Source organism: Ipomoea triloba, chromosome 5, assembly GCF_003576645.1.
Source record: "Ipomoea triloba cultivar NCNSP0323 chromosome 5, ASM357664v1".
Lineage (NCBI taxonomy): Eukaryota > Viridiplantae > Streptophyta > Magnoliopsida > Solanales > Convolvulaceae > Ipomoea > Ipomoea triloba.
The window spans coordinates 25,892,371-25,953,563 of NC_044920.1; the positions used below are offsets into that span (position 1 = coordinate 25,892,371).

General features: G+C 36.2%; 10 protein-coding genes and 1 long non-coding RNA gene across 13 annotated transcripts in view; 7 read left to right on the top strand and 4 right to left on the bottom strand.

The window, feature by feature from the left end:
• LOC116018994 (leucine-rich repeat receptor protein kinase EMS1) overlaps window positions 1-4,057 on the top strand; it is a 4,544-nt gene extending 487 nt beyond the window's left edge. The window contains exons 1-2 of the mRNA XM_031259055.1: window positions 1-3,589; window positions 3,841-4,057. The exon at window positions 1-3,589 is cut by the window's left edge and continues 487 nt beyond it. Of these exons, the coding sequence (XP_031114915.1) occupies window positions 1-3,568 (3,568 nt within the window). The 3' untranslated portion in view covers window positions 3,569-3,589; window positions 3,841-4,057. The remainder of the gene's footprint in view (window positions 3,590-3,840) is intronic.
• Window positions 4,058-5,610: 1,553 nt separating this feature from the next.
• Window positions 5,611-7,334, bottom strand: LOC116018782. The gene has a single exon (XM_031258776.1). The coding sequence runs from the start codon at window positions 7,228-7,230 to the stop codon at window positions 5,851-5,853; it is 1,380 nt and encodes a 459-aa protein (XP_031114636.1). The 5' UTR covers window positions 7,231-7,334; the 3' UTR covers window positions 5,611-5,850.
• A 581-nt stretch (window positions 7,335-7,915) lies between these two features.
• On the bottom strand, window positions 7,916-10,882 carry LOC116018824 (protein phosphatase inhibitor 2). The gene is made up of 5 exons (XM_031258828.1): window positions 10,740-10,882; window positions 10,097-10,154; window positions 9,555-9,667; window positions 8,867-9,043; window positions 7,916-8,463 (listed from the first exon to the last, which is right to left on the bottom strand). Exons 2-5 carry the CDS (start codon window positions 10,099-10,101, stop codon window positions 8,201-8,203), a joined length of 558 nt encoding a protein of 185 aa, XP_031114688.1. The 5' UTR covers window positions 10,102-10,154; window positions 10,740-10,882; the 3' UTR covers window positions 7,916-8,200.
• A 630-nt stretch (window positions 10,883-11,512) lies between these two features.
• Window positions 11,513-13,671, bottom strand: LOC116020989 (putative uncharacterized protein DDB_G0287975). The gene is made up of 3 exons (XM_031261576.1): window positions 13,412-13,671; window positions 13,093-13,294; window positions 11,513-11,923 (listed from the first exon to the last, which is right to left on the bottom strand). The coding sequence occupies exons 1-3, from the start codon at window positions 13,556-13,558 to the stop codon at window positions 11,871-11,873; spliced, it is 402 nt and encodes a 133-aa protein (XP_031117436.1). The 5' UTR covers window positions 13,559-13,671; the 3' UTR covers window positions 11,513-11,870.
• Window positions 13,672-18,311: 4,640 nt separating this feature from the next.
• Window positions 18,312-20,180, bottom strand: LOC116020044 (membrane steroid-binding protein 1-like). Its single transcript, XM_031260499.1, has 2 exons — window positions 19,711-20,180; window positions 18,312-18,965 (listed from the first exon to the last, which is right to left on the bottom strand). The coding sequence occupies exons 1-2, from the start codon at window positions 20,019-20,021 to the stop codon at window positions 18,560-18,562; spliced, it is 717 nt and encodes a 238-aa protein (XP_031116359.1). The 5' UTR covers window positions 20,022-20,180; the 3' UTR covers window positions 18,312-18,559.
• A 1,940-nt stretch (window positions 20,181-22,120) lies between these two features.
• LOC116019184 lies at window positions 22,121-24,526 on the top strand. The gene is made up of 2 exons (XM_031259328.1): window positions 22,121-22,424; window positions 24,190-24,526. The coding sequence occupies exons 1-2, from the start codon at window positions 22,242-22,244 to the stop codon at window positions 24,262-24,264; spliced, it is 258 nt and encodes an 85-aa protein (XP_031115188.1). The 5' UTR covers window positions 22,121-22,241; the 3' UTR covers window positions 24,265-24,526.
• Window positions 24,527-25,870: 1,344 nt separating this feature from the next.
• Window positions 25,871-30,876, top strand: LOC116020886 (flap endonuclease GEN-like 2). Of its 2 annotated transcripts, XM_031261450.1 has the most exons (14): window positions 25,871-26,060; window positions 26,152-26,309; window positions 27,276-27,337; window positions 27,436-27,563; window positions 27,806-27,857; window positions 28,069-28,141; window positions 28,246-28,319; window positions 28,424-28,483; window positions 28,573-28,741; window positions 28,862-28,970; window positions 29,120-29,202; window positions 29,358-29,458; window positions 29,892-30,022; window positions 30,099-30,876. In XM_031261450.1, exons 1-14 carry the CDS (start codon window positions 25,993-25,995, stop codon window positions 30,703-30,705), a joined length of 1,875 nt encoding a protein of 624 aa, XP_031117310.1. In that variant the 5' UTR covers window positions 25,871-25,992; the 3' UTR covers window positions 30,706-30,876. The 2 variants fall into 2 exon arrangements, with proteins under 2 accessions (XP_031117310.1, XP_031117311.1); XM_031261451.1 differs by lacking the exons at window positions 25,871-26,060; window positions 26,152-26,309 and adding an exon at window positions 26,955-27,054.
• Window positions 30,877-36,972: 6,096 nt separating this feature from the next.
• Window positions 36,973-38,410, top strand: LOC116019020 (WD repeat-containing protein RUP2-like). Its single transcript, XM_031259086.1, has one exon. The coding sequence runs from the start codon at window positions 37,043-37,045 to the stop codon at window positions 38,189-38,191; it is 1,149 nt and encodes a 382-aa protein (XP_031114946.1). The 5' UTR covers window positions 36,973-37,042; the 3' UTR covers window positions 38,192-38,410.
• Window positions 38,411-40,858: 2,448 nt separating this feature from the next.
• Window positions 40,859-53,778, top strand: LOC116019503. 2 transcript variants are annotated; one of them, XM_031259741.1, is made up of 3 exons: window positions 40,859-40,901; window positions 52,148-53,030; window positions 53,613-53,778. In XM_031259741.1, the coding sequence occupies exons 2-3, from the start codon at window positions 52,385-52,387 to the stop codon at window positions 53,639-53,641; spliced, it is 675 nt and encodes a 224-aa protein (XP_031115601.1). In that variant the 5' UTR covers window positions 40,859-40,901; window positions 52,148-52,384; the 3' UTR covers window positions 53,642-53,778. The 2 variants fall into 2 exon arrangements, with proteins under 2 accessions (XP_031115601.1, XP_031115600.1); XM_031259740.1 differs by lacking the exon at window positions 40,859-40,901 and having other exon boundaries at window positions 51,787-53,030.
• Window positions 46,482-47,726, top strand: LOC116020474. Its single transcript, XM_031260947.1, has one exon. It carries the CDS (start codon window positions 46,482-46,484, stop codon window positions 47,724-47,726), a length of 1,245 nt encoding a protein of 414 aa, XP_031116807.1.
• A 1,427-nt stretch (window positions 53,779-55,205) lies between the features above and the next one.
• LOC116019469 lies at window positions 55,206-59,212 on the top strand. The gene is made up of 3 exons (XR_004098726.1): window positions 55,206-55,326; window positions 58,764-58,843; window positions 58,979-59,212. It is a non-coding gene; the product is annotated as an uncharacterized LOC116019469 (long non-coding RNA).
• Window positions 59,213-61,193: the final 1,981 nt, after the last annotated feature.

Genomic DNA, 61,193 nt, shown 5'->3' on the forward strand with positions numbered 1-61,193 from the left:
GGAAGTTTCGCCGGAAATTGTGGGGTTAAGGGAGCTTAGAGTTTTGGACGTGGGGGAAAATCAGTTGTCCGGCGAGTTGCCCGGGGAAATAGGCGAGTTGACTCGGTTGGAGGTGGTTAAACTCGGGCCAAATTTTTTCTCCGGGGAAATTCCGCCGGAGCTCGGAAACTTGGGGAAGCTCCGGTCTCTGGACCTTTCCGGCAATGGGTTCTCCGGGAGCATACCCATCCAACTCGGGAACCTAACTCACCTCCGAGTCATGGCCTTGGGGAGCAATTTTCTCTCAGGTTCTCTCTCTCCATCTCTATTCACTAAGCTTCACTCTCTAACCTCTTTGGACGTCTCCAATAATTCCCTCTCCGGCCAAATTCCGCCGGAAATCGGAACATTAACCGCCCTAACGGATCTTTACATTGGCATTAACCATTTCTCCGGCCAGTTGCCAGAAGAAATGGGTCAACTTTCAAGCCTCCAGAACTTCTATTCACCTTCATGTTCACTCACTGGTCCATTCCCAGAATCACTCTCAAAGCTCAAGTCTTTAACCAAACTTGACTTATCTTACAACCCATTCAATTGTTCAATCCCAGACTCAATAGGGCAGCTTCAAAATTTAACAATTCTCAACCTAGTCTCCTCCCAGCTAACTGGCTATATACCACCCAAGCTTGGGAATTGTAGAAATTTGAAGACACTTGTGCTGTCTTTTAACTCTCTCTCTGGTACTTTGCCTGAGGAGCTTGCAGATTTGCAGTTGTTATTAACCTTCTCTGTGGAAGAGAATCAGCTTTCAGGTCCATTGCCTTCTTGGCTGGGGAAATGGACTCAGATTGATTCCCTCTTGCTTTCGAGTAACCGGTTTTCAGGAAGAATTCCACCTGAGATTGGGAATTGCTCTATGTTAACTTTGATTAGTCTCAACAATAATTTGCTTAGTGGTTCAGTTCCTATGGAGTTGTGCAATGCTGTTGGTCTTACATATGTTGATCTTGGGAGTAATTTTCTGTCTGGGACTATAGATAAGGCTTTTGGGAAGTGTGGTAACTTGACTCAGTTGGCATTGGTGAATAATCAGATCTATGGGGTGATTCCAGGGTACCTTTCAGAGCTTCCTCTCATGGTTCTTGAATTGGACTCGAATAATTTCACTGGTTCTGTCCCGGTGAGTTTGTGGAATTCGACGAGCTTAATGGAGCTTTCTGCTGCGAATAACCGCCTCGAGGGAACGCTCCCAGTGGAGATTGGGAATGCTAGGTTATTGCAGAGGCTTGTTCTTAGCAACAACAGGATAAGGGGGAGAATTCCCGAGGCTATTGGCAGTTTGACGTCTCTTTCCGTGTTGAATTTGAATTCAAATCTCCTTGAAGGGGCTATACCTGCTGAGCTCGGGAATTGCATTGCCCTTTCAACGTTGGATCTCGGGAACAACATACTCAATGGTTCAATCGCGGAGGAGCTTGCTGATTTGCCTCAGCTACAATGCTTGGTTCTCTCTCACAATGAGCTTACCGGGGCTATTCCTTTCAAGAACTCCAAGTATTTTCGTCAAGCTACCATCTCAGATTCGAGCTATGTTCAGCACCGTGGAGTTTATGATCTTTCGTATAATAAATTGTCTGGGACAATACCGGAAGAATTAGGAAGCTGTGTGGTCATTGTGAGTCTTTTGCTCAGCAATAACATGCTTTCTGGGCAGATCCCAAGCTCGCTTGCTCAATTGCCAAACCTCACAACTTTAGACTTGACCGGGAATTTGCTGAAAGGTGAAATCCCGAAGGAGTTTGATCACTCTTTAAAGCTGCAGGGCTTCTATCTCGGAAACAATCAGCTTACCGGTGCAATACCTGAAAACCTAGGTAGCTTGGGTGGTTTAGTGAAGTTGAATTTGACGGGTAACAAGCTTTCAGGATCAATCCCATCTAGTTTCGGGAATTTACAAGGGCTTACTCACTTGGACGTGAGCTCAAACACACTCGAGGGCGAGCTTCCTCGTTCACTTTCAAGCATGGTAAATCTCGTTGGCCTTTATGTTCAGCATAACAGGCTTTCTGGCAATTTAAACGAGCTTTTCACAACTTCCACAGCCTGGAGAGTTGAAATTCTGAATTTGAGTTGCAATGTATTTTCTGGAGGCTTGCCACCATCTTTGGGAAATATGTCATACGTTACATATTTGGATCTTCACGAAAACAATTTCTTTGGGGAAATTCCCTGTGAGCTTGGAAATCTTACCCAACTTGAGTATTTAGATGTGTCGAGGAATCAACTCTCGGGTCAAATTCCCGAGTCCCTTTGCAGTCTCACCAACTTAATTTCCTTGAATTTTGCCGAGAATGAATTGGAGGGGCCTATTCCGAGCAGCAGAACTTGTCAGAACCTTTCCAAGCTTTCAGTAGCCGGGAACAAGGATCTGTGTGGTGGGATTGTTGATCTAAAATGCCCGATGAGGAGATTACATTCGCTAAATATTTCGGGACTGTTATCAGTTGTGGCTGGAACTGTACTCGTCACTCTATCAGTAGCTATTGTGCTAAGGATCTTTAACAAAAGCAGCAGAAGAAGGTGTGATCCCGAGAAATCTGTTGAACTGGATAGCTCGGTGGATGATCCACATCTGTATTTCTTAACTAGCAGCAAATCGAAGGAGCCCCTAAGCATCAACATTGCCATGTTTGAGCAGTCACTCCTCAAGCTGATGCTAGTTGATATCCTCGAGGCCACGAACAACTTCTGCAGGACAAACATTATCGGGGATGGAGGGTTTGGAACCGTTTACAGAGCCACATTGTCTGATAAAAAGATCGTTGCAGTGAAGAAGCTAAACCAAGCTAAAACGCAAGGCCACCGTGAATTTCTGGCAGAAATGGAAACCCTAGGCAAGGTAAAGCATCCGAATCTCGTTCCTTTGCTCGGGTACTGCTCTTATGGCGATGAGAAACTGCTTGTTTACGAGTACATGGTTAATGGGAGCTTGGATCTGTGGCTAAGAAACCGGTGTGGGACACTGGACGTGTTGGAGTGGAGCAAACGGTTCAAAATTGCTGTTGGTTCAGCCTGCGGTCTAGCTTTCCTTCACCACGGCTTCACCCCTCACATTATCCACCGGGACATCAAGGCCAGCAATATTCTCTTGAACGAGGATTTCGAGCCCAAAGTTGCAGACTTCGGGCTGGCAAGATTGATCAGCGCTTGTGAGACACACGTAAGCACTGACATTGCAGGCACATTTGGGTACATCCCGCCCGAATATGGCCAGACAGGGAGATCAACAACAAGGGGAGATGTGTACAGCTTTGGCGTGATCCTACTCGAGTTAGTCACGGGCAAAGAGCCAACCGGGCCTGATTTCAAAGACTTTGAAGGCGGGAACTTGGTGGGTTGGGTGTCTCAGAAGACGAAGAAAGGCCAGGCTGCAGATGTTCTCGATCCAGAAATACTCAACGCGGATTCAAAACCGATGATGCTACAAACATTGCAGATCGCAGCTCTTTGCCTCGCCGATAACCCCGCTAACAGGCCAACAATGCTTCAAGTGGTCAGGCTCTTGAAAGGAATCAGAGATGAGTAACAGCAAGCAAGATCATCTTAGGTAGGCTATCCTAAGCAAAATAACTACTTAATTTGAGTACAGTATCTGTTCATAACTACTTTCTCAACTTACTGAAGCACAAAGAGTCAATATCGCCTCCACTGAGGCTCAGTGCAACCAGGTGCCACTAGACCACAAGGTCTTGGCAATAACTACTTAATTTAGTTTTTCTTAAACTAATCTTGCCATGTTTAAGCTCTCAAATCATTGTTATGGCTGATTGGCTTTATTCTGGTTTGTTTTTGAAACAGGATTTCACTTCTTTGGAGAATTATGGTTATGGGATAAGTTGCAGCTTTTGTGTCTAAGAACAGTAGTAGTTAGGTGGGAAGACTGTTCACCAATGAATTCAAAGTTGAAAGAGTGTATTGACAGTTGCTGAATTATTATTATTAGCAGTGATATAGTAGAGAAGGACAAGTGATTGTTATTTTCATTTATTATTTATAGTTGGATTAACTCACCTAACATTATGTCTAGTGTGTATGTTTCATTCATTATTTATCTCAGCTCCATGACCTATTAGATCCTTGGGTAGAGGTAACTAGGTAAGTACAATAAAAACAACAATGAACTTTGATTTGAGTAATAAATGTTTTGCTCCTTAAAATTAATAAAATCTTAGGTCAAGTCTTCAAATATATATAAAGTAATCAACTTTGAGAAAGCTTTCTCGAACGGAAAACATTAACCAACATGTCTAAACATCTATTAAATAATGCATATTGATGGATGGGATATTAGGACCGGGTAATTTGTCCTAGAGTGAATAACCAGATAGTCTCAAATAGAGTGTGCTAGGCAACATGCCTTCAACTACCTCGAGCAAGGCAATGAAGTAGGCTTTCTAGTGAGGCTCTTGTGCGCATTTAAGGGAAACAAATTGATGGATTTGAAGAAATTAACGATCAAATCTCTTGTGATTGATTAGAGATTTGTAGCATTTAATAGGGAGATTTCTTTCTTTATTTAGTTGAACGTCTCTTGTATAAATACCCTAAAAAAAGTGAAAAATATGTTATGAATTTTTGCGAATTCAAGACAATAAGATAATTCTCTTGCCATTTTTCGATCATTTCGATCAATAAGTGTTTGACCAATCCACGATCATCCAAAAATCATAAAACCAAGTTACCAATGCATACTTGTCTAGGTTGAGAGAGTAAAGCTATCAAGAAAAGTACATAAACCAATTAAGGAAATACAACTTTGCATTATACATGACCATAATTGAGTAGGTAGCTGCATCATGCAGCTGGCAAACATTTCAAAATGTCATACTTCTTTTTATATGTACCTGTCTAGGAAGTAGGGAGTTAGGGACTGAAAACAGGTGAATCATAGAGAGCTTATTTGGTAGGTTAGACTACTATCTCAACATAACTTATATTTCTTCTTAAAAGAAGTAGAAGTTGTTTTCTCCATACATGAAAAAGTAAGATTTGTCAAATATCAGCCCAACATAATAAGCAAATAAGAGTCAATATGCATTGCTATCTGGCCCAATCCACATAAAAATTTGCTTCAAAAAGATGTTTTAACAATATTATATCATTACTCCTCACTCATGCAACCAACTAAATACGCCTAGTTAAGTTGGTTCGACTATTGGCTTGGTAACCATAAGGTTATACGTTTGGCTCCAGTGAGAGCAACCTATTGTTCTTCTTGGTTTGAACCTATCAATTATGGGCAACCTAGACTGATTTACCTTAGCCAACAAAGAATTACAAAGAGGTAAATGAAATGTTGCCATATAAACAAAGAATTTCATGTTTTCATGTTCACTTTTCATGCAAAGTCTGTCTAAAGTGCATATAAACAACTTGATTAGATGTTATCATACCAACAACTGCAGCTATAAACATGAAATGTTGCCTCTCTTTGCATGAAAAGATGAACTGAACATTTTATATCTGCCTGACCTCTTACTGTTATCGTATGTATTGTTATCTTCGCTTTTCAACATCCAGGAAGGAAATAATCAAACCCCGAAAAAAGAATCACGAGACTATCTCAAAAAGGCAAAACGAATGCAAGCATTGTTCTTTGTTCTTTACCGTAAGAATGTATAATACGTTTACATATGCTCAAGACATTGGAGATGCAGAGGTGAACGAAAAAGCCTCCTAAAAGTGTCAATGTTACTGTGATAGTGTGACTCCACTATACATGCAAGTTATCACTACATGATGCAGATCTAATAAAACCAGATAAAGACCAGACAACTTGGTGGCATGATGGGATCAAAAGACATATTATCAAGAAACGTACAAAATTCCATGTCGATACAAAGCCAAAACTGATGAAGTAAACGTGGCCAAAACAAAGACAACCCACCAAGCCATAAACAAAGCCACTTCTTTATGCAGCACAGAGCAAGGTAACAAACTACACACCCATGGAAAACTCGAGATCAAGTTATCACCAGTCTGAGATAAGCCGTTGAGGAGAAGTACCATAGCTGCGGGAACGAAAAACTGCAAGACTGCAAGACAGAGATAGTGGTTGTGAAGGAAAACCTTCGCCCTGCTGTAATCCAAGTCAGGAACTTTGCTGGAATGCAGTCTCTGGTACCAACACAACACCGCTTCATTCAAGTACATTTGCACGTTCGAACGCAAAGACATGATCTGAAGAATACCAGAAGCCAACAAACACCAGAGCCTAAATTTATCCAAGTCTGATCTCATCATACCCACATTTCCCACCAACTTAGTAGCATACTCTACTCTGCCACCATAATTCGAGCCTCGCTTTTGATCAAAATTCTTGTTCACAAGTAGTTCAGCAAATGGACTAATCCAAAGCAATGAAGTCAATGTAATCATCAAATAGTTAGCATAAAGAAGCATTCCTGCAAACCATCCACAAGAGATAATAGACAAATTGCAACGAATCTGATCAGTTCCAAGCCAAAAGGCCCGGGCACTCCTCAATGCAGGGGTATACAAGAAGCCAGCAGTGCAGCCCATAAAAAGAGCAACAAGGAGCTTTCCAAACCCATCCAATGATCCAAAATCAAAGTCAAGAATCCATTTTGGAACAACCCCAGACACAATAATTAGCCCCAACACAAACCCAAAAATCCCAATCAGAAAACTCAATTGCCTCTCCATTCTCTTGGAGGAAGACCCCTCAAAAGCAGTCCTAGCTATCAAAACAAAAATCCTACACACAACAAAACATCCTAAAAACACAGGAACCACAGATCCATCTCCTAACCACCCAGAATCTCCAGATTTCCCCAAGAACCGGTCAAGCAACAAGCAGGAAAGAACTACAACAGTGGAATTGAAAGCATGTTTAAATTCATTGAAATAAATCCTTGTTTGGAGGTGGGTATCAATCAGCTTCAGCCTAAAGATCTGAGCTTTATTTTCATCAAACTCGAATTTATCCTTAGACTTTTTCCTGGGCTTGAGTTCAGATTCAACACTACCTGGGCGTCGAATCGCAGCCCTGGCGCCGTTTGAGGAAGTGGGGTTGACGTCATCTGGGTGGACATAGGTGAAGAGGCCGTGGAGGAATAAAGCAGGGATCTTGAAGAAGTAGAGGAGGAGAAAGAGGGAGAAGGCAAGGGCGGTTTGGAGAACGAAGTTGCTGGATGAGGATACAAGTGCAGATAAAGAAGAGAGCATGATATTCAGAAATTATGGAGAGATCATCCAGATTCCGCAAAAGACTTTTTGATGTTTAGAAGGTTTTGCAATGGCGGAAGATCTAAGCACATGAGCATAGTTTCCTATGATGAGTTTTATCATATTGGACCTCCTGGCTCCTCATCTTGGGCTTCTCACTTAGTTTGTTTTGGGCTGTTCAAATATCACTTACATTTTTTAAGATGGAAAATTGTGTATTTAAAGGATTGCACTCCAATCTCGAGAGTCTTCACGATTCATGTCTCGAAAGTTTAGTTAGAAGGCGACCCAGATGGGTTTTCTTCTCGCCGTAAAAGGCGACCCAGATCTGAATTGCCTTCTCCGATCTTCTCCCTCCTCGATAATGTTGGTCGTCGATCACTTTTTTGTCTGAAAAGTCGTTGAAATGTTGTCTAAAACCTAATGACTTGTGATAACAGGTCATCAATCGATTTTTGGGTTTCATTACATCAAAATAAATTGTTTAGGAGTGTAATTACACCTTTAAAAAGTTTATTTAAGGAACTAATTGACTTTTCAGCTAAAAAACAATTTTCCCTTTTAAATTTTTAAATATATAACTATTCACATTGTTTAACAGTGATTCAGGGTAAATGGGTAATCAAAGTTGTATTCAAGAATATTTAGCAAAACCAAAAGCAGAAGGGAGAGATCTAACAAAGCATGATCACAAACCAAGAAAAAATAATCCAGAATAATACAACCTTCCATAATGATATCAAAGTGTGCTCCTCCAGTCCTCCCACTTTAAGTGCAAAACATTGACACTAAAATCTAATGGAGGATGTGGAGATATAACCAGAATCTTTTTTCACATTGCAAGTGTCTATTTACATTCTACTATCACAATTGAACCTGGATAACACAAAAATGGGGTGTCCAAAGCACTGTAATGACATCAGTAATGAAAATGGCACTGTAACAATGAGAAGTTATTTTGGATCAGCTTCTAAGCTCCATTAGTGGGTGCAGAAGACTGTTTAGAAATGTTGGGGCCACCTTCCTTGATCTCTATGTCCTTAATACCGGCTGTTAAGGATGAGGATGACGAAGAATGGCGCCTACCATCCTGCTTCTCCACGCCGTTGATCTCTTCATCAGATTCATCTTCCATATAGGAGCCCTTCCCAAGGAGTTCTTTGACTCGTAAATATTCATCATAGTGGACTCGCCTCTGTTCCCTAAAGATCTTGCTTCTTTCCGAATTAGAGCCTAGTAGGATTATGACATAAGGGGTAGATAAAAATCAGGATGGTCTTCCATACAAATAGAACATGCCAAAGGTAAACAAGAAATACGAGGGATTGCCCGCACGGGCTTAGCTCATTGGTTCAGTAGGCAGTATTTAGGAGAAGAGACCAAAGTTTCGAACTTAGTAGCGGTAGTGTAGGGATTATGCCCAAAGTGGGCAAATCCCTTGTGCACACTGGCATTTGACCCTATATGCGGAGCCACTGAGTTACTGTCATTTACATCCTCCCAAATACTTTGTCGGACCGGGTGTGGGGGCCCTTGGGACTGGGGATTCAACCTTTTGAAAGAAGAAGAATAAAAAATGCGAGGGATTCAATAGTGTCAATAAAACAACTTGCAAGGTAAAGACATTGAATTGGACCTTCATCATCTTCATCCATTTCATCTGCTGCCTCATCGTCAGATTCTGGCCACCCAATGGGTCGTAATTTATCTTTACTAGAAGACGCGACATCATTCAATGCAGTCCGTATCGCTTCAGCAGGAATTCCGTTATCAGTGCAATCATCAAAGCTATGCCGCACAGGAGACAAAGATCCTACAACAATCATTCACATCGGGTAAAACTGATGGGAAGAACACTAGATTGAGTAGATTCAAAGAAATTGACGCAATCCAGATTCTGTGACAAATGGTAGTATCTTGCATCCAAGAGCAACTTTACTTGATGATTAGTTCTTTTAAAGGGTAAGGATCAACAAATAACAAATATAAGCAGAATTTTATTCAGAGTAAGACAACTAACAACCAATGCACTGACATTTTCTTAAGGTGATAAACAAAATAATGCAAAGAATCAAGTTCTGTCAAAAAAATACTAGAGAGACCTTGCACAACAAGTAAAATTCAATAAACAAAACCAACTGGAGCATATGAAACATTTGCATGAAATCGTGACTGACAAAGAAATACAGTTTTCATGGTTGACATGAAACTTGCATATTTGCATCCAATCACGCTTTTAAAATATCAATGTTCTGAATATATATATATATATATATATATAATGACTGAATTAGGGAGCATAAAAAGGAAAAATTATAATATACCATCATCTTCAATCATTGGGTGATAAGGTGTCTTAGGCTCAGTTATTTTCTGCCTGACTGGTTTGTTTGCCTCAATTTCCACCAGATTAGCTTCATCCCAACTTACATGACCCCTAGCACATCAAGAGGAGAGGAAACACTTAGAAATCTATGAAAATGTTTACTTAATAAATGACCATATGATGATATCTTTGTTACCCCATAACACCAGGGTGGATTTTATGACTATCTAATTTGATCCAAAGCTCCGTTCCCTACTTTAGTATTATTACCTTATGCCTTATCTTTAAAAAAGGTACTTCTTAAATTACGATCAGACAATCTACAGCATACAAAAGCCCAAGTGCAATTAATCTACACATACTCAGCCAGTCTTGATACAAGTTTTCCACAAAAGTTAATTTCTAATTACTTGCCTTTTCTTCAGGACAAAAACCACTATTCACAAAGTACTTTCTAACCTTCAGCAATTTGTGCTTCTAGACTAATAGTAAAGAATTGTAGAAGGCCAACAATATAAATCGCCAGAAAGAAGACATTACTTCATTTCCACAGTTGAGCCAAATTCCTTGAAATACTCAGCAAATTAACCCGCTCTGCCTGAAACGAGGAAAAGGGACTTCCGATTGTTAGATGTTACATCAATAAACAACACAAGCACAATGGCTGTCAAGGCTTTAGAATTAGTAAAGGAATTCCAGAATTGGATTGTTCAGACCATGTCAAAGCCCCAAAGTCAAGGCAAAACAGTAGCAGAAAACTATATAACTTTCAAGGACATAATTGCTACTTAATGGACTTCATTTCTCTCCCTTCTCTGTCACATTTTCTCATCAAGCAACAAATTGCTGCTCTCCCTCATAAATCAAAGAAAATGAAAAATAGTGTTCTGTATATGATAATTATTAAGCTAACAATTCATCACTATTTTATTTCAGCTACAACCTTGCCAATACATGGTTCTTAACACACAGATCTTGTTTTCATATGAAAACAACAAAATCGGGGGAGTAACGAGTCTAATTCGAAATTTCTATAAATTTATTAAAAAACAAACAAAAAAAAAACATAGGAATCTCAAATTAAGGAAACTACACAGAATAACATTAATATCAACAATTTCATGCCTTGGCCATATAAATCGTGCACAGGATCGAGGTTGAAAGAGAGGGAAAAAACGAATACCTTGATGAAGAAAATAGAGAGGATTCTTCTGCGGAATAACGCTGCGATTCTCACCTCGTTTTTTTGGTCTTCCAGAACCTAACCTCTGAAATGCGCTGTAATGACAGACGACACGAACCAATCAAGCAGCCGTCATCAAGCCCGGTTCACCCGCTTACGGTCCGGCCAAAAGTATTTTATTCTTCCCTTTTAAAATACTCCGTAATTTTCTTTCTTTTTTTTTTTTTCTTTTTCTTTTTTGGATTATCAAGGGGGATACCCATAGGTTCCTCTTTTATCTTATCTTATTTGATTTTCGGAAATAATTTCTTGCTTATTAATATTAAATTATTATTTTTTACATTTCTAGAAAAAAAAAATTGAATTTTGAAATCTTAAAAATTCTTAAATCATGCAAAGTATATTAATATATTTTACCACTTATAAACAAATCATAAGTGAACAATATGGACTTAGTCTTTAAAATGTTAGTAAAAATCGAACTCGAGTTACTCATTTGGACACTCCTCTCTAGGCAATATTATTTATTTTTATATACATGGAAGATAAACAAATGAGATCACATAAGTTTTGAGTAGTGAACACCTATTAAATCAATGTAAAAAAGTTGTCTGAACACTTGCATATAAGAGCATCCTCAATAGTTAGAATTTTTTATTTTTTTTTGCAAGCCTCAGCATTCATCTCATCATACTTAATCACAAAAACCTTTCTCCCTGTTAGTTTTAAGTTTTTTCTCGAAGAGACACAATAATTTAACAAGAAATAATATGTGAGTTTGTGCACAGTCAAATTTTATTGGAAGAAGAAAAAGAAAAGAAAACTTACTGAGATCACAACAATAAGGATTAAAAATGGAGTAAATAGTAAAAATACACATAATATTACTCTAATTTAACAAATGGCGCCACATCCAAAAGGAAAGAGAGAGATCTTCTGCAGTTGCTGGCTATTAATTCAGTCAAGACTCAAGATACAAACTTGCAGAAGAAATCACTGAGCATATCAAGCTAAACTGGCTATCCAACTATAGTTAGGCTGGCTGGGATTCTGTTTTTCTTCACCTGGCAAGCTGCTTTTGAAGCAAGATCTTTATACAATCACCAAATCCACAGGTTTTCTCACTACCATTCATTTTGATGAATTTGTTGCAATGAGCTTTTCCTTCACAGAAGATTGGGGTTCTGCAGGGGGGAAAAAAGTAATACATAAATAAATAAATAAACTGGGATGCCTAAGATTCAGGCATAATGAATTGGTCAGTGGAATGTCAGTAATGAACTTGTTTTGGTTCTTTGTAAGAAGTAGAAATAGTGCTATGGGAAGAAGCAGAACTCGGTCGTTTCTTAATCTGAGCCTGCATCACTATGGATTGCTTTTTTTAACGTTATTGAGACTGCATTGTGAAAGCAGAACCAGCTAATAGCAAACAGCTCGGGATTTTATCAGAAAATAACTAGCTGACTAATTTCCCAGGTTTACAAGGCATATACAAAGCATCAGAAGTTCTCAAGTGTAACAAGTTCTCATTGAAATACAATAGATCAAAGATCAAAGCTTCTTGAACCAAAAGTGAATCTTGGTATGATTATTACTATGGAACTACCATATCACCCAACATTATTAACTTTGCATATCTAGACGACCAAAGGCAACCTTAGCCTGATGATGTAGGTCGAATTGAAACTACAGATAGGGCATAACACTTTGCTAAGGAAAGGGGCTAAGTGATATGAGCCCCACGCAAAAAAACACGCAAAAATTCAAATAATTGATCAACAATTTTGAAAGTCTATTAATTTTTAAAACCCTTTAAAGGTGTGTAAATCATGGGTTTATGCACTCAGAAAGTGTCAAGCTTCCAACTACTATCTCTACGCAACCTAGCATTTCCCAAAAGAATACGAATAACTCGAAGTTAGCTGATTTTTCTTCTAACACGCCTCAGGGAGACAGTTCTCTAACGTGTGACAAGAAATTAACATGCTTATTTCAGTCAAAAGAACAAAACCCCATTCTCAGTTTAGCCTTAGCACAATAGAAATCAAAATAAGCTAACTGTAAGCATCAGCTTCAAAATTTTCCACCCAAAGACTACTATTGCACTATTTACTTCCATTTATTTCCTTTTTTTATGACAAGGGAAACTCACAGCCCGTATCCAATGATTTGCAAGGTAAATTAGTCTAGGTTGCATATAGCTGATTTACTCAAACAAAGAAGGTCAATACATCGCTTCTATTAGGAATTGAATTTGTAACATTGTGGTTATAAAACTTGGCTGAGGTTCGTCCTACTTCCATTTATTTCCTTACAAGAATGAAATGTTGCAAATAGTAAGTGAAAATCTTACTGGAAATAAGTGCCTTTGGTCTGGTTTTGAAGAGAATCCTTTGGCGAATAATCCCAACCACATCCAATTCCACTCTAGGTGCGTTCATGCCAATACCGCCCTCCTTGGAATGCTTCACTTTCTTCAATACTAGCATAGGTTTCTTCAAGGCCACTTTGTTCCCTGTGAGCTCATGATACCCAACTGTAAATGTATAAACTTCCTGAAAAAAAAATAGGAACAAAATCTTAAATTCCCATCAAAGAAGGTTACAATTAAGAAAGGTGGGAACTTTAGAGAATTGGGGAAATGATTTTGGGAGATACAAATTGAACCTGACCTGAGCAGAAGGGCGACAGAGGACGCCAATTTCGAGGTTTTGAAGATGATCCATTACGGCGGGTTGGGCTTCAATAACGCCTTGAAGCTCCACAATTGCCCATTCTGCGCAGCTTTCTCCGCAGCTGCATTTCACCCGAATCTGCATTTTTGGTGTCTGATTCCTGGAATCAATTAACTGCAAATTTGCTACTTGGAAGGGTTTTCCCCGCAGAGTATGCGATAAGGTGAAGAGAATATGGCGGAGGGTTTGGATCGAGGGCGACGTTGTGAAAATGGCGGCTCTTGAATTGGCGGTAAACCAATTTATAGGATTAATTCTCCCTCCCTTTTGTTTTTTGTTTTTACCTTATTTACTTTTTCATTGGATGTAATTTGTTTTAATGATGATTATAATAATTGAGAAATGCTAAATTATCAGTTTATCACCCTGCTAATATCCTACACTCCCACAACTTTCTTTCTCACTTAAACTCAATTCAAACTAATTGAAAAAAGTTTGAAACTTATAAAAATTAGCACAATCAAATTTAAATTTACAAGTTCAATAAAGGTCGATCTCAAACTTAAGTATGTATAGGTTCGAGTTTAGCTCGACTTATTTATACTCATAACTAAAAATTAAGTATTGTGATGCGTGATCCAAAATAGGTAGATGAACGGTGATGCATGATGTTGTACTAAAAATGTTATGAGTTTGATTATTGTCAGCACTATTGTTTTCAAACTCACCACAAAGGGTTTTCTTATTACACAATAACATAATTTATTGAGTGGACATGATATAGTGATTATAGGTTTCCACATCCAGTCGTTATATTGTGGACCATGGGTCATGGTTGATACTACAGTTGTGTTGAACTGATAATGCAGTTGTGTTGAACTGATAATGCAGTTGTGTTAAAAGAATATTGCAGTTGTGTTGAAAGAGAATTGCAGTTGCGCGGAACAGAGGCCGTGTCATCCATCTGGAACTGCAGTTGTGTTGAACGGATACTTCAGTTGTGTTGAACGGATGAATGGCCTCTGTTCCGTGCAACTGCAGTTTCATTTCAACACAACTGCATTATCTGTTCAACACAACCACAGTATCTGTTATAATCATGGTCCACCATATAATTTGCGTTCCACATCACCCAAAAAAATTATTGTGATGTGACTTATTATCACCATATATATTTGTTGCAACCCAAATTATTATTATTAGTATGTAAATCAACACAATAATAATAACAATATTATTAAAATATTAGATGTATACTATATACAAACATACAATTGTACCTAATTATCCCAATAAAATTATAATAATGGTTCTTATTGCAATCTTGACTTTTGTGACAATATATATATATATATATGTCAATTCATTAGTTTTGAGTGAATCTATTAAACTTGAGGAAATCACCAATAATGATGTAAAATTGTAAATCAACTCCATTGATCAACCTAAACAGTGTACAAAGCTAAGTATAAACAAGGTTAAAAAAAAAAAAACAGATTTATTGCCCTCATATCATCACAATTCCAAACCAAAAATCAAAACCTTGTATATATCAACCAAAGAATACAATTATGTATTGGATGAGGGGAAAATCTGTCATCACTACTTAAAAGTGTGCACGAATCTTGTCTTATGATCATAGCCAACAAAGGAACACAATTTTGTATTGAGTATATAACTTTTCTTCATTCCTACTAGCCAAAATATTAAGTCTGAGTCATCTGCACAGCTCTTCACCCTTTCAATCGTCTCCTCAACACCATACAGACACATATCTATAGATGGATATCAGTTGTGAAGAGGGTTTGGTCCACAAGGGACCAACCGGCGCGACACGCGGCGGATTTCCTTGCGCTCCGGGACTCGGGGAATGGTGTGGAAGTACCTGAAGAAAGTGGAGAAGAACTTGCTTCTTATTCTTGCTTCTTCTTCTTCTTTTTCTGCAGTTTCCAGGCAGCTGGATTCACGGACCAACGATGATACGATGATGATGGTGACGATGAATGAAACCAAACATGTTTTCTGCAGTTTCATTGTCGTCTGGTCTGATCTGAAACAAGAAACAAAGCTGGAAATCTGGAATAAAGGCCGGGTTAGAAGAAATGTGGTGTTGGTTGATTGGAAACTTGGAGCCTTGAAACTGTGTATTTATAGAGGAAAAGCCAATAAGCCCTGCAGAAAAGTCATATGATAGTAGGCTGCAAGTCATCTGAATAACTTGTGCAGCTTTGCCATTAGGAATTAGGATCCTTCTCACGAGTTATTTAAAAAAATAAAAAAATAAAAACAATTTTTCTAAATGCATCTTATCATATAATTAAGATTTAAGAATGAAGATGCCGCAAAAGTCAAACATATTTTTTGTACCAAGTTCAGGGTTGACATCTACAGTTCTATCATAAACAAAGTTTGATCACTCGTTTGTCTCGCTTATCCACACGTTTCCGTGGAGTTTTAGCTGTATTAATGAATGGTTTACCTCCTAGATTCCTAGGTACTACGCATACTGACGCAGCAATCTTGACTTTGTTCTATTCATAGGACAACCCAGCTAAATTGGACAGGTTGTTGGCTTGATAACTATAAGATTACGTGTTTGACTCCCAATAAAAATGTCTTCTTGATTTGAGCTAGTTAACTATAAGCAATTTAAGCTAATTTATTTATTTGGTTAACAAAGAAGAACATCATATGTAGTTTGAAACAATATTACACAGGAAACTGTCTTGAGTCTCGACGTATCCTAACGTGCAGTGCTGTTCTGTTTATGATTCTTGAACCCAACCAATGGGAACATTTTTTGATTTCTTTTCCTCTCTTTTTATTTGTTAAGTGCAGCAAAATGTCAACGATTGATTTTATTTTATTTTATTTTATTTTTTAAAAGGCAGACTGGGACGATGATGTCATGATTCATGAATGCTGCAGGCTGCCGGTTAATTAAATTGCGATATGATGACAGAAAGACCAACGAGGTAACAGTTTATGACTACTGTTAAGATTTGACATGATCTAGGTTAAAACCCTCTTATGGTCCATTACGTAATATAAATTTCTCACCAAATGTTGGAAATAAACAGAAATTTTCTTGTGACATCTGTCAATACCTTACCTGATGCGTTTTACTGGGTTTTTAATCAGGTCCACCGTCCACAGTCTTAGCTTAAAACATGGCTTTTGTCTGTTTGCAGACAATTTGATCCATTTGCTAGGTCCACATGGTGTTTGGCTCATTTTTGTGTTTATTTTTTTGGTAACATAGCCCTGCTATTCCGCAGTCTATCCTGACATCTATTATATTCATGGCGAATCTGATGAGTGAAATGAATCAGGACCTGAAGCAATTTCAGAAGAAGAGTACAGAGAAAATAATTTCAACTGCAACGAACCGGCGTAACAAACGCGTGTATCAGATATAGATGGACTATATTTTGATTACAGACAAATAGGTAATGAACTTCAAAGGAGAAGAACATCCCTCTGGTATTGACAATTGACATACATATACATATACATATACAGTGTATTGATACAAGCCTAAAACATTCATCAGTTGTGAAGTGGATTGGGGCCTCCAGGAACAACCTTGTCTGAGACACTGTCACTTGGATCTGCCTTGCTGCTGCTTATGCTGCTCGCCACTTCTTCGAGCCGAGAATCAGCACACAGATGGCGGGGAGGAAAAGAGAGCGCGGTTTTCATCACAAATGGCTTTGCTTTTGCTTCTGCTTCAGCAATACCGGGATTGATGAGCCTGGAATGAATTGCGTGATGGAGAGTAAGCAGAATGAGCAGAAGCAGAAGTGGCACGCGATGCCGATGAGTTCTCATGTCTGAGATCCTGACAAGGAAAAGAAGAGGAGACAGGAGTAGAAGATAGGTTGAGTGGGTCTATTTAACAAGGATCAGACCATGTTAGGGAGCTTAGATACAGCCAAAATACAGAAACCAATCATGAAAATGGAACATTGACACAAACCTTGGATTCACATAAGCTGCCTGGTCATGTTTGTTTCTAAAACTATACCAGACTGTATGATGGTAATTATTAACAGTCTGACAAAAATGGCAACTGTTGAGAGTCTGTTATGGTGCTACCAAAATTTGTTGACATGCTTTATACAGCTAAAAAACACATCTCTGGATTTTAGTAGACTTATAAAAAGTGCATACTGGCCTAAACAATCTTTCTGTTACCTATCAACCCTGTTCAGTACTATGATAAGATGATTCTTATAAGATTGATTGGCAGGACAGGCATTTTTCGGTGATCAAGAAACTGGCAATCACTACTTGATAGTGTGCACTGAGTAAATCCAACCTTATAACCCTAACCGGCAAAGGACCATAAATAAGTAAACAAGCCTAAGTTGTCCACAGTCAAGCGGTTCAAATTAAGAAGGCCAAGATGGCAACCAGGCAAAGACTAACTTGATTAAGGTTACGCCACCAAGATAGACATTTTCCGATACAAGGAAAGAAAAGAACACAAGAAAAAGTTAAAATCACTTTTGAGGCAGTCAACCTCAACAATGTCTGCAGGACAGGCATTTTCATAGTCCCAAAATCCCATATCAAGAGGCACTGTGAAAAATACAGGACTATGATAAGTGTTTAATCATGCTTTTATGGGCAATTTCATACTGATAAGATGTCTCAGAGCTCGAAAGTGATGGCCATTCTTGCTTTCATTCCCTTACTTCCATCATCTCACATCAATATGGAACCCTCACCAGCTTACTGGCCTACCTTCATCCCTCTTAACTAACACAGAGCAGGCCTCTATAGCCCACCAACTATTATTCCCATGACCCGACCCCTTATGCCAACTCATACCAGACATTCACGAGGGGATGAGAGAGGAAAGATATCGGATGCTGGGAAAACGGGGCAGGAATACAGGTATACACTGCTAGGCATTGTTAATTAGGGTATAAAATGGTTGGTTCATTATTTCATTACAGCAGACTGGGAGTTCAGACAAGAAGTTTACCTACAGAAGCATTCTACACTAGAATTAAGTTTTCACGAAAAGTAGATAACAGATAGACATCCAATAACGCTCTTCACCACCCCTTCATAAGAGGCTGCTGCTTTCCTCGATCACATCACGCTTTGGTGCTTTTGATGAACATATGGCGGCCTCTAGTCCTTTTTGTCAGCATTGCCATCAGATGCACTAACTCCATCACTAGAAATGGATTCTGGTGTAGTATGCTCCACAGGGTTAACGGTTTTAGATGGCCCATCCTCTGCCAACTTGGCATTCTCGGGTGAAACATCAGCTTGCTTAACCTCTTGCTCGGTCGCCTCTGAAGATTCACCATTAGCAGTTCCCTCACTTTCGGCCACTGCCTTCTTGACAGTTCCAACCTTGACATATTTGCTCATGAACTTGTATTCCCAATCTTGAAGGGCCTCAAGCTCGAAAGGACCAAGCCCTGAGACATCACCAGTAAGATCTTTCTCCTCAAAGGACATCTTGGCAAGGGCTCTACTAGCATCCTTTCCAGCAAACAACGCATAAGGTCCCCCAGGTCCGTAAAATATTCTGCAAGAATACACAAAATCAGAAAGCATGTGCACAAGTAAAACCATTTGCCAAAAAAAGCAAATCTCAGTAGCAGCAAATTCAATCATTTTGGGAATTAATGTTAAATTTTAGGGTTAATGCTAACAAACTCATCTTTAGATACTTAAAATGGACAAGATGACAGAGGTGGCCATGCTAAAAGAACCAGAATGACATCCTTTTAGGACACTACCTGACTGCATTCAAGAAGTGACCCACAGTTAAATTAAAAGGCATCATTACTGAATCTGTGATCAAATTTTCTTATTCATTCCATAGAAGGGGACACACAAAATTTCATGCATTTGTATACAAATTTCATCAGCACATCACAAACTCCAGCAGTCTCAAGAAACGCCTTCAGAATAGAGATTCCAGAATCTTAGTTAAACCTAGTACTCTGTCTTGAATCCCAAGAAACTAGAATCTGAAGAGTTCAGTATGTATTAGACTATCAGTTGCCAGGGAACTAAAGCATAAAAAAAGTGTGACATTTCCACTGTTAACCCCTTTCTCAAAAAGGCCAAAAATTCCACACTGAATCTTGAAATATTCCATTTATACTATATAAAAACACTTAACCAATGCTTAAATAATGAAATCCCAGACCCAAAAGCAGAGAATTTCAGAAAATGATCAAAAGCAAAACCCACACCTTCACTCAAAACAAAAGAAACCAAACACCCATATCACAAAAAAAGGCAAAAAACCATTGGGAATATACCTGCTTTGAGAAACATCATAGATCTGGCCCTTGATGGCCATGAGCAAAGGCTTCTTAGGATCAGACCCATCATACTGCTTCAACTCCGCTTCACTGATCTCCCCAACCTGAACCGGCGGCGGCAGGGGCTGCATCTCCTCCCCCATCTCCCTGGGCCTCTGATAGTTACTATGATCAGATGACCCAAACATCCCAGACACCACATAGTAGATAGCAAGAACCAGAGCAGCAACAGTGAAGAAAGTGGCCGGAGATAGACCCGTGTATGTTGTGATTGCCTCTTTTAAGGCCTCCCATAGTTGCAGGGCCATGGTTAGACGAAGAATTTGAAGAGAAATGTGCAGAGACGAGAGGAATAGTGATTAGGTAGAGAAGATGATGAACGGTGGGGTCGGAGCGTGGGGCTTCTTCTTCTTGATATGATGATATGATATCTTCTTGATATGCGCCGAAGAGGACTATTCGTTAACCCACCTTGTAAATATCAATCAAACTCTACTAACGCAATTCGAGTAGAATTCGAATTTAAATTTATTAAATATTACGGAATATTAAAAAAATAAAAATGATGTTTTGACTTCAATCATTTCCTTTATTCTTACTATAATATAATGAAGCCATTGCCAAAAAAAATTATAATAATAAATTATTTTTCTGTTCAGAAATTTTTTTGTCGTTTTGAGCTCTTTTTTTTTCTTTTTAACTAAAATTCATTAACTACATTGAGGTTTAAATATTTTAAAATTTGAAAGGTTACTTGTATATCATAATTATTCTTTAATATTTTATTTACGAGCATATTTATCTTGCTTCTTAATATACTTAAATTATTTTTAAAAGTTATCAACATGAATGTAAAATGAATTTAAATTTGAGATGATTGGTGCAATCTTCGCTCCGCCATCCATTCCAAGTTTAGGAATCTTCGTAATAGTATCTCGATCAAACAGCTGACGAAAGGGATGAGCAATCATCCTGGGTGGGAGATCACTTGTAGGAATTACATAATGCTAATCCTGATATCTATGAGGGTTCACCCACCCCGGTTACAGCATTCCTTTCTATTGCGCCTAAAATCTTTATTTCTGCTAATATTTCACGTGTGTGAAGTCGTAACAAGGTAGTCGTAGGGGAACCTGTGGCTGGATTGAATCCTTCTTTTATTTCGGTATGCCGCAATCTCGCTCTCGTGTGTCCGTTGGCAGGGGGGTCTCTTCCGAATTGAATTAACAGTAAATTTAAATTTAAAAAGTTACATATACATAAGCTTTTAGAGCATCCACACCAATGGTGAATGGGAGGATCGTAGTACAAAAGCATGTGACATGGAGGAGAGAGATCCAAAGAGAGAGAGAAAAAAATTACTCCTACAAGTTGGAGTTCTTAGTACAGTAAAATTGCGGAGGAAAAAGGAGAAAAGTTGTGCCTGACTGCGCGTAAACTAATACGTAGTATATGATAATCGACGGTTCCCACCCTATTTTTAGTTTAGTTTTTATATATATATATATATATATATATATATATATATATATATATATATATATATAATTTGTAGGTTATAGCACAAGAACGAAGTTTACCACATGTACATAATTGGATAGCAGTTAGTAGTTTATTTCATTACTCCAAAAACAACCCTTTAGCTTGAACATTTGAAAATTTGCATGTAATTCTTAACTACTTTTTGGGTGTGTTTGGTAACCTGTAAAATGACTTTGGAAAATGTTTTCTGAGTTTTATGTGTTTGAAAATCAGTTCATTTTTTCGGAAAAAGACTTACGGAATTTTTTCCGTAAGTCATTTTACGGAATTGCCAGAATAGCTGTTTCGTATGTTTTCAACCAAAACCAAGTCATATCACTCATAACCATGGACCAAGGAGGTGGGGAAACCGCCGGAAACCTTTGCTACATTTTTTTTTAATTTATATATTTTTATTTTTTTTATAAATTCTATTTTTTTTTTAATTAAATACCATTATTTTAATAACTATTATAATTTTTTATATTTTAAATAAAACAATTACAATGTTTAATTATACAATTTTATCCATTTTCCATAAAACCAACCAAACACACAAAGACAATTTTTCATAATACATCCAAACACTGAAAATAAAACTATTTTCCGAAAAATGACTTATTTTCCAGAAGTCATTTTTCTGCTTTCCAAACGGAACCCTTTGTATTGACATATTTTTAATAGTCGAATAAACTAATGTATATCTTAGTCATTAATTTACATTCACAGTTATGCAAAATTAATCACTTTAAACATATTTGGAGGAAAAAAAAATGTGGTTTGCATATAATGGAAGAAAAGATAAAAGTATTCCATACCATTAGAATCTAGTTGTTATAATGCCATTTTCTTGAGAAAAAAATGCCAAAATGAAAAAAAAAACAAAAAAACCGGTTTACAAGATTAGGGTTTGTAATTTTTTAAGTGAAGGAGTCGCTACTCGCAATCTCCCCAATTCATTCCCAATTCCACATCGCCATTCCTGTAATCTCTACGCTCTCGACAACATGGGTGGAGGAGACCACGGACACCACCACGCCGATGCGCCCGCCGACTTCCGGACCAAGGTCTGGACCATGGCCGGCGGGCCTAATTGCAGGCCCGTGCACTGGAAACGCAATACCGCCATCGCCATGGCAGGAATCGTTCTCATTTGCATTCCCATCGCCATGAAATCCGCCCAGCTCGAGGTCACTAGCTTCTATAACCTGAACTGTCTGCACATGCTTAATTTTATTTTCTCATTTGAGTTCATGCTCTGCTACTCATTTTTATTCAGAAACATATGAAAAGTTTCTTTGTTTTTCATCTGTTCCCTAAAATTAGGATCATTTGAATTTAAATTAGGGTGTCATTCATTTTTTGTTCCTATGATTTATTTGTGATTTGCAAATGTTGCTGCAAAATTAAGATGTCCCCTTTTGTGGTGTTAATGTATCTGAATTTGGCATCACTCTTTCACGTATACTACTATGTGACAGTGTAGAAGCCTGGTTTATAAATGAAATTATAAGTCTCAGAATCAAGGTTTCAGGATGAATTTTAGGATTCCCCTCTTGGGGTGGGGTGCAGGTAGTGATACGCCATTGTGAATGGAACGATTGGAACTTGGTCAGGTGTGAACTAGTTGTGCTGTCAATGGTCATATGCTCGATATTAAACTGACAGTGCTCCTCCTAATGAGTTTAGTATTAAAGATAAGTATGCAATCACAGATTGGGTTTTTTGATTCGGTTTGCTTTGTAGGCAATGGTATTGGGATTGGCATGTGAGAAGCTGTGAATCTATTGGGCAGTTCAATTGTAAGCTCAGTGTTAGACCCACAGTGCTGAAATTGACTTTAGGATAATAAAGTTGCTACCTTGTTCACACTGAAGTATGACTGGATATATTTGGTATTTAAGATTGATGTAACATTGAAATGTGTTCAATGTGATGCTTCGTTGTAGCACTGTCACAGCTTTATGAACATCAGAATCCACATCTCTGGCATTGTAATTTGTTGCTTAAAAAAATGTGGTGATCTTATTGTGTTTGAAATTCGAAGCATCTATAAGGGCAACTAAAGGGCTCTGATTAAATCCTCCCCTTATTCCCCAAAGGCAATACATTATCTACCTTTCTAGTTAAAGTGTAATGATTGTCCATCTATGACATTCCGTTTCCTATTTTATAAAATTTTATGAAATTTGGAATCTTCTCTACTCCATGTTTGTTTGGCATTATCTTAGAGAATCTTTCCTAATCAGCTCATAATACTCTGGCTCCTTTCTGTTGATGCATCTTAATACTTTTTTCATCACTCTTCCATTTACAAGTGTATTTGATTGGATACAAGAAATACAACTCTTGACCCTTGCTTCCTTAGCCACTTTCTCTCTAGTGCATGTGAGCCACTTGTTCTTGATTTCAACTTGGAGAGATTTTGATATTTGTAAATCTCACTTTTGCGATGTTATTTTGCCCAACTATCTTACAATTTAGCTCACTCTTTTTATGTTAAAGAGTAATAATAATGCAGCTAATAAGGTTAAAAATCATATATTGAAATGTTGGATTGATTTGTATTGCCGTGCAGTTGTCCAACGTAAAGCATATGCTAAATTTCTATCTCCCCTAGGATGACATAACTGATTGATTAGGAGGGTGACTGCCTAGTTTCGACTTTTACAATCCAATTCCGTTATTTACACCAAACCGAGCTTCATACTTCATAGCTACCTCTTTTATATTCATTTAATAACATCAACTTCTACCAAAGTGATTGTTTTCTGTATTTCTTTTTCATTTGTTCTTGTTAGTCCTCCTGGACTGAAACTTTTGTGAATGAAGATCGATTTAAGTTTTTGACACAATAACCAAGTTTTTGCAGCTATCTCTATCTGTCACAGGCTTACATGCATTAATTGACTCTTTGCTTTCGTGTAGTAACAATATTTCATTTTTGCTTTGCAGCAAAGGCCCCATAATCCGGTCAGGCCGATTCCCTCTCAGCTCTGGTGCAAGAACTTCGGGACGAAAGAATACTAATTTTGTGCTAGTTTGTCAGTAAAGCTGTCCTGGATATCAGCTGTTCTGTGGATAAACTGTGTAATTGGATTCTGAAATTGTGTATTTTACTATTTCTTGGAATTTTTCAATTTGAACTTAGCAAGTCTTCAAGATAACCATTTTGGATTGAATAAGAAATGTCTGCCTTGTGCTGCTCTCTGTATAATCTTGGGAGGTTGGCCTTAAAATTTGTCCTTAATAAAGAGATACACAATTTTCTTCTTCTAAATTATAATTCAAATATATGAGTATTATATATGAAGCTTATCTCTCTCTCTCTCTCCCTCTCTCTTTCATACAATGATGTATACTCGGCTACTTCTTTTTAATTGAAAAAAAATAAAATAAAATTTATTTCTAAATTGCCTTTATTATTTTTGTTTTTTTAATAACTTAGGTTTTTGGGCTTTGTCGGAATATATTATGACCCTATAAATCTACCTTTGAGTCATGAGACTTTGAGATACAACACTAAATTTTATACTTTTGTAATTTAAACTTTTAACATTCCTGACAGAAAGAGTCTCAGAGCATCTATATCAGATAAGAGCATCCACAGTTGTGGACATTAAGGAAAATAAAGGAAAATTGTGGAGTCCATTGTGGACATTAAGGAAAATAAAGGAATATTGTGGAGTCCAAAGGAAAATTGTGGAGTCCACAAATTGAGAAAGGAAAACAAAACAACTGAGAAAGTGGCGGCGGCTGACAGCATGCGCCCAGCTGGCGCGTGAACTTTTACTCTTTTTTTTTTGGGTGCTTTTTCTGATTCCGTGTCAGATTGTTCCTTTTTTTCCTTTTTTTTTTCTTTTCTTTTGCTTCCTTTTTTGTTCTTATTACTCTCTCTCCTAGTGTCACATAAAAGATTGTGTAAAATTCACAATAGATATTGATGCTCTAACACCTTCTACATTAGTTGATTTTGTGGGGTTTTTGGAAGCCTTCTACATTAGTTGATTTTGTGGGGTTTTTGGAAGCCTTCTACATTAGTTGATTTTGTGGGGGGTTTTTGGAATAGTAAAAATTAAGGGGTGAGTTTTTAACAAATGTGGATGGTGATTTTTGGAGAAATTTTTCTCCTGCAATTTTGGAGATTTGGGTAGTGGGGAGTGGGGAGTGGGGCCCACTACCAGGGGAGAGTTGTGCCTCCCGTTCAGGCGTAACTCTCGTGCCCAGGTGCATACGCCCGCCTGGGCCTGTAAATTTATTTTTATTTATTTATTATTATTATTTTTATAATTTTCTTTTTCTTTTTGTCCTCCACTCCTATTTTCTCTTTCCTAATCGCATGCACCTGTAAAGTCTCATAAAAAATCTCACACTATTGAGAATGGCCTAATACCTAAGTGATGTTTTCAATCCACTAGACTAATTATTCATTTTCGGTGTTCACACTATTTCAAAACAATTGTGCTTCAAACGTTACTTGCCGAAACCTGAGGGCTGATGGTCTGTAATTATACAAAGAAAAGGGTTTTAAGTGAAATTATCTCAAAATACAAAAAATGCAAAGAAATAAAGTTAAGAAACGCACAAAAATGATTTTCTTTTCCTTTTTGGGTATGGTATGGCAAGTGTTCAAAAACCTGTATTGGATGGAAATTTGAAAAACAACGGTCCAACGGTCGGCATTTCATATCAAGAATTCAAAATCTGCAAAACCCGTGAAAGAAAGCTTTGCCTTCATTTCTTCAGCGCTGGAGAAAGATGGGTGTGAAGAATCTGTGGGACATCTTGGATTCTTGCAAGAAAACTCTCCCCCTTAACCATCTCCAGTAAGTTCTGTCGTTCTCTAGTAATTAATTCTTGATTAATTATGTTCATCTTTTGATTGTCATACAAATTAATCAATATGTAATTAAAAAGGAACAAGAGGGTGTGCATAGATCTATCTTGCTGGATGGTTCAACTTCAGAAAGTAAACAAATCCCACTGTGCTCTCAAGGACAAGATTTATCTTAGGGGTCTCTTCCACCGCCTCAGAGCTCTCATTGCCTTGAATTGCAGCCTTATCTTTGTTACTGGTACCTTTCCCTTTCTTATATCTACAAGAATTGTGGGCTTGTGTTAATCTTATTTGTCTGTGGTGACACCTTACTCTTTACTCACAAAGTTGGCATCTTTCTTGTGTTCATTATGGGTTTTTCTTCTTCTATGCTAAAGATGACTCAAAATATGTAAGTGATTAGTGTGTCAGTTCCAAATGTTAGATATAAATATAATCTAACGATACTGAATAATAGTCAGTGTTGATCTCCAGCCACAGTTGATACCTTGTTGTTGTGTTGACACTTGAACGGTAGACCATTAGCCATATTTGTCTCATACTTGACTCAGAACCATAGATGGTGTATTGGTGTTTACCGGGCAGTAACGTGAAGTGTATGCGCTATATAATGAATATTCTGTACCCCATCAATTCTAGTTATTCAGTCCAACCAAACTACTTAGTAAGCCTAATCAACTTGCACCACTTAATTAAGGCCCTAATATATAATATATAATATATATTATTAGGGAAAATCTTACACCAACTAGCAAGTTTATGTTCTATATTCTAGACAAAGAGGTTTGGAGGTTATCAGTTTCTAGTAATGCTGAGAGAATATGAAATTATGCTAAAATAGACCACTTTATGTGTGTGGCTATAGAAAGCTGGGGCACCTGCTCAGTATGCATTACCCCATTATTAAGACTGATGAGTCACTGAGTCATGAAGGGCTTCATTTCTGAATCCAAATTTTGATTCTTGAACTTATAAGATGCCAGGTAAGGTTACTTTCAATTCTGATTATATATGTTCTAAAGCAGTTTAAATGCAGTTCATTATTTCCAAATATCTTAACATGTATCTGAAAAGATGTGGAATTATTGATTGATACATAATTGTGCTTAAGTATATGGTTTACGAATTTGTAATCTGCATTCTTGATGCATATTGGTGGGGAAACATTTCAATCACTTTTCTCACACTAACATTTATTTGTCAGATGGAGCAATTCCTGCTATCAAATCTGCTACTTATAGACGGAGATTAAATGTTGGAAATGAGGTAGGAATTCTTCAACTTGTGTTTAATTATTGCACTATTTGCCTGTGTCCTTGTACTTTGTACCCATGGTTGTTATGACATTGCTTTAAATAATGCAGCTTTCCCAGGAGGAGCCAAATATAAAGCAACTGTCATCAATTCGAAGAAACAGTGGATCCGAGTTTTCATGTATGATAAAAGAAGCTAAAGTTCTTGGGAGGGCACTTGGCATTCCTTGCTTAGATGGGTAAGCCTATGAGTCTCGGAAGAGTCATTTTCACCTTGATGTTGCTAATTATGTTACGAACTTGATCATTTTGGTTAAGAAAATGAGTTCAAGGTAATTGAAATGAGCAAACTAAGTGCTAGATTTTTTGGCATTGAATTGATGATGATTTTGTGAGTTTTCATGGTTTTAGATATAGACGACATCTGAACTATGTACTTAACTCTTTTATGGTCCATTGACATCTTATGAAACTTTCTCAGGATTGAAGAGGCTGAAGCACAATGTGCGTTACTCAACTCAGAATCATTATGTGTGAGTATATGCAATCGAATTAATACTGAAAATCTATTGGGCATTATTCTGTTATCATTATTGTTGTTGTTGTTGTTGTTATTATTATTATATATATGGTAAACCCTGTTGTAATTTCCCTATTTCTTCTGATTGACAAGTAATCTCTTGAGCAGACCATTTGCCCATTTATTTTAGCATTCTCATCGATATATTTTGTTATGATCATCAGGATGGATGTTTTACTGCAGATTCTGATGCATTCTTGTTTGGAGCAAGGACTGTATATAGAGACATTTGCCTTGGTAAGATTCCCGAGTCTGTTTTCACATATTTCTTTTGTGGATCTTCCATCATGTTTTTCAATATGGTGGTATACTAATACCGTTAAGCATTTGCAACTGTTCAGGCGATGGTGGTTATGTTGTTTGTTATGAAATGGATGATATCGAGAGAAAACTTGGGTTTGGAAGGAATTCCTTGGTAATCTTATGGGCCTGAATAATTCTTCTTGTTCACTCCTCCTAACTCTCTTGAAGTTTTTCGGAGCTTAAGTTATAGCTTATTTGCAACTGATTTGTTTCCAGATTACTCTTGCTGTTATCCTTGGAGGGGATTATTCACAAGGTGTTTACGGGATTGGCAGGGTATGATATCATCCATTTAGTCTATGTTTCATCGCACACGTTATCAATCTGCAATGGTTGAATAAGTTATACTCTTTTCGTGTTTATAGGAGTCTGCTTGTCAGATTGTTAAATCACTCGGTGACAGTACTGTTCTGCAACGAATAGCATCAGAAGGATTGTCTTTCGTAAAGAAGACCAAAAATTCGAAAAGGCACATCGAAGCCATGCAATGTGATAACAAAGAGAACTTTCCTATCAATAAAGATGTCCTAAAAGGTGATTTCCCATCCCCATCCTTCTATAGAAGGAAATGCGTGTTTGTCAACTAAAGGTTTTAGTCTTTGGTGGGAAACTAAACTAAGCTGTGCCTCTATGTATCGAACTATTTGCATGTAGGAATTAAATGTGATTTACTACAAAGGGACAAAGACAAACAGGTGTTGCAAGTAATAAACGCTTATTTGGAGCCGAGGTGTCATTCAGTCGACTCTGATGGTGTGCATAGGTAAACTTTCTCTATTTCTATCTTTCTGTCTCTTCCTCGTCGTGTCTCTCACTCCATTCTGCAGTAAAACCTCTCTCGATAATACTATGCCGGGGATTTTGATACCTCAGTATCGAAGCAAGATTGATGGCAACACTGCTTTCTTGCAGGGTTCTTGCAGTATATCCATTCGAACGCAACCAATTTCAGCAGATATGTGCAAAATATTTTGATTGGCCTCCTGAGAAAACAGGTAACCTTTGTTTTATAATCAAATCTTAAGTTTTTTAAATATTTTGGAATGGAGATATTAGCATTGCTTTAATCGATAGAGCGAGGAATCTCTGAGGAGCTTATCTCTTCTATTGTTCAAACTTCGAAAGTAATGGTTGTACTTTTATGGCTCAGATGAGTACATCCTTCCTAAGATTGCTGAAAGAGAATTACGACGATTTTCTAATCTGCGATCTGCTTCAACAAAAGTAGGACTCCAGGTTTCCTTGGACGAGGTATCACAGCACCCGTGAATTTACATATTATGCTACCTCAGTCCCACTCCGTCTTGATAATTGCTTACCTGCAGTACTATGATTTACTCGAAATGTTTTTACTGTTAAAATATCAAAGATGTATGATGCTTTTACTACTAAGCATCTGTCTCAACGCAGCTCGCTGCTACCTCATTGTGAGAAAACTAAACTAGAGTTGGAAAAGTAACACGAGACTCGTTTTATACACGTGCCAATAACTATTAGTCTTCACGTGTTGCACATAATGTTTTGTTTTCAGACAATCGGATACATGAAGTTTTAGACTTTTAGTTACATTTTGGATAGATTTTAAGGTGATTCCCGACATGAACTGGTTTTTTTTTTTTTTTAGTACTACTGACTCTGTTACAGTGCAGTATCTGGATATGAACTGGTTTTGTTCCACGTACAGATGCCAATTAAGTGTCCGGTCTCGAGCATTATCAAGGAAAGAAAAGTTCAGGGAAGGGACAGCTTTGAAGTATCTTGGGATGGAGTTGAAGGACTAGAGACCTCGATAGTTCCAGCAGATCTTGTACAGAGGTATAGCGGTAATATATATGCAGCACGGGGAATGTTTTTTACATTGACTTCGTATTTGTTTTGTCTGTCGTTTCAGTGCTTGTCCCGAAAAGATTATGGAGTTTCAGGAAAGAAGAGCTCAAAGGAAGAAACCAAAATCAAGACGGAGAAGAGTGGACAACAGGCCGCCCTCGAGTGAAATCGAGCTGAAGCTGCAAGCGCTGCTGCTGGAAATTGATCAAGAAAACACAACCGTCTTCCATGGATCGATTCGTGATGCAACACTACGCCATACACAACTGCTTACAACGTTAGAAGGCGGCCAGTCCAGGGAAAACGCTGTTCCAGGATCACCTCATGTGACTGATCTCTCAAGTTCTCCACCGAGCCATGCTTGTCTACCTCAGCTTTATCTCGTGCAATACGCTATTCCAGCATCACCTGAAGTGACTGATCTCTCGAGTCCTCCACCTCCACGCAAGAATGCAGAAGTCGAAACTGAAGTAATTGATCTCTTGAGCCCTCCACAGGCTAGCCGCCATGATGGAGGAAGCTCAGAGCTTCAAATCGATGATGTTCAACGCCCCGTTGATGTAATTGAGGTTATGAGTGATTCAGACAATGAAATGTTCTCCCCTGACCATCTCAAGAAAGCAAGAGAGCTAAGATCTTTCCTAGCAAGCATTCGAGAAGACATTTCTTGAAGGATGAATGGAATGTTTGTATCATATTTGTGTTATTTATCTACCATAAACAAGCTACCTCAGCTTTGATTGTAGATACAACATAACATTGTGTTCGATTTTGTCCTAATTTCGTTATCCTGACAAAATTTAGAACGAAACTAATAACTACCGTGATAAGATGAACCAAAATTAGTTGTGACAATTTTACCGGTGTTTGGTTGCGATACTAAATAGTAAAATCTATAAACACTGCATTCATCACCAGGCCATGTGCTTTAATGGGATCAAGTTGCAGGTCTACAGCTTTGTATAATATCACAAGGGCATGAATATCAGCGGTTTTTCTTGGGTTCATGGAACTGTGCATGACTAGGTTGAGAAGAGAGAGCTTAGGAAAGAGAAGAAAAAAATAATCCTGCAAATGTTGGTTCATGGTACAATGATTTTGTATCGAACAAATAAAAGCCTGTTGCGCTTGACGCGCGTCAGGGGCAGCAAGCTCGCCTAGCGGGTGCGTCAGGCGCGCCTAACAGACTTTTTTTTTTTTTTTTTTAAATCAAATTTGTTTTTTTTTTTTCTCCCCTCATTTTCTCTTCCTAATCACACTTACAAAAACTCCAAAAAAAAATCTAGAAAAAACTCCATTGATAAGGATGCTCTAATAAATTGGAGACAAGTAGACCACATTGATTTTGTACAACGTTGTACGGCGTTGCTAATGGCCACTCCGTAGATGACTGCAATTCTGCAAAGTTAGTTATCCGCTAAAATTATGATATGCCCTCTGTCACCAGCTTGCACGAAGTGAATGTGATTATTGAATTGAAAAACACCTAGACAAAGGACCACGGTCTGGTCTCACAAGATTATCCATTTGTTACATTAGTTACTATATATATCCAAAACAAATCAATAAACCCATCTTTTATTTTGACAAGATTGGGGTACCGACCAGCGGTTAGGCATAAGGCAGTTGGTGTAGCGTAGACATCCAAGTGTTTAATTAATTTATTTATGAATTAAAGATTTTATTTGATTAATTCATATGACAGTTGGCAGCATGAAGTGATTGGATTTGACCTAAATCGGTTGTTATGACATGGACCCGGGTCCACCTTGCAAGGTATGTTCACAATTTTAAAACTCTATCACAATTATTCAATTACAGAACTTTATATTCACAATTTCATAACTCTATAATCTATATTCAACAGTAAAACACAATTTTTGAACCTATAGAATTAAAAAAGATGGACCCGGTTCCATAGCATAATTTGCCAACCTAAATGAGGATGGCTTGACAGATGAGGTCACCCAAGAAACGTTAGTTGGTTAGGAGAGATTAACCTGAGTTCCACTTGAAGACCTAGTCCAGTGAAATTGTTGTTAGAATTAGGCATTATTGTACCAAGAAGATGTTAGATTAATTGGCCATTGAAAGATTCACATGGTTCTTTAACAATAATTTTTGCTATTAGCTATGCACAAATAACCCATAATTTGTAATATTTGGACAGTCATCTTAGCTTGTACCCAACTCACTTAGTATCCCATTCACATTGTACTAAATTCATCTATGAGAAAGATGAAATATTTGCTTGTGCAACTGGTAGGAAATATTCTCCGGGTGCATAGTTGTATACCTGCTCGGGATGTACTCATTACTTCCTTAGGGCTCAAGGAGTGATTCCCGACATGAGCCGACCCTATTCAATGATCCGATCTGATTCAAGGGACGGATCCGCGAGTAATTATGTGAGTTATAGCGTAACTTGTCTCGAGCCCGGTCTCGACATGGAGCCTTAGTGTGGTATCCCGAGCGGATAACCCCTCGTATCAAGAAACATGAGTCATGAAACGACACTATGACCGATCGTATCATCTTAGACTTGTCAGGCATATTATGGCACGTTGACCAATCTACACGGCTTCCGATTCCACCGAATGCATGTGAAGCATGCGACAAGCATGACGGGATCACGACATGTGCTCTCTCCTAACCCCTATAAATAACACACTTATTGCTTAAGAGATGTGGGATCACGACATGTGTTCCCTCCTAACCCCTATAAATAAGACACTTATTGCTTAAGAGGGGCGGGGGCGACCTACTGTTACTTATTCCCAAGCTCACATAGTGCAATCATAGACCTTATCGTATAACTGGCGGTATGGTGATTGACCTTGACCTACTGATTTAAATACTCTGTTCCCAAGAGGTTGAATCTCAACCCCAAGGACCCCCACGCATGCATGTAAATCATGGTAAGAGGTTGTCCTCACACTGTTGCTGGTGAGACTGAATCCATTGTCTTTACTCTCAAACTTCACCCATGTGACTAGTTGAGCTGTCCATGCGGACAGCTTATACAAATACTCTAAAAAATGGTTCACAATCTTTGTTACTCCAAGCAATAAACACTTTCCCTATCCTAGTTTTTCTAGCTTTACCTTAGCAATTTACATGTTTTTGAAGTATTTTACTGGTCGATCATCTTATCCGATCCTTTATTCTCTCTAATTATTTGATATTTAATTGCATTAATACCGTCATAATAAATACAAAAAGTGAAAAATATTATCAACTATTATACATTATATTATGTAATAATTTTATAATAATATATGATACAAATTAAATTAAAACAGGCATTCCTTAACTGGAGAGGGTCCATTCACCTATGCATGCAAGTGGTCCTTTTTAGTTTTTATCATCCAATGAATGTGATATGATGGCTTGGCTTTAAGATAGATAAGATATTTGGCTATACTACGTGACATATAGACTTTCGTTGGCACTCAAGAAGCCACATATATTTTCTAACCAAAAATGTATACTGTCTTAATATATATATATATATATATATATATATATATATATATATATATATTCTATAATCATATAGCATTAAATTCAACCAACCTAATATATGTGCGTGTGACAATTTTTTCTACATTAACCTACCACATTATTTAAAAGAAACATTGAGTTATATTTTTCCCTATTTAGAAAAGTAAAAAGTATACTATATTTAAACATAGTCTTAAATTATTTTTTGTTTCAAAAAACTATGGTGTTGTACGTACATTAATGCAATTACAAGATTGAAATTGTGTCATGTTAAATGTACGATTTAAATACAAAGCAACCAGTCCAATACCTTGGAACATTCAATTAGTAAATAGATGGCTAATACAACTGCAAGATTAGAGGTATGCTATGTTATATTACATGTACCACACATATCATATTTATATATATATACAAATAAACCAACCTAATAACTTGGTACAATTGCCAAAGACCTTTTGGTCTAATGGCACCCGGTGTCGTCCCAGTTAACACTCTCACATGGATGATGGGAGTCTGTTAGACTCTTTGTGCTTCAGTAAGTTGAGAAAGTAGCTATGAACAGATACTACATTGTAACAGAGTCAGTAGTACTCAAAAAAAAAAAAAACTTGGTACAATTGGTAAATAATGAATTGTTAATATAATGCAACTGAAAGATTGAAGGTGTGCAATGTTAGCTGTACGTACATATTTAAATACAAAGCATCCGACCCAGAAGCTTGAAACAATTGCAAGATTGGAGATGCGTCATGTTAAAGAATTTTGGGCTAAGCTTTCTTCAATTAAAAATAGTCATACCCTACAAATGCAACTTGAGTCGAATCTAGCTAGATTAGTTTTACGATAGTGGAACGTTAAATTTGGACGATGATGTACAAGTTAAAAAATTTGAGGTTTTGATATATAGAAGAAAAATTGTGCAAGAATAATATGATGTAGTGGGAGGAATAGTAAAGGGTATTGAAATAGTATAACGTACTTTTCTAATTAAAAAGTATACTATATATTATTTATGGTGTTACAAAAATATTCAAATAATAAAATATGTGAGGCTTGGCTTGGACCACGTAATAAAGGGGTAGCCAATTGCTTAGCTTGTATACATGTATGTATATCCACCGATAGAATTAATGTACAATATTAATAATGCACTGAAATGGATGGGGTGCAAAGACAACCACCAGCCTGCCTTTTGCCTACCAATTTCTCTTTCTTCTCATTTGACACTTGAGTTACCCCATTGGTGATAGTATTACTTCTATTATCACGTCTTACATTATTATTATTATTTTAAAATTTAATATTGTGTGCATTGTGAGATTGTACCTTATGCGAACCCATGACTTCTCATGTGGGAGAGTCACCTCGTGTGAGATTGTACCTAGGCGCCCGCATATTTTTTATTTTTAAAAATTTATTTAAGTATTTTTAATTTTTTTAAAGACTAATAATTATCAACTATATAATACTTTAATAGTTAATACTAAAATATTAAATGTTAACCTAAAAAATATCTAGAGTTTGAATGATTTAGTGTTATTTCGCTCAAAACGATGTTATTTTGAATGAAATAACTCATTACAATAACTAATTAATTGGCCGACTAGGTGACCTAGTCGGTGCCTAGGATAGTCGGCACCTATAAAGCTTAGGCGGCCTAGTCGGCTACTTAACCAGCCGGCAGCCTAGACTAGTACGGGTTAAGGCGATATGTTAGGTGGCCTGCCAGTGCCTAGCGTCTAGGCGGCGATTAATCGGTGTCTAGTCAGGATTTTTACAACATTGCGTGTTACTAGACTACTAGGTCATTGGCATATATACCTTATGCGTTTATTTATTTATTTTTTTTAAAGGACCTTATGCATTTATTAAATGTACATAATTAAAAAAAAAATGTAAAACCAATGGATATTGTAACTGCTGATGTTTCATTCAATACACCCATGAAGACAATATATATACACATATACTTGTCTTTAGATTTTTAGATAATCTCATATATATGTTGTAATCATATGACTTTGTATATGTAATATAGAGTGATTTCCATTTTTGGTCCTACTGTTATTGGGCAATTTCCAATTTTAGTCCACTTTATTAATTTTTGCCACATTGAGACCACTATTATTAAACGTTTGCCACTTTTAGTCCACTGTTAGATTTTCCGTTAAGTGGTCGTTCAAGACAGGGGTTTTTCAGTCTTTTCATGTTAAATTCTAAGTTTTTGCAGTCAAATCAATGGTAGAAACTGCTCCATTTCCATGTTCTGAGACAAATGTAATTAAAAAAAAAAAACTATATGCTCATTTTGCCGCCGCAGGCAAAGTTCTCCAGGTCTTCATCAATTAAAAAGAAAAAAAAAATATACCATGAGATCCAATAATGTCTTCCAGAAACAATTGTAAGGAAAAAAGAAATTATGTTGTTCAGCTTAAAGCAATCTAGTTCTGAATCTTCAAAACAGACCCTTTTGCATGTTTATGAAAATCCGAAAAAATGAAAGAAATTGATACTGATATACTTTTTCAAAAAAAGAGCATATGGATTCAAATCCAATGAAATTCTAGTCAATTTTCAACTCTTCCAAAGAGGCTCAAATTGGAACTTGCAGTAATTTTAAATCAGGCACAAACGATCAGCAAATGGGATAAACAATGAGCAAAATTCAGCAACTCTAACAACAAGCAAAAAGTTCAAATCTCAAACTAATAAATTGAAGAAACCCAATCTGAAACAGAACAAAGAAGGCGATCGACATTACGAGATCAGAGGCCTGGGATTCCACAGCCCAATGTGGCCAACCGGTTGAAGCTCCCTTCATGCTTGGTCCTTTCGAAATTGCTCGATGTTGGTTTCCAATTTCTTCGATTTTGGTCAGATTTGCACCGATTTTGGTCGGATTTTCTGCGCCCCCGCGATGTCGCACTTCCCCTATGGAGTCACCGTCATGCCGCTCCCCAGGCGTCTCGGCTTCGTTTCCGCCTCCGCCGCCCCCAAGCCGGAGAAGGACCCGAAGAAGCGCGTCGTCATCTGGTTTTGGTTGTTGAGGATGGGAATGTGGACGATGATCGGAAGAGCGGCGGCCACCACTGGGGGTAATATCAGGTTTCAATTCTATTCTTATTACTAGGGCTTATTATTCTTATGTATAGTAAAACGAAGAAGATGAAGCCTGCAAGGCATGAGAGGAGACGAAGAAGATCCATGGAGGGATAGTATGTAAGGCGAAGAGACAATGCGTAAAAAGACGAAAGTAGCCCTCCTTCAAACGGCCATTAGACGGGAAAGTTAACGATGGACCAAAATTGGAACACGTTTAATAACTGTGGACGCAATGTGACAAAAATAAGAAAAGCGGACTAAAATTGAAATATGACCAATAAAAGTAGGACAAAAAAGGCATTCACTCTGTAATATATGTTTATTATGGCAAACTAAACTTTCATTGGTTGAGATTGATGTAGCAAAATAGGCATCTTTTAATGTGAGAAGAGAAGAGAAATGACAAACTTCTCTTCATCACCGGGCTTTCTCCTCCACAAACAAGAAAAACCAGCCACAAAAACCCTAGGAGGAGAATATGAAAGGGAAGCTGATGATGAAGAGAAGGCCCGGCACGAGTGGGATTTCCGGCTCTCCACCGTGGTTTCTAATTCCCCGTCGGCCGGAGCCGTTTCCGACGTCCTTGGGGTTTTATCTTTCGACCCTTCTGATACATTGTTGGCCACCGGCGGGATAGCAAGGAAGATCAGAGTGTACAGCGCTGAGTCCTTGTTGTTGGACTCTGAGAACGACGCCGTTTTGCTGGATCATGCTGTCGCGTGTGGGCTTTGTATCTGCACGCCCGCGAAGCTCAGCAGTTTGAGGTGGAAGCCCGGGTGGGGGAACCGGGTAATCGGGTCGGGCGACTACGACGGGGTCGTGACGGAATATGACCTGGAGACGAGCGTGGCGGTGTTCGAGCGTGACGAGCACGGCGGGCGGCGCGTTTGGAGCATGGATTACTCGCATTGGGATCCGGCGGTGGGCGCGTCGGGGTCCGACGACGGCACCATGCAGACGTGGGACCCGCGCTGCCCCGACGGGAAATGCCTCGGCTCGGTGCGGCCCAGCCCGGCCCGCAGCCCCGTTTGCTGCGTCGAGTTCAGCCCGTTCCGCGGCCCGATCCTCGCCGCGGGCTGCGCGGACTCAAACCTCTACGCCTACGACGCCCGAATGATGCCCGCCCCGCTCTTCGTCCTCGACGGCCACCTCAACGCCGTCACCTACGTCAGATTCCTCGACCACCGCACCGCCGTAACCGCCGCCGTAGACGGCAGTTTAAAAACGTGGGACACCGACGAACGCCGCCTTGTACGGTCGTACAAAGGCCACGTAAACACCAAAAGATTCGTGGGTTTATCCGCGTGGACCACCGGAGGGCTGCTGTGTTGTGGCTCGGAAAATAACCAAGTTTTCGTGTACGACAAGAGGTGGGGCCAGCCCATTTGGGCCCACAGTTGGGATCGCAGCGGCGGCAGTGACGGCGGGTTCATTGGCAGCGTCTGCTGGATGCAAAGAGGATACGATGACAAGTGCACACTTGTCGCCGGAGGCTCCGACGGGGTTCTGAAGGTTTTTAATGGCAGAAGAATTGAAGATCGGAGCTAGCGAGCCGATCGGAAAATGACGACAGAGCTACACCGGCGGCAAGTAAAAAACTTTCACGTAACTTTATTCAGTGTGATTTATCCAAAGGAAAAAATTTTATGAGCTTTATATACAAACTACAAAGCACTCCGTATAAGTTTTATTCCTTTTGACGACATTATTGTTTGGTGTAACATTCTTATATAAATATATTTTAAAGTTAAATCCATTTTTATCCTAGATTTACAAGTAACAATCCATTTTTGGTTATTCTTTTTCAAAATATTCCTCTTTGATCTTAGTATAATTGTAGTATAACTATTTTTGTCATCCGTCAACAGAATCATATCGTTGAGATATTATTAAATATAACGACATTTTGATTTTTTTTTTATACAAAATGTATGTGTTGACTCGCTATATTTTTATTTTTTTTAAAAAAATATAATAGAAGACCTAAATGACATTGTATATATTGTATTGAATTTAAACGGTTTTATTGATGTAAGTAAAAAAATAGTCATACTACAATAATACTATGATCAAAGGTAACGTTTAAAAAAAAGACAAAAAGTGAATTGTTATATATATATATCAATCAATAACTCCCAAGTTTTTATTAATCCCAATATATATATATATATATATATATATATATATATATATATATATATATATATATATATATATATATATATATAGGGATTAATAAAAACTTGGGAGTTATTGATTGATCACTATCATTATACTTTAATTTTGTTAAAATCTGTCATACTTGTTATTGGGTTAATAATTACTCAATGTGATTATATGTCTCATTCATATGCATGCATAAATTTGAGAATGTCTTGTCTAAGCTGGCATTGTCGGATTTTTATTTGAAAAATATGATCATTATTGAAAGATAATAGATTTGAGTGTTGTTGAAAAGACTAATTTGTTCTATCAAATTGATGATTTTGTTGGGATTGAATCCACCACAAATGGAGTATATATGAAAGTATATAATGAGAGTAGGAAAGTATGGAGTAGCATTTTAGGCAAGTACAAAATGAGGGTATGAAAGTAGTAGTTTAGTCAAGTAGTAGACTAGAAATAATAAACGATACAAGCATTATATTAGAAAAATAATATTGTTGTTAGGAATTGAACCATGGTATATGAGTTAAAGGTTAGGACCTCAAGCCATTGTACTGGACCATGGGGTTTGAGTGACTCAAGGGATCACGTCTTAAGAAGGAATAATGGTGCCTTATATAGTGTAGAAGGCATTACAAAGGGTTGATAAATGTACAACACCAACTAATCTTCAATCTTGGTCATTCATGCGTCTCTCCACTACCTGGATGCCAATGATCTTCACAAGGGTAAAATATCCTACCTTCTTGTACACGATATTTTGAATGACTTGGGTGGTTAGTCCCAGTATGGTAAAAGGGTGAAGAGTAATAAAAAAAAATAATAAGAAGTATTTTTTTTATTACTTTCTCGAGTTGCATGCGAATCCAATTGTAATTTTGACTTAAACCACGTACCATGCTTTGTTAATATGAATGTCATGCAAATTTACAATATAGTTGCACTAATTACACATTTATAATTATCAAGTTCATCACAATACAAATAATGAAATAAATAAATATATACATAACAAAAATATTTAAAAATATGTTATTATTATCATGCAATCCATCGTACTACAAATGACTATTTAAAATTAAAAATATTTGTTTATGTGTTTTTTTTTTTGAAAACTTTATGTTATTAATTAACATTTAATAAAATAAAAATTTTAAAAAATACATTTGAAGTAATAAAAATTGTCTATTATTGCCTTTTTAACTTTAAAAAAAAAAGAGAAAGTGATAGTATCTTATAATCTGATAGCATTACAGTTACCATTCCAAGCGGAAGGTCTCAATTTAGTACTAAAAAAAAAACAAAAAGAGAGTGACAAGAAGGCAATACATTTTCCTACTTTGGGGACATTTAATGCCAAAAAAAAAAAAAAAAAGAAAAAGAAAGAAGGTGGACATTAAAAAAGTACTTAAATTTTTTTTTTAATCATGATTATTAATGTGTATGTAAATTTTTTAAAAATTCGTCAATATTGTTTAAATTATTTGATATTATTATTTTTTATAATTTAAATTTGAAGTATGAATATATATGTTAAACATTATATTGAGTTGATTTTTATGATCTATGATTGATATTTGTTCATAATTATTTTTTCAACTGGCACTAGATCACAAGATCCATGGCATAGAATCAATATCCTTAATTTGATCGTCTCTCAAACTCTTAACAAAACGGCGCCTATAAAGTGCGATTGCTTTGAAAGGGTTTTGGAGATTTCGTATAACATGGATCGCCATGAGGATGCGAAGTTGATGAAATTCTCAGATCCCTCCGATTTCTCCATCTTCAATAATGTGGGCGAGGCTTTGCTAGTTGAAATCCTGGCTCGGCTCCCCAGCAGCAGAGCAGCTATCCAACTAAAATTGGTATGCAAGAGCTGGTGTTCTCTCATCTCTTCTCACTATTTTATTACTGTTTTCAATCACCGCCGCCATGATCCAATTCATCGCTCATCCTCATCGTTATATTCCAATCTGTAGTTGACCCCTCTTTGTCGATGGTTCGCTGGGGATACCATGATTTGCCCGGCGACTTCCACAGGCCCGATTTCAGTTTCCTTCCCTGTCCTCAAAGCAGCATTAGATTGAAGGCTTCCTGTGCTGATTTAATTCTATGCTCCACCTCGTCCTCCCCCATGTCCTTACCCATATTCTTCTATGTCTGTAATCTGCTAACCAAGCAGTGGGCAGCTCTCCCTTCTGCCCCCCTATTCCAATTAGAACCCATGAGATATGTCGCAATTTCCACTGGCTTCCTTTGGGTTTCCCCGCCCTGTTCCCTTTGCAGCACCCAATTTGTTTTAGGTCACAATAATAATAATAATAATTTTATGGTGGTTCGAATTTGTGTTATTCCAATTGCTTTAATCCATCCACAGTTCGAATTCAAAGCTCAACTTTTCTCCTCTGAGGAGGGTGAATGGAAAAGTGTTGTGATTTCATCACCGCGGGCCGTAAGGTTTCGAGTCCGTTCTACTAAAACTCTTGTCTCCTATAAAGGGATGCTACATTGGCTGATTTTTGGGTTTGTTCTTGTGTATGATCCCTATAATTGTCCCAAAAGATTTTGCACTGTAATTGATACGCCAGCTGATATTGATATCCCAGCTGAGGAGAACTGCCCAGCTAATATGATAGCTGGGATTGAGGAGGAGCTGGAGCAAAGCTCCCGAACTATTGGACTATTTCAGGATCGTCTTCGTATAACACATGTTTGGCGTTCCCTATATTATATATGGGACCTGGAGGACTACGACATGGGAAAGTGGAGTTTCGTGCACAAAATTTCCTGTACAGCAAGTCCCCGTCTCGGGTTCCTCCCGAATCATCATCATAATCTTGATCCTAATTTTAGAGACGCAGGATTTCCTACATAGATGGGAGTGCTTTTTATTGGACCAATTCTTATGGGTGGTGGGTTGCTAAAGGGATTGTCCATTGGATTAGTCATCAGTGCTGGCCAACACCAGTACCACCCCTAACTGCCTGCACAATTCAAAGTAAGTCTTTTTGGTGACTATAATCTATCTTATATCTGTTCTGTTCAACATGATTATGTCAGCATCCTTACTTGTAACCTTCCATTTAGAATGATAAGGTAAATGATATCATCAAATTATAGTTTTAAAGTTTTAGTTTCATACAATATCTTGATTACCTTGATTGTTTTCCCCATTCTAGTTAACAATGATTGCTCCCCTTGATTACCTTCTTTTATATAGAGGTTCTTTTCCAGTATGAATCATTGCTATCATATAAACATGTAAACCTCCACGCACTATTGAGATATGAATTTGGATGACCAAGATCAGTACACATGTTCACATTATAACATTGGTTCTCATTTGAAACTAAACCTATATATATATATGGCATGCATATAATTTGTATAGCTTGCTCAGTGGCTAGCACATTTTCTTTGGATTATAGTTAGTTGCATCAATAATGTTAGTTGAATTTGGATCTTCTTTTTCTTTCGATCCTAATATGTTTACATATTATAATTGCAGATAATGAAAATACTTTCGCGAATTCTTACAAAAAAGATGAATGGTAGATATAGAGTTTTCTCACCTCCTCCCCATGATCTCTATTGGAAAAATAAACACATTTGGAGGTTTTTTTGTTCTTCAATTCCTCGTTTCATTAATTTTATATGGTAGGTATTAATCTAATTTTATTTAGTTACATTTCTATGTATTGTTTTATTCATCTATCCTTTTTGGGATTCACATTCTGTAATGTGAAGGACAGGAAGAGAGCTAAGCTCACTTTTTTTTCTTTTTTTTTCCTTTTACAGGATGTTTGGTTACAGGGGAGGGAATTAGGGGAAAAAGAATTGTAATTCAGGAATCGAAATTAGAGTGGGGTAAGAAGCTACATAATGACTAAAATACCCTTATGTAATAATAATGATAAATAATAATAATAATAATAACAATAATATTTTTTTCAAAAAAAAAAAAAGACAAAGGGTATGGGAAGAGGGGCAAATTTGTGTTTACACTAACAAAATTGCCTCTCCCCCTACCGAATTGCAATTCATGGGGGTACCCAATGAATTGCAATCCATTATTTGGAGGGAATTGTAATTCCTATGTACTATAATCAACCAAATAGGTTATTATTGATAATTAAAACTTCTTCCATTATTTGTTAATGATATTATATGATTATAAGCATATCAGATGTTTGCCCCATTTGGTCATTGTGTTGTTTTAGTTCATAACTATTTTCACAAACTTACCTTGTCCAAGCAGCTATATATAAGACTAAAACCAGGAAGCTAATTAGATTAGATTGTAGCAAAAAGTAGGTGTAGTATTACAACCACATGACATTGTCTTTGTTTTTTGAATACATTTTAGCACGGAATAAAATATTGCCTGTAGAATAATAATATTATCACCTTAATGAAACTTTAAACTTGCAATAATAGCGTCGGAAAGAAGAAAATAACGTCATGAAATGCTCAAATATGGGTGGCGCATACATGGAGGCCGAAATAGGCCGTGGCGGATCCAGAAATTTTTCTCAAATTTTCTTAGTGGGGGCGAAAGATGAACTAACGACATATTCTTTTTAAAAAAATAAAACACTTAAAGATCGAGTCATAAATATTGTTAACTAGAGATGAAAAGTCGAAATACATCAAGATAAAAATATTTAAAATAAAATATAAAACATACTCCGTACTTAATTAGATAGTTTGATTGGAAAACACATTATAAATCACTCATCTCACTATTAATATTAAAAAAAAAAAAGTCACAATGTTACAAATAAAAAATTCAATTAGAATTCTCACTATTAATATTTTTAAAAAAATGCCAAAAACAAAATTTCACTCATCTCACTATTAATATTAAGAAATGAAACAAAATCACAATATTACAAATAGAAAATTCAATTAAAATTCTCACTTTAAGAAATGGAAAAAAAAAAAAAGAAGCAACATTATTACAAATTCAATTAGAATTTTCATTATTGAAAGAAATTCATCATCAAAGCCTACACAGTGGTTCAAACACTGGACCATTTCATCAATATAACGGAGACTTACCATTTAAGCTATGCTAACACTTAATTATGTATTGGTATATCTTGTATATATATATATATATATGTTGTTGGGCCCCCCATGCTGGATCTGCTACTGCAAATAGGTGGTGGTCTAGAATGATCATGGTTGGATTTGAACTGTGAATGGTAGAAATTAAACTGTTCTGGTTCTAAAATATATTTATTTTTTTGTTTAACTTTAAAGTTTAAATATTTGATATAATCATATGTATAAAAATTTTAGAATGATTTTTGTAAAAACAAATTAATTGTTGCATTTGAATTATTTTTTTAAAAAAAAATTCAGTTCGAATTGATGGTTGAAACTAAAATGAGAACCTTCTTAAAAAATTCTGGTTCTGATTTTGATTTTTCATTTTTCAGAACGACAGAACCATAAAATACTGATCTAGAAATAATATAAATTTACAATTCATTTAATCTCCTAGACTCAACCTACTTAAATTAATGTTAATATCAATTCAATAAAAAAAAAATTTTAAAATACACACACACAAATCAAGTACTACACTCATTCCTATTAATTCTAAAAATATGAACTTGAAAATGAGCAGGTGCAAAATGGATGTGAAAATTATTGATGAAACTGGACACGTTATAACATCAATATTCGAACATTAATATTTTATTCAATACTTCCACATGAGACATGTAGGGGAACAAATTATCACTACAAAATATCAACGTTTGCAAGATCAAGAGTTCATAGTACAACTAAAATCCTGTCATATACACAACAAGAAAAATCCATACCTTCCTACATCATAATCTCATTGCATTGCATGATGTTATCATCTATGCTACCAACAGTAATATAATTGCAAATAACACACTACCGACAAAAAGGAAGATGACAAATAGTGAAGATGAAAACAATGACAATGTTACTCAAAATAAAATTAAGAATACTTAGAAAAATTCAAACCAAAAGTAGTATTTATTTAACCTATCGATTTTACAAAGTTGCAAACATTTATTTTAGTAACAATTATAATGAATTTTCTATATTATCTTGGATTGATATACTTTGAGTTACATATTAATTAAACAAATTCGGCATTCAAATACCTATATATAAACTTCTCATATATAATCTTACATTGATATACTTTTGGCTAAAGTGTCATCCTGCATCATAAACTGTATCAGATTTTTCATGTAGCACTATGGTCTTTCATAACATATATTTCGAGCCACTTACCATTAATTTTTTTTTTCCATCTAGCATTTTTTACAGGTTACCAGTAATAATATGATGACATGGAATTTTTTATTTTTTTATTTTTCTTTTTTCCGTAAACAGCTATTCCAAATCCACCACGCTGACCCGATTCTCTCCCGCGACTGCAACTTTTTTCCCCAAATTTGCGTTTGACAATTTCTGGCGCCGATGGCCGGTATTCCGATGATTTGATTCGATGATCCTTCTTCTCTAAGATGGGGCAATCACATCCATGACTAATTTGAATCCAAAGCCTCCTGATTTGGCAACAGAAACAAGTGAAATGGATTGCGGACACCACCAAAAAGTAATTCCTAAATTGCACTTTGCATATGACAACAGCTTATTCGGGGAAAATTTTTTAAGAGTTCCACTCAATTCATGTTGTTTTGCCACCTCAGGTATAGTGGTAGGCTTTTTCGGAGAAAGTTTGTCTTCACTACTGAATGAAATCTAGCTTATTTCATTCGCAGCTTGCTGAACTATACGCACTGATGTTCTATTACTCAAATTGCCATTAGTTTAAGATTCTGAGGCATCATTCTCACTATCAGCAAAAAAATATATTGACTCCATTCATCTCCTTCAATTTATACCCTGAACAAGGTTTCCATTTGTTCAAGTCAGCTTCCTCATTAGTGATCTGACCTGGCTTTGGACTTTGATTTTCCAGAATTTGATTTATACCCTGTTTAGACTTTGATTTTTTCAGAATTTGAACTTTCTTGATTTGGCTTCTCCGGCGGCGATGTTGGAACTCTATTGACGGCTCCTCTTGGTCGCGGTCTCAAGTTGACTTTTTTTCCTTAAAGTAAAACCATTACATGGCTGTCACATAAGCTAAGAAACACATCAATAAGTAGAAATAAGCACCACATCAACTATTAACTTGTGTCATGTCATCATAGTAATTTGGAAACCTGTACAAAATGCTAGACGAAAAAAAATAAATGGTTAGTGGCTCGAAATATATGTTATGGACCATGGTACGACATCAACAATCTGATATAGTTTATGGTGCGGAATGACAATTTAACTTGTACTTTTAAAAATTTATTTAAATATAAACATTATGCATTAATTCATTCGCGCAGTATGCATGTAAAACTAGTATAACCATAAATGTGTAATCCAACCAGGTTTCAATTATAATGATTCAAATAGGTTTAGCCCGGGAACCCGGAACGAAAATTTGAGAAAGATAGAATCGATATCCTTAATTTGATTGCCTCTCTAACTCTTACCAAAACGGCGCCTATAAAGTGCGATTGCTTTGAAAGTGTTTGGGATTGTCTCTCAAACTCTCACAAAAACAGCGCCTATAAAGTGCGATTGCTTTGAAAGGGTTTGGGAGAATTCGTATAACATGGATCGCCCTGAGGACGCGAAGTCGATGAAATTCTCAGATCCTTCCGATTTCTCCATCTTCAATAATCTGGACGAGGGTTTGTTAGTTGAAATCCTGGCGAGGCTCCCCAGCAGCAGAGCAGCTATCCAATTGAAATTGGTGTGCAAGAGCTGGTGTTCTCTCATCTCTTCTCGCTATTTTATTACTGTTTTCAATCACCGCCGCCATGATCCAATTCATCCCTCATCCTCATCGTCTGGCTGCTTTATATTCCAATCTGTAGTTGACCCCAATTGGAGAATGCTTCGCTGGGGATACACCCATCCCCATGATGCTGCCGCCGGCGACTTCCACAGCCCCGATTTCAGTTTCCTTCCCTGTCCTCAAAGCAGCATTAGATTGAATACTTCGTGTGCTGATTTAATTCTATGCTCGACCCTGAATTCGACCTCCCACATCTTCCAACCCGTATTCTATTATGTCTGTAATATGCTAACCAAGCAGTGGGCTGCTCTTCCTCCTGCCCCCCAATTGCAATTAGAACGCACAACAGATGTCACATTTTCCACTGGCATCCTTTTCGTTCCCGCGCCCTGTTCCCTTTGCAGCCCCCAATGTGTTGTAGGTCAAAATTATGGTAATAATTTTATGGTGGCTCGAATTGGTGTTATTCCAGCTACTTTAATCCATCCACAGTTCGAATTCAAAGCTCAACTCTTCTCCTCTGAGGAGGGTGAATGGAAAAGTGTTGTGATTTCATCACCGCGGGCCATAAGGTTTCGAGCCCGTAATTTTGCGACTCTTGTCCCCTATAAAGGGATGCTACATTGGCTGGTTTCTGGGTGTGTTCTTGTGTATGATCCCTATAATTGTCCCGAAAGATTTTGTCGTGTGATTGATACGCCAGCTGGGGTGGGGGAGCGAGAGCAACGCTCCCGAACCATTGGATTATTTCAGGATCGTCTTCGTGTAACACATGTTTGGGGTTTCATATATTATATATGGGAGCTGGAGGACTACAACATGGGGAAGTGGAGTTTAGTGCACAAGATTTCCTGTAGAGCAACTCCCATCTCTGGTGTCTGGACCCTCCCGAATCATCCCCCTGATCTTGATCCTAATACTAGAGACACAGGATTTTTGTACATAGATGGGAATACTGTTTGTTGGACCCATTCTTCTCAGTGGTGGATTGCTAAAGGGATTGTCCATTTGATTACTCATCCGTGCTGGCCAACACCAGTACCACCCCTAACTGCCTGAACAATTCAAAGTAAGTCTTTTTGGTGACTATAATCTTATCTTATAAACATGATTATGCTAGCATTCTTACTTGTAACCTTCCATTTAGAATGATGAAGTAAATGATATCATCAATTTATAGTTTTAAAGTTTCAGTTTCATACAATATCTTTCGTAGGGATTTCTATGACTGTTTTCCCCATTCTAGTTAACAATGATTGCTCCCCTTGATTACCTTCTTTTATATATACTCCTAGGGTGTGAACCATTGTTATCATGTGAACCTGTGAACCCTGTGAGATCGTCTAGCAGGTGAAAATTATTACGGTGCATAACAGTACACCGGTTCACATTATAACATTGGTTCACATTTGAAACTAAACCCCTCTCCATATATATGGCATGCATATAATTTGTATAGCTTGCTCGGTGGCTAGCGCATTTTATTTGGATTATAATTGTATTAGTAATGTTGAATTTGGATATTTTTTATATTGGATCATAATATATTTACATGATATAATTGCAGAAAATGAAGATACTCTCGGAAAATCATAGAAAAAGGTAAAAGGAAGATATAGAGTTTTCTCACCTCCTCCTCATCTATTCGAAAAAGAAGTTGGAGGCCGTTTTTGTGTGTGTGTCCTTTCGCGTTTCATTAATTTTACATGGTAGGTATTAATATAATTGTATTTAGTTACATTTCTAAGTATTGTTTTATTCTTCTACCCCTTTTGGGGTTCACATTCATTAATTTTACATGGTAGGTATTAATATAATTGTATTTAGTTACATTTCTAAGTATTGTTTTATTCATCTATCCCTTTTGGGGTTCACATTCTGTAATCTGAAGGTCGAGGAGAAAGCTCACCTTTCTTTTATGGCTTAAAACAACTTCCGGCCATTTGTTAATGATATGATATATTGGTTAGCGTATAAGAACGCTATCTATTTTACTTGCTGCTGACCAAAAAGGAAATACAACAATTCTTAGGTAGATTATGCTTTAGACTATATAAAAAAATTTATCAATATTACGGAAACACCACATGAACTAATTAAAAAAAAAAAAACAAAGTAATTTAGATGTAATCATACCTTAGTTATACAAAAAATAAAACAAAAAGTGACCAAATGATAAACTAGAATTATTTACAGATGATTGTAATATAAGATAGGCAATTGTCCTCATAGCCGATGGTAAAAATATCTACTATACTAATAAGAGCCAAAGAGAGTTAGGCCTAAAATGGGTAGAAAAAATGGCGGTCAAATTATTTAATCAAATGGATGGTTCAGATGAATTATTTAATTAAATAGATGGTTAAGATAATTCAGATTAATATTATTAATAGAAATTACCTAATTTAACCTTATTTTTATGATTATCTGTTAAGTTTTCTGTTAAATATTCTCTTCTCCGTTAATATTCCATTAACTTTTAACTTACCTATTAATTTATATAAGAAAGGTCTTAGGTTGAAACTCATCTCAATCAAATTTGACATAATCAAGTTTCTCACTCTATTTTACTCTTATTAAATTAATAAATAAATTAGTAGCTACAACAAAAAAATGATACATATATATTTCTTTAATTTAGAATTATGTGTCTACAATACCTTTATTTGAAAAAATTATTCATTATCAAAAAATTAAATTAATTGTCTTTATTTTCTCTCATGCAATTCAAAGACTTTACATTCAAATTTATCAATTGATATTCATTACATTGTCCATTATCTTATTTTTACAATATCTTGTAATTAAATATCAAAGTTATAGTACAAAATAATGTTATATATTTATTTACCAAGTATTTTATTAATACTATGAATTTTTTTAAAAAAATAATTTGAAGCTAATAATATTAACTACTTGGGGATTGGTTGACAAAGAGAGTACTCAAATAATAACCCAACAAATTGAAGCGGAATCACTCTATTTTACTCTTATTGAATTAAAATAAATTAGTAGTTACACCAAAAAATGATACATATGTATTTCTTTAATACCATGAAAAAAAAATAAAAAAAAATAGTTTGAAACCAATCATATTAACTACTTGGGGGATTTGTTGACAATGAAAGTACTCAAATAACCCATTACCCAGCAAATTGAAGCTAGAAACTACCTTTTAATGTCTTTGGAATACATAATACTTTAAATTTTCAAATTTTTATTAATTTATTTAATCCTTTTTCTTAAACTAGGGAATTCTTTATCCACAATAACTCATTCAACAATAATGGTTGAACCAAATGAACCCCAAGCAGAACACCTAAAGGAAAGTCCGTAGCTCCTATATCATAATCTCATTGCATGACGTTGTCATCTATGCTACCAACAATAACTGAATTGCAAATAACACACTACCAACAAAAAGGAAGAGAACAAATAGTAAAGATGAGGACAATGACAATGTTACTCAAAAGAGAATTAAGAACACTTTAAAAAATTCAAATTAAAAGTAGTATTTATTTAGACTATCATTTTTAGACCAAATATTTAGACTATCGATTTTACAAGGTTGTAAACATTTATTTTAGTAATAATTATAATGAATTTTCTATATTATCTTGGATTCATATACTTTGAGTTAGATATTTAAATAAAAAAATTCGACATTCAATTACCCATGTATAAACTTCTCCTATATAATCTTGCATTGATATACTTTTAAATATTTATTTAAATATAAACATTGGGCATTAAACCATTCGCACTATGCGCGTATAAAACTAGTATATTGATAAAGAAAACCTTTGATATGCATGTGGATATACTTCAGGAAGAAATATTTAGCTGTAAAATATGCAGTTAAGAAGTCTTATTATCCCTTAGCTTGCTACCATTACATTTTGTTGCTAGAATTGATAATTTAATAAATAAATAAAAAGAATATTATCCCTTAGCTTGCTACCAGTCCATTTTGTTATTTGAATTGATAATTTAATAATAATAATAATAATAATAATAAAAGAAAATGACAATTTTTTTTCAATATTATAGCTTTGATATTAAGGGGTGTTTAGTAAAAAGTTATCAGTTGTTAGTTGAATGAGTTAGTGAGTTTGAGTAGTAGATAAGTTAGCTTATTGTAGAAAGATGTTTGGTAAATTAGTAGATAAATTAGTTAATTGTAAAAAGATGTTTGGTAAATTAGCTGTTAGCTCATAACTAGTTACATACAAAGGCTATATTTGGCAAATCTAGCTGAAAAGGTAGCTGAAAGCTTAAAAGTAGCTGAAAACTGAAAAGCTATAAGCTCGAAGGTGAAACTTGAAGAGCTGTTATGCTTAAAAGTGTTTGGTAAAATTAGCTTTTTGATAAGCTGATAAATGTAAAAAGACTAAAAAGGACATCTTCATACAATTTAAATAATTTTAAATTTAAATAGGTTGGTTTATATATTAAAATATAAATAATAAAATCAATATATTTAAATAAAATATAAAGTAAGAACATAGATTTGAAAATATATAGAGTAAAAAAAAAATATTTATAATTCATAAGATTAGTTCATACAAAAATTAATCTTCAAACATAAATATCAAACTTAAATTACAACCAAACATAATGAAAAGAAAATGTCAAAAGAGTTTTAATTGAGAGTGGTAAAGGATGTCATTTATTTAATTACAAAAGTTAATTAATCAAACACTTATTTTGAATATTTAACCAAGTCAAACAGCTTATAATGATCAGATAAGCAAGGACAAATTCTGCAACCTATGTTCCACCAAAGAGATCGCCGGCGCGGACATCCCAAGGTTACGCTACCACAACTGCCTCTCCATCGTCGGAAATGGATATTCTAAATTCCATCAATGCCCTCCAAATAATCGAACAAAACGAACGAATAACTAAAATGATTAAAATTTTTAAAATCAATAACTTAATTGAACACAAAAAACTATCGATAACCAAATTGACAATTTTACAATAATCGAGGACCACCATTTCAGTAATAAAGTCTCCTTATTTTGATTGTCTCTATCTCAAACTCCCACCAAAACGGCGCCTATAAAGTGCGATTCGATTGCTTTGAAAGGGTTTGGGAGAATTCGTATAACATGGATCGCCCTGAGGACGCGAAGTCGATGAAATTCTCAGACCCTTCCGATTTCTCCATCTTCAATAATCTGGGCGAGGGTTTGGTAGTTGAAATCCTGGCGAGGCTCCCCAGCAGCAGAGCAGCTATCCAATTGAAATTGGTGTGCAAGAGCTGGTGTTCTCTAATCTCTTCTCACTATTTCATTACTGTTTTCAATCACCGCCGCCATGACCTAATTCATCCCTCATCGTCTGGCTGCTTTATATTCCAATCTGTAGTTGACCCCAATTTGAGAATGCTTCGCTGGGGATACACCCACGCAGGCGACTTCCACAGCCCCGATTTCAGTTTCCTTCCCTGTCCTCAAAGCAGCATTAGATTGAAGGCTTCGTGTGCTGATTTAATTCTATGCTCGACCCGAACCTCGACCTCCCACATATTCCAACCCGTATTCTATTATGTCTGTAATCTGCTAACCAAGCAGTGGGCTGCTCTTCCTCCTGCCCCCCAATTCCAATTAGAACCCGGAGGATATGTCGGATTTCCCACTGGCTTCCTTTGCGTTCCCGCGCCCTGTTCCCTTTGCAGCACCCAATGTGTTGTAGGTCAAAACAATAATTTTATGGTGGTTCGAATTTGTGTTATTCCAGTTCCTTTAATCCATCCACAGTTCGATTTCAAAGCTCATCTCTTCTCCTCTGAGAAAGGTGAATGGAAAAGTGTTGTGATTTCATCGCCGCGGGCCATAAGGTTTCGAGTCCGTTATTCTGCAACTCTTGTCCCCTATAAAGGGATGCTACATTGGCTGATTTCTGGGGTTGTTCTCGTGTATGATCCCTATAATTGTCCCGAAACATTTTGTCGTGTGATTGATACGCCAGCTGATATTGATAATATGATGGCTGGGGTGTCGGAGCGAGAGCAACGCTTCCGAACCATGGGATTATTTCAGGATCGTCTTCGTGTAACACATGTTTGGCGTTCAGTATATTATATATGGGAGCTGGAGGACTATAACATGGGGAAGTGGAGTTTGGTGCACAAGATTTCCTGTAGAGCAACTGCCATCTCTGGTCTCTGGTCCCTCCCTAATCATCCCCCTAATCTTGATCCTAAAACTAGAGACACAGGGTTTTCCTACATAGATGGGAATACTTTTTGTTGGACCAATTCTTCTGTGTGGTGGATTGCTAAAGGGATGGTCCATTGGATTCCTCATCAGTGCTGGCCAACACCAGTACCACCCCTAACTGCCTGCACAATTCAAAGTAAGTTTTTTGGTGACTAGTGACTACAATGTATCTTATATCTGTTTATCTGTTCAACATGATTATGCCAGCATCCTTACTTGTAACCTTCCATTTAGAATGGTAAGGTAACAATGATATCATCAAATTATAGTTAAAAAGTTCCAATTTCATACAATATCTTTCTAGGGATTTCTATGACCTTTATATATATATATATATAGAGGTTCCTTTAAGGTTTGAACCATTGCTATCACGTGGACCTGTGAACCCTCTCCACCGATGAGATGTGAGATTGGATGACCAAGATCTAAGGAGTGGTGCGGTGGTGCATCCGGTGCAGTGGTATAGTGAAAAAAATTATAAATCACAAGATCAATGATACATAAGTACATAACGGTACACAGGTTCACATTATAACATTGGCTCTCATTTGAAACTAAACCTCTCTATATATATATATGGCATGCATATAATTTGTATAGCTTGCTAAGTGGCTTAGCACATTTTCTTTGGATTATAGTTAGTTGCATCAATAATGTTAGTTGAATTTGGATCTTTCTTTTCTTCTGATCCTAATATGTTTACATATTATAATTGCAGATAATGAAAATACTTTCAAGAATTCATAGAAAAAAGGTGAAGGGTAGATATAGAGTTTTCTCACCTCCTCCCCATTATCTCTATTCGGAAAAAAAACATTTGGAGGTTTTTTTGTTTTTCCTTGTTTCATTAATTTTATATGGTAGATTGGTAGGTATTAATCTAATTTTATTTAGTTACGTTTCTATGTATTGTTTTATTCGTCTATCCTATTTTGGATTCACATTCTGTAATGTGAAGGCCGGGAAGAGAGCTAAGCGAGATTAAAACTTCTTCCATTATTGCTTAATGATAAACATATCAGTCAGTTCCAGGAGGCATAGGAGCTGGATTAGGAGAATCGTCACTTGTGGGAATCGATATCGAATTCTCTCGAAATTCTTCCCCACAAAAAGAGCTTACTTGCCACATGAGCTACTCTAGAGGGAATCATCATTGTGTTGTTTTAGTTCATAACTATTTTCACAAACTTACCTTATCCTAGCAGCAACTTTTTTTTTGAAACTTTTTTAGTTCATGAAACTTTTTTTTTTTTTGAAAATCCACCTTAATGAAACTTTAACGTCTCTAAAAGGACTAAAACTAACAATGACGTGCTGAAGAGGTAATGAAGCCATAACAATGGGGTGCATGCAAATTTGAGAATTGTCTCTCACAAAAAAAAAAGAACGTCCAATTATTATATTATAGTGTGATTGCTTTGCAAATTCCAATAACAGAGGGTTCAACATGGATCACGGTCGTTAAAGTTTAAATATTTGATATAATCATTGTTTAAAAATTTTGGAATGATTTTTAAAAAAAAAAAAAAAATTGTTGCATTTGAATTATTTTAAAAAAAAAAATTCAATTGTTTAAAAATTTTGGAATGATTTTTAAAAAAAAAAAAAAAATTGTTGCATTTGAATTATTTTAAAAAAAAAAATTCAATTGTTTAAAAATTTTGGAATGATTTTTAAAAAAAAAAAAAAAATTGTTGCATTTGAATTATTTTAAAAAAAAAAATTCAATTCGAATCGACGGTTCAAACCGAAACGAAAACCTTCCTAAAAGATTCCAGTTCTAGTTCTAATTTTTCATTTTCCAGAACCATGTATTACCGGTCTAGAACCATAATTGAACCGTGGTCACATTTATGGTGGTATGACTGTATGCGTGCTTTTCTGTATGCCCAAATTTGAGCTTACAATAAGCCTGACTTGTCTTAAATAAAAAAAAAAAAAAAAAAAACCTCACTTGACTTAAAACCATTTTAAAATCCTACTTAATATGTAAGCTGTTAAAAAAGTTTGGAAGACTATGTTATAGGCTTTAAAAAAAAAATTAAACTTATTTTATGAAATACTACAACAATAAAACATATTACATAACCTGATAACCATCAAATACTCCAATACAAAAGTACATAATCACAAAAATTATAAAGTCAATAACAATAATATAAAATTTATACATGTTCATAAAATATGGAAATTTATTTGAAGAATTTTCTTATTGGGCTAAGAAGAGGCCCGTAATGCAGGCCCATCTTCACCTGCTCTACAGGCAAGGCCCAACTTTACTGACTATTCACATTGGGGGAAAAAAAAAAGAGGAAGAAGAAAAAAAAATTGAAAATCTCGCCGGTTTATGGAAGAAAGTCAGAGGGAGAGAGGATTACGTCGCCGTTGGTGATCATATACCGGCTATCGGAGCTAAGCCTTCGCGCAAAATGGTAAAATTTGTCTTTCTCTGGGTTTATATTGCTAAAAGTTCTAACCATGATTGGTTGTGAGCTGCAGTTATGGGGAATAGTGTTGAAGGAATTTTATTGGTATGCTTTTAGTTTTGATGCTCTGTGAAGTATCAAAAAGTTTCATTCTTTTGTTTCAAACTATGAGTTGTGGTTTTACCAGTGGGTTCTGCTTAGGAATTATGCTACATTGCTTCTAAGATATCTTGTTGTATATCTCATTAATCATTTCCTAATCTCTTTGATTTGGATTGAAATTTATATAGTTACTTTTGGTGGGTATAACTTGGATTTTGAAAATATTTTGCACAACTGCAGAGTTTATATTCCATTAGGAATCTTAATGTAGGCAGAAATTGAAGTGAAACTGAACTAGGAACATATGACATGCTTCATTTATTACTCTGAGGGAAATGATTTTGCCACAGTGCTCATTTTCTTGCTCCTCAAAAGGGGACATCCCTTCCATAAGGCCCCCACACCCCGGGCGGACAGGATTGTGAAGGGGTAAATCACGGTGGCTCAGTGTCCTCTAGATGGGAGGACGGAGTCCACCATATTTGGTGTAACACCCACACTGTGGCTGCCAGGCTCGATCCTCAGTCCTTACCCCTCAATCTACCACCTGAGGAGCAACTGAACTACTCTTGCAGGCTAGTGCTCATTTTCTTCACTAGCATGTTGCACTAAAGATAAAAATGTCTGGACTGCACTTCTGCATTCACACTGTCCATATTTGATCCTTGGCATCCCCCAAGGATTGACCTTTTATTCCTTGAGCAGCTTAATTGACAAAGAAGGCAAATTTTTATTCCTTTCTAACTCACCAGTGCCTTTAGTGTGCAGTGTGAACTTCCTGTAGTGCGCTGTTTCAGTGAAACCTGATCCTGAAATTTTTACGCACAAGACTTTATAGCCACAATAAGATGCATTGTAGGTGGCAAGAGGGATAAGGATAAAAAATCTACCTTTTGATTTGAAGTTTGTGTACTGTTTACTGTCTTTTATTTACAGATGTTAGTGATTGGAAGTGCTGTAAGCATTGGCACTCTGTGGGCTGTCTAACAAAAATATCCTCCCATTAATTTGTCTGCGTTTAATGGATGTTTTCAAAAGAACTGTTCAGACCACATTTACCAAGTAAACTATCCTATTTGAAGTCCAACATCTTTCTTTGATTTATACTGATTGGGAAAATATGAATAATTTTCTTAAAGCATATTAAAGTATTCATCACCTTTAGAAAGATGCTTGGAAAAATCTGGTTTTGTGGATTCATGCAAATTTAATACAGACTTACATACATACTTAGTGCCACCCAACGCCTTTCTGAATTTTAAAGAATGTTAGAACTTATTATCCTTCATGGCATTAGACACCTTTTTTTTTTTTTTTTTAATAATCTTCCCAGCAGACTTGAACTCCTCCAGTTTTCGGGAAAGGTTTTATCAGTGTGGCATGACTTCATTTTTAGAAGTTCCTCTCTTTTGTTCTGGTGGGGCATAAGGGGAGGGGGACAGTTCAACCCATTAAATGCAACTGGCCAACTTACCCAATATTTAATGGAATTGGGCATTTCAGCTTTAAAACATGGGTCACATTGGGTAGTTTAATTTTTAACCACACTTTGGTGGGTTGGAACAGTTTGAAGCATGAGTTCTTATGGTTTAAAAGTGTTGGTTGGAACGAGACACTGCCCTCTATAACTCTATTCACAGTTCCCTGCTGCTAACACTCAGGCTTCCTTTCTTTCTCCAATTTACAATTTTATACCTCTTCTCTTCAAGGCTGCACCTGTCAATTTTGGTAAATGGGAAAAATTATCATTGTCCAAGTACAAGCATAAAGAGAAAGTTCAACTTGTTCTTGATATTCTTAACAAGATTGTCTATTTATCTTAAGGAGTTGCCAAAAGATGCTTATTTTCCGATTTTATTTTACAATTTTAAAGAAATAGAGGGATTGAAAAGTAAGCTTTTCAACAAACTTGCAGCTAGTTTTTTTGAATAAACTTGCAGCTAGTTTATTTGGTCTTTAACTGGATTGGCAGGACAACACACACACACACACACACATATATATATAGACAAATAATCAAATGAGATAGCATCTTCCTGTGAGACTGTGAGACACAACATGAATACACACAGTCTTCTACTGGAATGCACCCAGGCTAGAGTGTGTGCAATTTGCCCAACATGACTGCACACATTCTAGTGTGTGTGCATTCCTGAAGTAGACTGTATGCATTCATGTTGTGTCTCACAGTCTCACAGGAACATTAGCCTATATATATGTATACTCTATTATTTATGGGGCACTTGTGAGGTTGAGATTGCATTTTGGTTGGGCCTTAGCTTTAAGGTTGAGTTTTGTTGGTGAAATGCTTAGAGGAAGGAATATGTTCCATTAGTAGCAAGTGAAGGTTTAGCCGATCATTGTGTGATTACAACCCATCGCTATGCAAATGGTCCTTGGTTGTATACATGTGAAAATTTAGCTGCATTTCCTTTTTTGCCTGTCTTTTAGCCATGAAGCAAGGACGACATCAAGTGGTGCATTTTAACCAAATTTACTTGATTTCAGTCATTTTCCAATAATGACTATTGGATGGACCTGGATCCTATTGTACTTACTGCACTTATCAAGCATGCTTAATTACTTAATGACAGTCTTAATGAGGATTTCTCATGCTTGTAGCTTAAGTGAAGCCTTGAACAGCTTTGATTACTCAACGTCCTGATTTGAGTGGATTAATAGTTTATCTTTCTCTTGTGACCTTTGCTTTATTTGTTAATCTACTAGCCTTCTTGAATGTGTTGCTATCTCGTGGAGGCCTAACTTCATAACAATTGTGTACCTGTATTGCCCCCATACATAAGAAATCGCCACCAACTTCAAAACAATTGTGTATCCATACTGCCCACCCCCACCCCACATAACGTTCTGGTATCATTAAAGATTTAAAGATATGGTAGTTTTACCTCTCACATATAGCTTGTTATATCCATGCTATTTATTTTTATAAGTCGAAGCATTTTATATCTTCTTTAATGAATAATGCTGTGGAGTCCGAAAATTAGGCTGCATGTCTTTCCGACTTTGCATGGCATGTACTTGTCAAAACTGTTAATTTTAGCCCACTCTTGTGATTAGTCATTGATGATGTTAACGGTTTATCCATTTTTTAGTCTTTCCAATTTCTGAGCCTCTTAGGCGTCAGGAAGTCTTAGCGTTCGTAGCATGATGTGTACTGCGTCCATCTACCTATTGCATACACAACGTTTTCTTATGATTAGTAGCAGAGATAAGGACCTGTGATATCGACAAATCCACAGCACCAATTCAGATCCCAGTTCAATACAATACGGTTGAGATCTCATAACTTTTTCTGATTATCTCAATTTGATTATCCATAGGTCCCTATCTTGCAGGAGCTGGACCAATGGCTTTCCCTCGTCGTGATGCAATCCATTTATTTACTCTGCATGATGTGCATGTACTAACTCTATTTGACATTTCCACTGTGAATCTTTTATCTTTGGTGATCAGTCATGATTGTTAAGTTTGAAGGTGATAATCTCGATCGGTGATGTTTGCGTGGCCTCTAACTGCCAGTATTTATATTTTGCAGGTTGAATGAAGACTGGAGGGTTTTTATTAAGGTTGATCAAATCTCTGTCTGGCATCACTGTAAATGCATGTTTGATTGAATAAATATATTTGCTTACTACTACTTGATATTTGATAATCATTTTTGCTTGTTTACTACTTGTACTGTGACGACTGCATTGAGTTTATCTTTGTTTTTTTTTACTAAATGACTTTATTTCTTCAATTCTAATTTGCCACTTGACCTGTGTCTGAACTTTGGATTTGGTCCTCTTGTTTGAACTTTCAAGTATTTTAAGAGAAAATACTTTCAAGCATTGACTGCTCTGTAATAAAATTTTACTACCTAGTACTTACAATACTGCAGATTATAAATTTATAATGTCTTGTGCTATATATATATATATAGACTAGTGATCAAATGAGTCCGTCTTGTTATATGAGTCCGTGGATAAATTTAGGTCATTGAATACTTGAGATCAATAGTTACGGTTTCATCAACTGTGCAATGCCAACTGTGCAAGTGAAGTGCACAGTTGCACAAATAGTCAAATCTAAGCCATTGATCTCAAGTATTCAATGACCCAGATATGTCCATACAGACTTATATGGGGAAGGGTAGACTCACGGGAACACTGACCTATATATATAAAAGGGGGTGGCGGCAATTGCCGTCATTGCTCCCCACCTGGATCCGCCCTTGAAACATTTGACTTGGTTTAGGTTAAAAAGGTCATGTTTTTTCTTTTTCACATTTTCATGTAAAAATCATGTCTCTATTCATTTTAACCACGTTGTATGACTGATGAATGATTCTAGTCTTAAATACCAACAAGCATATATTATGGCTATATTTGATTTAATTTATTTTAGATCTTATAGTTTAATTAAAGCAACTAATAAATTATAAGTTTTATTTGGTAAAAGACATAATGCTTTAAAGAAAAACTTATTTTGAAACTTTACCGTTGCGTTTTAAAATGAGACTTGAGATTAATTTCTATCCTTATTACAATATTATATCTTTATTATGAGATATTAAATGATAATGATGTAATTTTATTATTATTTCTATTATTTAAAAGTAATAGTTGTTATTATTATTTAAAAATATGTATTAATATACATATATTATTATATTAATTACACATATAGTTTGACCTATAATAATATACATTTTGCTATATTTTATTAACTTTCTTAATAGTCAACTTTTAGCTAAGTTTGCTAAATAGCCTATATTGTTACTATAGCACTGTTTGGTAAATGGCTTTTTGGCCTAATTTTTAATTTTTTGATTGACTTATAAGTTATAACTAATACAAGTGTTTGGTAAATAATTTTTTATATTAGTTTTAGTCCAAATTGATTTTGAAAAAACTTACCAACAAAATGCGAATTTTTTTTTGCCCTTAGGGCCTTCAATACCCCGACTTCTAAACTCAAATTGTATGATCTCTTATTCTATATTTTAAAATCTGTTATTTTAACTCACATATTTTTATTTTTAATGTGTTTGTTTATGAAAAATAGTGAAAAAATATTTTGAAGTTAAATTTTTGTTATTTTTATTTTTATAATGAATAACTATTAAAATATATTTTTGGCCAAGCACCTTGTGCTCAGATGGTAGAGTAGTGGCTCTCACATATGTGAGGTCATGAGTTCAAGCCTTAGTGGAGGCGATACTGACTCTTTGTTACGCACCTGTTACGCACCAAAAAAATCGACTCTTTGTTCTCCAATATGTTGAGAAAGTTAACAAATCGCTAACTATTAACATAATCTACTAACAGCTAATTGCTAAGCAGGCCTATAATAATTAGGCTTCAACTTATAATATGCATGTATATATGTTACTATATTTAATTTGGATAATGAATCTTGAAAGGAAACTTAGTAGAGTGAACCTATGGAAGTCAAAAAACTGGAACAACATATGTAAGCCAATGTCACGTTGAAATATATAGTTTGATCTGTCAATGTTATACCGTTAGGATGCAACGTAAATTTATAAATAGCGTGGTGTAAATTGCGTCATGCATGTGGCCCTCAACTACAACGCAATACCCTTTATAGTTTACCAAGCCTTACTAGCTTATGTTAACTCCATTTTCAATTCTATCTTATTTACATCAATTTTATTTATTAAAAATAAATACCCTTTTTACTACTTCTCAACTTGCAAACTCTTTTTTTTTTTTTTTTTTTTTTTTTTTTTTTTTTTTTTTTTTTTT

What these genes read in the sequence shown, in the direction of transcription:
- LOC116018782 (XM_031258776.1), bottom strand. Translation starts at nt 7,230, where the DNA reads ATGCTCTCTTCTTTATCTGCACTTGTATCCTCATCCAGCAACTTCGTT.
- LOC116018824 (XM_031258828.1), bottom strand. An exon ending in CCCAATGATTGAAGATGATG is followed by an intron (nt 9,044 to 9,554) that starts GTATATTATAAT and finishes TGATTGTTGTAG; the next exon opens with GATCTTTGTCTCCTGTGCGG. An exon ending in AATGGATGAAGATGATGAAG is followed by an intron (nt 8,464 to 8,866) that starts GTCCAATTCAAT and finishes TAATCCTACTAG; the next exon opens with GCTCTAATTCGGAAAGAAGC.
- LOC116020989 (XM_031261576.1), bottom strand. Translation starts at nt 13,558, where the DNA reads ATGCAGATTCGGGTGAAATGCAGCTGCGGAGAAAGCTGCGCAGAATGG. An exon ending in TCTGTCGCCCTTCTGCTCAG is followed by an intron (nt 13,295 to 13,411) that starts GTCAGGTTCAAT and finishes TTTTTTTTTCAG; the next exon opens with GAAGTTTATACATTTACAGT. An exon ending in ACCAAAGGCACTTATTTCCA is followed by an intron (nt 11,924 to 13,092) that starts GTAAGATTTTCA and finishes TCCCCCCTGCAG; the next exon opens with AACCCCAATCTTCTGTGAAG.
- LOC116020044 (XM_031260499.1), bottom strand. Translation starts at nt 20,021, where the DNA reads ATGGCCCTGCAACTATGGGAGGCCTTAAAAGAGGCAATCACAACATAC. An exon ending in TATGATGTTTCTCAAAGCAG is followed by an intron (nt 18,966 to 19,710) that starts GTATATTCCCAA and finishes GTATTCTTGCAG; the next exon opens with AATATTTTACGGACCTGGGG.
- LOC116019184 (XM_031259328.1), top strand. Translation starts at nt 22,242, where the DNA reads ATGGGTGGAGGAGACCACGGACACCACCACGCCGATGCGCCCGCCGAC. An exon ending in TGAAATCCGCCCAGCTCGAG is followed by an intron (nt 22,425 to 24,189) that starts GTCACTAGCTTC and finishes TTTGCTTTGCAG; the next exon opens with CAAAGGCCCCATAATCCGGT.
- LOC116020886 (XM_031261450.1), top strand. Translation starts at nt 25,993, where the DNA reads ATGGGTGTGAAGAATCTGTGGGACATCTTGGATTCTTGCAAGAAAACT. An exon ending in GATTAAATGTTGGAAATGAG is followed by an intron (nt 27,338 to 27,435) that starts GTAGGAATTCTT and finishes TAAATAATGCAG; the next exon opens with CTTTCCCAGGAGGAGCCAAA. An exon ending in GGCATTCCTTGCTTAGATGG is followed by an intron (nt 27,564 to 27,805) that starts GTAAGCCTATGA and finishes AAACTTTCTCAG; the next exon opens with GATTGAAGAGGCTGAAGCAC.
- LOC116019020 (XM_031259086.1), top strand. Translation starts at nt 37,043, where the DNA reads ATGACAAACTTCTCTTCATCACCGGGCTTTCTCCTCCACAAACAAGAA.
- LOC116020474 (XM_031260947.1), top strand. Translation starts at nt 46,482, where the DNA reads ATGGATCGCCCTGAGGACGCGAAGTCGATGAAATTCTCAGATCCTTCC.
- LOC116019503 (XM_031259740.1), top strand. Translation starts at nt 51,809, where the DNA reads ATGAAATTCTCAGACCCTTCCGATTTCTCCATCTTCAATAATCTGGGC. An exon ending in AACTGCCTGCACAATTCAAA is followed by an intron (nt 53,031 to 53,612) that starts GTAAGTTTTTTG and finishes TTATAATTGCAG; the next exon opens with ATAATGAAAATACTTTCAAG.